Source organism: Lissotriton vulgaris, chromosome 4_1, assembly GCF_964263255.1.
Source record: "Lissotriton vulgaris chromosome 4_1, aLisVul1.2, whole genome shotgun sequence".
In the NCBI taxonomy this organism is placed as follows: Eukaryota; Metazoa; Chordata; class Amphibia; order Caudata; family Salamandridae; genus Lissotriton; species Lissotriton vulgaris.
In genome coordinates this window covers 287,723,270-287,795,358 of record NC_141691.1, presented here as the reverse complement: position 1 = coordinate 287,795,358, position 72,089 = coordinate 287,723,270, and positions in this window count along the sequence as shown.

Sequence of the window (72,089 nt, the reverse complement as noted above, 5' to 3'; positions counted from 1 at the left end):
TGGTTACATTTACCTTTCCATTACATGGATGTGTTTTGGGACACCATATACTACGGCGTTAGAGGAAAGTTATATAGGCAGATTCGGAGTAAGCCAATTTTGACATATTTTAGGGACAAGAGCACGTGTACTGAGGTCTGGTTAGAAATGTTTCGGTTCACAGAGTCAGAAAATAGCAGCACCAGTGCACAAAAAATGAGGGTGACCACATAAATTAAGGCAGTGCCTCACGCAGATGTTATGCCAACATCTTGTTCAAGAAAATAGAAGTTTGGTTGAAATCAAGTAATGCAATTCCACTATCACAAACAGTCTTAATAGGCAGCAGAAACACATCTGATAATATTCTTGTTCTCTCAATGCTCATCCACAAGACATTGAAAGTCAAAAAATGCAGCTTGTTTGTTTGCTTTGTTGATTATTGTGTGTCTTTTCATAGATTAGAAAGTTCCTTGTTGTGGTCAAAACTATCTATATGAAGTTTTCCTCCAGTATTATTGGAGCCCATCAAGTGAGTGTACTCGAATACTTGGTTTCAGATAAAACCAGCAAATAATTGCCACATTTAAAGAAAGATAATGCCTAATAGGGGACTAATACTGCGCTGCATCCTGGCTTCCCTAATCATTAATCTGTAATCAGATTATTTTCCAGATGTCATCAAAGAGCAGGCTTCCATTCCACCAAAACTTCACACTCTTTCTTCAAGCACTGCTGATAAGACAATTATCTTACATCACACAGCATCTCTAGACGCTCTGAATAGTTACAATATTGAGAACAAATTAACACTCTGGTCCTGTTCATGAATTTGGTGGATAGGATACTCTGTCACAAACTTGACGGATTTCCCGTTCACAGTATTACAAGGTTCATAGGATATAAGAGAATTCTACAACTGGGGCTGGATAGTCATCGCGTTTGTGACGGAGTAACTCTGTCCATCAAACTCATAATAAGGCTCATAAAGTGGGAAAATCTGAAGTTGCTGCTTACAGTAATTAAATGTGTAAAATGAGTTCTTGGAGATGCTAAAACAGTGAAACATAAGAAATACTGTGATTTAGGTGTTTGGTTTGATGTCCAAGTATCGACCGAAAGAGCATTGGGCTTAATTAAAACTAGTTCAGTCTCTCCAACTTATCTTTCCACGACCACCTTTATAAGAAGTTGAACGTCCCTTCTTTGGACCTCCTTTCAGTAAGAAATGCAAAACTACTGCTGGCTGTTGATTATGATATAATTGCTTTCCCAGGGACATTATGTCCCTTATTGGATAAAATACAGTTCATCCTATTCAGGCAACTTTTTTCATCTACCAAATTCCACCAGTCATTTGCAAATCAAACTTGAATTTAACTTGCAACAGCTATCATTAAAACGTATTTCTCATTGCTAGATTGACTGTCATGTTGTGCCTGATGACAAGGAAAATTCATTTGGGGCAATTGTTTGGCAAGCACTCCCATCAACCCGTCCTAGGGACTCCCCCTAGACTAATTATTTAAAAAATGCATTGCATTCTCCAAAGCTGCAAGCATTATGGGACTCTTCAACAACACAGTGGTATTTTACAGAAAACTAAAAAATAGTTAAAAGCTGTGCCCCTTTATATGGGACACAAAGAATATTAACTAAAAATGAAAGACTTTCTCGAAAAAGAATTAAATAAAGGCCAACGTATCTCACTGGCCCTCTATCAACATTAAAAAGGCACCACTGTATTCGTGCTCACTTTCTGTGCACACCTATGTTGGAGCTTACACTCATGTGGTCAGCTTATTAATGCCTTTCAAAATGCTGCCATCTTCGTGGTTATCAATATGATTTATTAACTCACATTTAATGCCTTGGCATTTCCCTTTTATCAAAAAAAAATGTCGCAGACCATCCTTTATTAAAAAGTGGTGTCATCAAATGAAGGGGAATCCAGTTAAATTTGTCACTGTAGTTTTTTGTCTGAGAAACGAAAGGAGAACAAGAATTAACAACAAGAGTTTGTTTTTTTACCTGGGAGGCGTGACCAAGACGACAGCCGCATCGGACGCTTGCTGAGGAACTCTACCACGCCAACTCATCATCCTGCTTCAATTGGGGTGACACACTTCCGAAGTGGTCATTACCTGCCTGCCAAGGGTCCAGCACACCTTGAAGCACACCACCATTGGACTGAGCTGAATCTGTGATGGTAAGTGGTGAGGGGTCCTGTTGGTGGGACCAACATCACTCTTGCTCCCCAGTTCTAGTGAACGGCAGCAGAGAGAACCTGTGGGCCAGTGACAGCAGTACTGCTGGAGGCTGCACCAAGACCTGTTGGTTGGATGGGCATTGAGATCCCGGCAGCGTAAACAGCCACCTGTGGGAGAACCAACATCTGCCTGGGAACTGCAATGGAGGGCGGGCCCTACTCTCGTCACTGTGCTGGGGCTTGTCAGTGGCAGCACTGGGTGCCATCTGGCCTGGCCCGGCCTCCACTATGTGACCCACTTTTGCCGCTGAACCTCTGAGAATCTGTGGGTTGAGGTGTTCGTACGAAGCCTCAGCCACACAACTCTGCAGCCTCCCTGCTGGGAAGCACTGAGGTCTGTTGAGTGCTGGTGGAGATGCACGGCAATGCAGGCAGTCCCGTGCTGGGACTCGTGCCAAGTGCAGGCTTGCTCCCTGTAGGAAGGTGGATATCTGACTATGGTTACCCCCAAACTTTTTGCCTGGTGTAAAGCTGGTTTTTGACATAGTTGGCCTGGGATCCTGCTATTCAGGGCCCCAGGCTGATTGCTCTCTCCTTAAAATGGACTCCATGTTCCTTAGGTGCATACACAATTGGAACTGGTTCACCTTATAGGCCCCTGTAACAGTGTACCCTAGGTACCCAGGGCATAGGTGTTTCCAAGGCCTACCAGGGGCTGCAGCCTGTATTGTGCCACCCCTGGCCTGGCCTCCATATTTGACACAACTGGCTGATCACTCAGCTGGGGTAAGTTGGTGTAATCACCTCTTGCTTAGATATAGTATCCCTATATCTACCCTTAAACTGGACACATATGTTCCAATCAGCCACTCCTATGGAAGGCCTCATCAATCCTGGAGGCAGAGTGCTTGGAAATATGTGAGATGGTGCTCTAGCATGAGCTGAGCCCATCTGCAGCTGTCGGGAACCACTCCCTAAGCTGTTCCGGGATATTGCCATACCATATACTCTTAAGTGCATTATAATCCTCGCGGTTAAATGATATCTTTGGTTTGGCTTTATCAAAACATGTCGAGTAAGGTGTCAAACGAATTGGAATACTATCCCCTCGACAGTTCTGTCGACGGGGATAGCATTCCACCCTTCTAGAGGGACACGACATGTGTGTAGCCTTAACCCCGGTTCAAGTTAACCAGAGCCTCAGCATCACAAAATAGATGCTGCCACCACAGACACGAGTCTGACCTCCTGCTGCTGGGAGTCCTTCCAGCGAGGGAGGCTTGGACAAAGGGCTTCCTGCCTTGGGAGGTGCGAGCACCACCCCAGACAGGGTTTTGTGTATTGGGTAGGACAGGGCTGAATAGAATCAGACATGCCCGGGGCACACAAGGTGTCCCCGTGCATAAGCTAGTCCAAACCGGTCCTGGGACTTTCCAGACCCAGGCCTGGCGAGGAGCTGGACAAAGAAAAGGGGGTGTAACCGCCCCCCTTCCTGGTTCCTCCCAGAGGAGGGACCTAGTAGGTGATCCACCCCTCAGATTGGGAATAAGAGTGGGAGCAGTGCCATTGCACAGCAGATCATCCTGAATCAACTTTACACGAAGAAGAAGACTGGACTTCGACATTCTGCTGCACAGAAGACTGAAGAGAATCTCCCTTGTGGCCTAGGAGTGGCCACCCTGTGAACACAGGCACCAACCAGCAACTCGACGTCTGCTTTGCTGCCGCCTCCCGCCGGAGCCCGAGCCCAGAGCCTGACAAGACCCAGACTCCCAGACCTCTCACAGCCCGATCCACAGACCCTGCAAAGAAGGGACCCATGGAGGCATCGAGTGACGTGGGACCGGACCTCTTGGAAGACACTTGAAAAGCTGACTGCGCAGCATCCGAGGCATCCTCGACGTTGTGCTTTGGGGACTGAGAACCCCCACCACTGAGCAGCCTTTGCACCGAAGAAGAGCCCTTCAGCATCACCACGAACTGCGTGGGGCCGTTTTGCATTGTGCCACTCGACGCGCCATCCCGGCCACTAGCCATGTGGTCAGCGGCCATCTTGGCGACGAAACCGACAAACTACACTGCGGATCTGGTTGCTCCAGACTTGCCCAAGCTCCTGTAAAAAGGAGCACTCGCTCTGACCTTGCTGGTCCGAGTGTTAAGCCTTTTTTGATTCCTGCGTGGCTTGCATTAGTCAAGGCCTGCTTGCTCCGATCAAGTTGCCGACACCGCCAACAGCGAGAAGCCTGCGTTGAACAGCTCGTGACCGACTCCTGGACGTCCTGGACCCCCGGTGTCCACGTGGCTGCAGAGAGAAGCTGTACCTCGACGCCTGTTTGCACCCGACATCGCCTGGTTCCAATCTAGTTCCACGGTAGTCACTGGCTAGTGACTTTGAACATTGTCCCCTCTGCTTTCAGGTCTTCACAATCTCAGATCCACCCTTGGATCCACTGGAACTCTTCACATTGAGCCGCCTGCAGCATCTTCAGCTCCAAGCACCATCGACCAGCGTGACGAAACCCGACACTACTTCGACCCTGTGCACCCGCTTCCTGTGGGTGAGGTAACTCAGCTCCGCCGGTGTTCCTACACTGGTACACATCTCAAGGGCCTGTGTCTTAAGTTTCAGCGTTCTAGGTCACTCGGAAGGTTCCGAACTAACTAACTTTGTACTTTTTACGCACCATAGACTTTACATTGAGAAGTGCGTGCACTTTAGACACTGCACCCGAGTCCCGCGGGCCTTTCCCGACTTAATCATTGCTAGTCTCGAATAGCTCCAGCGATTCCCAAGGCCCTAGGCCTGTTTCCTTTCCAATTGGTATCTCTTATACCACTTACTTAGTATATGGTTTAGGTGGCCCCTAGGGCTCATCCATATTGTGCAACTTTTGTGTATTTTAAACTGTCTTGTGATTTAACGCTTGTGCTTCTGTGCTCATAAAGAGTCCAGGGGATTTTATAGTTAATAAATCAATATATATTTTCAATATATATCTGTGTGGTGTCCTTTCATTTGGTATTCAAGGGGGTTGTGTATGGTACTGGTCTACAAGGTTGAATTACAACCAATCATCATAAGGGTTGCTTGGCATGGTACAAAGTGATCACTAGAATTAGTGAGCATTATATACCAGGCCAACTTCTCACATTGGTGGCAGTGGTGGGATCTGAGCTTGCTGTTGTTTTACCATTACAATCTTTGAGATTATCATTTGAAAGATCATACTGGTACCTGCTAGGTACATATAAAACAAGACTAGTATACTTAAGTTCTACTGAACCTAGTTGTTGTAGAGCAAAGGGAGTAGCACACCCTGACTACAACTACTAGATAGGTTTAGTAGGTAAACACCAGTGTAGGTAGATTGCAACACATCCACCCACACTAGAGCAATGTCTGGAGCAGAGAGTTCCACTGGGAACATCCCTGTTGAGAGTGACCCTCCAAGGGCACCATCCAAATTTGCTATTTTTTCCTTTAAGGAATTAAGACAGCTTTGTGTCTTAAGGGGTCTGAGGACAGGGCCTTCCCCTACCACAGACCACCTTAGAGAGATCTTGGATCAGTCTGAGACTCTAAAGACTTCTAAGGCAGACCCCACAGGGGATGCTGAAGGAGGCCATCCTTCAGAGGATGACACTGTAGACACCCCTGTCCCTATCATCCTGGTAGATGAGGAAGCCCCCATCACTGGAGCTCCTCAGGTAGATGAGGAGGTGGAAGAGGAAGAAGAGGCAGAAGGGGGGAGCAGTGAGTCAGATGATGACAGAAATAGTCAGGTGCTGGTCAGTAGACTGAACCAGGCTAACTTAAGCCTATTTGGGACTGAATCTGGTAATAACCCATTCAGACCCCAGGTGGACTTAACCAGAAGCCTAGGAGGAGAAGGACTCACTCAGGTGACCCTAACAACTCCCATGCTTCTAGAGGTTCTCATGGTCACTCCAGAAGGGAGATGACTAGCCCTCAGAGAAGGGAACATGAGACCAAAATGAGAGAGGCTGAATTGAGGATCCAGAGACAAGAATTAGAAGTTGCCCTGGCCCAAGAGAAACTTGCTAGAGCAAGACAGCCTAGAGAGAGTGGATTAGGATCCACTGGTGGCAGCACTATCCAGAAGGATAAAGACACGTCCTTTGATACAAGAAACCTGAGTAAGACTGTGCCCCCCTACAAAGCTGGGGATGATATCCACAAATGGACGACTGCACTTGAGAGAGCCTGCATGGTACAGCAGATCCCTCAGGATCAGTGGGCAGCAATCTTGTGGCTCTCCTTTGAAGGTAGAGGCCGAGACAGACTCCTCACAGTTAGTGATGGGGATTCTAGAAACTACCTGGTCCTGAAGAGTGCTCTGATTGATGGGTTGGGCTTAACCACTGAACAGTACAGGTTAATGTTCAGAGACACCCAGAAGACACAGACTCAGGACTGGTCTGAATTTGTTGAATGTGCCACTAAGGCTCTGGAGGGCTGGTTGCTGGGAAGTAAGGTTACTGACTATACAGGATTGTATAATTTAATCATGAGAGAGCAAATCTTAAGTAATTGTCAAAATCAGCTTCTACATCAGCACCTGGTTGACTCTGATCTGACCTCCCCATAAGAATTGGGTAGGAGGGCAGACAAATGGGTCAGAACCAGGATCAGGCCTAAGAACCAGGGTGGTGACCAAAAGAAAGAGACTACCGAGCCTCAAGAGAAGGGTGGGGAATAAAGTAAGGAAAAGACTTCCCCAGGGCCCCAAAGCTCCAAGAATGGGGGTGGGTCCCAAGACACTTCTTCAACCCAGAAAAAGCCTTATTGTCATGCCTGTAAACAGGTTGGGCATTACAAAACAGACAGCAGTTGTCCCAAGAATGGCAAAAAAGAGAATATACCTCCAGGTAAGGCTCCAACACCTCCTGTCACTGTCAGCAGTGGTCCCCCAGGTGGTGGGAGCACCCCCAAGAATTTGGGTGGGTTTACTTTTGGAGGACAGGTGGACTCTGGCCTATCCAGGTCCCCTAACTCAGATACTCTTGTCTATGAGACTGGCATGGGGTTTGCAAATTTCACTGCTTGCCCAAACACTTTGAGCAAGTATAGACAGGAGCCCCTCATCAATGGCTTGAAAGTTGAGGCCTTCAGAGACACAGGGGCTAGCATCACCATGGTGGCTGAATGTCTAGTCCCCTCAAGGCAACTTTTACCTGATGCCAAATATCAGGTGACAAACATTGAAGGCATAGAAACCAATCATCCCATGGCAGTAGTCAATCTTAGCTGGGGAGGTGTCACTGGCCCAAAGAGAGTGTCAGTGTCAGCAAACTTGCCTGTAGATTGCCTACTATGTAATGATTTGGAAATCTCAGCCTGGGCTGAGGTTGAACAGCAAACCCATTCTAGAATGGGAAATCTCCATGGAAAGGTTAGTGGGGCTGTGATGGCTACAGCCCCAATCCAAGATGTCCTTCCTGAAAAGGTTGGGAGGGCTGAGCAAACCTAAGCCCCATCTTTAGATAACTTCCCTCCTGAAAAGAGTAGCAGAGCTGTACTAGTAACAGCCCATACCGAAACTGAGTCTCCTCCTGAAAAGGTTGGTGGGGCTGTGATGGCCACAGCCCAAACTCAAACTGATACATGGGTAGTGAAGCCTGAAATGATGGATCACTCCACCCAAACAGAGAGCATTGAGGAGGAAGAGAAATCTCCCTTCCACCAGACTTTAGGAAAGGATCAGCCTCCTCAGGGAACTGATCTTACCCCTGATGAAGGAACTGTCCCAGAGGTTGTTAGGCCTGGCCTAACAGAGCCTCTGATGGCAGTGGACCCTTCTCAGGTGGGACCCAGTCTGGAGCAGGTAACCTGCCCCTCTCTACCTTGCCTTACTCAGCCCAGGGCTGCAGAGGACAAGAAGGACAGTGAGACCCAAAGGGCCCCCTGTCAAATAAAGCACCCCCATCAACAGATTAGGGGCACCAAAACTAGTAGCCCTAGTGAGGTGCAAACTTTAAAAACTCCTGAGGGATCCCCCTTAAAAGTAGTTAGGGACCTCCCCCAGTGGATATTGTTGGGCACAGCCAAACCTGGGACCCTCAGGGCCCAAACCTGAACTGTCCCTCCAGTAAATGTCTACATCGGGGAGAGACTGCTCTGCGACTAATGACTGCCCTGCTAGCCTGCTGACAGCAGTGCCCGCCCTCACTGCTGATAAACGTGGAGGAGAGCCATTGTGTGATACTACTGCAGTACTCCTGACATCCCTGCAGTGAAAGAGGGGTCGAGACTGAGTGGGCTGGCTGGGCTGCTTGATTGTCATGGGGTCTTCTTGGCTTTACAGCGGGGGGACCCTACAGATCACAGCTGCTCAGTGCTAAGTGTGGCCTGCCACTGTGACCCTCCTACCCCCCTCTAACATCCTCCCAGGGATGGTGAATACTGGATATACCGGGGCGTGTGCCTCATCATCGGTGGATGTTGCGGCCAAATAGATTGCTTGAGGTGTTTTCTGATGCAACATGGATGGTGTTGTGTTCCCTGTTCTGGCACGCCTGTGACGCCACGGGCGTGCAACGTTGAGTCATGTGACTTCCTATAATAAAGAGGGGCCCCGCACGCACGTACGCCAGTCAGGCGCGCAGACGGAGAGCCATGAAGTAATACCCAGTGTCCGCCTCTGTTATTTCTAGGGCCACGTGTTAGGCCTAGTTATCCTAGATGCCCCTGAGTGCAGGGTCCGAGCAGTAACCCCCAGGGCTGTCACCACTCACACCCACGACACAACAACTGGCGACGAGGATGGCTGCCGAGCCCTCGCCGATTGTGTCTGCTGTCCCGTGCGGCGGCGCGAGCCTGTCTCCCTGCTCGCGGTGCTCGTGCCTCACGCCCGCACAGGCACACGCTGTGCACCCACAAGAAGATCGCTCTGGTCCCAGTGAGCGTTCAGGTGAGACGTTTGCTCCCGTCCCACGCTGGCTGCCGGAGCCGTGCCGCACAGCAATCACGAGAAGCGCGCCGCTGCGATCGCCTGCCAGCGGAGGGGGGCCGTGTGCGCTCCGACCGGTGGTTCCCCATCCAGCGCCGCACCTGGCTTCCCTGCCCATGCGTGAAGCCCGCTGTTTCCCGGGTCGCACGGCCGGAGGGGAGGCGCCCTGCCCCTTCCCACGCATCTCGCGGAAGCGGTGTCGGCCGCTCCCGTTGCAGGCCTCACTCGCACGTGGTGGGTGCGCTGGTCGCACGTGCCTTGCCACGCTTCCGGCGAGAGTGCCGTCGCCCCAGACATCTCTGAAGCACCTTCACTGAGGGAGCGGGCCCGGCGGACAAGCGGCCACGCTGGTAGCGGCGGCCTACGCCAGGCCCCAACGGACCTGTCCTCATCAGTCTCCCCACTGATCAGGGGCTCGACTCGACGCCTGCAGTACAATGGCCACGATTTCGCCCATTGAACCTTTCGTGGTGGAGGGGTCGCCATCATCATTAGCTCCCAAATAGAAAGAGTGGGTGGACAGACTCCTCATGTTCTTCGAGGCCACAAAGGTACATAAAGAACAAAAGAGAGCCATGGTGCTCCACTTTGGAGGCAAAGACATACACTCTATCGCCAGAACACTCACTGGAGCTCCTCAGGTAGATGAGGAGGTGGAAGAGGAAGAAGAGGCAGAAGGGGGGAGCAGTGAGTCAGATGATGACAGAAATAGTCAGGTGCTGGTCAGTAGACTGAACCAGGCTAACTTAAGCCTATTTGGGACTGAATCTGGTAATAACCCATTCAGACCCCAGGTGGACTTAACCAGAAGCCTAGGAGGAGAAGGACTCACTCAGGTGACCCTAACAACTCCCATGCTTCTAGAGGTTCTCATGGTCACTCCAGAAGGGAGATGACTAGCCCTCAGAGAAGGGAACATGAGACCAAAATGAGAGAGGCTGAATTGAGGATCCAGAGACAAGAATTAGAAGTTGCCCTGGCCCAAGAGAAACTTGCTAGAGCAAGACAGCCTAGAGAGAGTGGATTAGGATCCACTGGTGGCAGCACTATCCAGAAGGATAAAGACACGTCCTTTGATACAAGAAACCTGAGTAAGACTGTGCCCCCCTACAAAGCTGGGGATGATATCCACAAATGGACGACTGCACTTGAGAGAGCCTGCATGGTACAGCAGATCCCTCAGGATCAGTGGGCAGCAATCTTGTGGCTCTCCTTTGAAGGTAGAGGCCGAGACAGACTCCTCACAGTTAGTGATGGGGATTCTAGAAACTACCTGGTCCTGAAGAGTGCTCTGATTGATGGGTTGGGCTTAACCACTGAAAAGTACAGGTTAATGTTCAGAGACACCCAGAAGACACAGACTCAGGACTGGTCTGAATTTGTTGAATGTGCCACTAAGGCTCTGGAGGGCTGGTTGCTGGAAAGTAAGGTTACTGACTATACAGGATTGTATAATTTAATCATGAGAGAGCAAATCTTAAGTAATTGTCAAAATCAGCTTCTACATCAGCACCTGGTTGACTCTGATCTGACCTCCCCATAAGAATTGGGTAGGAGGGCAGACAAATGGGTCAGAACCAGGATCAGGCCTAAGAACCAGGGTGGTGACCAAAAGAAAGAGACTACCGAGCCTCAAGAGAAGGGTGGGGAATAAAGTAAGGAAAAGACTTCCCCAGGGCCCCAAAACTCCAAGAATGGGGGTGGGTCCCAAGACACTTCTTCAACCCAGAAAAAGCCTTATTGTCATGCCTGTAAACAGGTTGGGCATTACAAAACAGACAGCAGTTGTCCCAAGAATGGCAATAAAGAGAATATACCTCCAGGTAAGGCTCCAACACCTCCTGTCACTGTCAGCAGTGGTCCCCCAGGTGGTGGGAGCACCCCCAAGAATTTGGGTGGGTTTACTTTTGGAGGACAGGTGGACTCTGGCCTATCCAGGTCCCCTAACTCAGATACTCTTGTCTATGAGACTGGCATGGGGTTTGCAAATTTCACTGCTTGCCCAAACACTTTGAGCAAGTATAGACAGGAGCCCCTCATCAATGGCTTGAAAGTTGAGGCCTTCAGAGACACAGGGGCTAGCATCACCATGGTGGCTGAATGTCTAGTCCCCTCAAGGCAACTTTTACCTGATGCCAAATATCAGGTGACAAACATTGAAGGCATAGAAACCAATCATCCCATGGCAGTAGTCAATCTTAGCTGGGGAGGTGTCACTGGCCCAAAGAGAGTGTCAGTGTCAGCAAACTTGCCTGTAGATTGCCTACTATGTAATGATTTGGAAATCTCAGCCTGGGCTGAGGTTGAACAGCAAACCCATTCTAGAATGGGAAATCTCCATGGAAAGGTTAGTGGGGCTGTGATGGCTACAGCCCCAATCCAAGATGTCCTTCCTGAAAAGGTTGGGAGGGCTGAGCAAACCTAAGCCCCATCTTTAGATAACTTCCCTCCTGAAAAGAGTAGCAGAGCTGTACTAGTAACAGCCCATACCGAAACTGAGTCTCCTCCTGAAAAGGTTGGTGGGGCTGTGATGGCCACAGCCCAAACTCAAACTGATACATGGGTAGTGAAGCCTGAAATGATGGATCACTCCACCCAAACAGAGAGCATTGAGGAGGAAGAGAAATCTCCCTTCCACCAGACTTTAGGAAAGGATCAGCCTCCTCAGGGAACTGATCTTACCCCTGATGAAGGAACTGTCCCAGAGGTTGTTAGGCCTGGCCTAACAGAGCCTCTGATGGCAGTGGACCCTTCTCAGGTGGGACCCAGTCTGGAGCAGGTAACCTGCCCCTCTCTACCTTGCCTTACTCAGCCCAGGGCTGCAGAGGACAAGAAGGACAGTGAGACCCAAAGGGCCCCCTGTCAAATAAAGCACCCCCATCAACAGATTAGGGGCATCAAAACTAGTAGCCCTAGTGAGGTGCAAACTTTAAAAACTCCTGAGGGATCCCCCTTAAAAGTAGTTAGGGACCTCCCCCAGTGGATATTGTTGGGCACAGCCAAACCTGGGACCCTCAGGGCCCAAACCTGAACTGTCCCTCCAGTAAATGTCTACATCGGGGAGAGACTGCTCTGCGACTAATGACTGCCCTGCTAGCCTGCTGACAGCAGTGCCCGCCCTCACTGCTGATAAACGTGGAGGAGAGCCATTGTGTGATACTACTGCAGTACTCCTGACATCCCTGCAGTGAAAGAGGGGTCGAGACTGAGTGGGCTGGCTGGGCTGCTTGATTGTCATGGGGTCTTCTTGGCTTTACAGCGGGGGGACCCTACAGATCACAGCTGCTCAGTGCTAAGTGTGGCCTGCCACTGTGACCCTCCTACCCCCCTCTAACATCCTCCCAGGGATGGTGAATACTGGATATACCGGGGCGTGTGCCTCATCATCGGTGGATGTTGCGGCCAAATAGATTGCTTGAGGTGTTTTCTGATGCAACATGGATGGTGTTGTGTTCCCTGTTCTGGCACGCCTGTGACGCCACGGGCGTGCAACGTTGAGTCATGTGACTTCCTATAATAAAGAGGGGCCCCGCACGCACGTACACCAGTCAGGCGCGCAGACGGAGAGCCATGAAGTAATACCCAGTGTCCGCCTCTGTTATTTCTAGGGCCACGTGTTAGGCCTAGTTATCCTAGATGCCCCTGAGTGTAGGGTCCGAGCAGTAACCCCCAGGGCTGTCACCACTCACACCCACGACACAACAACTGGCGACGAGGATGGCTGCCGAGCCCTCGCCGATTGTGTCTGCTGTCCCGTGCGGCGGCGCGAGCCTGTCTCCCTGCTCACGGTGCTCGTGCCTCACGCCCGCACACGCACACGCTGTGCACCCACAAGAAGATCGCTCTGGTCCCAGTGAGCGTTCAGGTGAGACGTTTGCTCCCGTCCCACGCTGGCTGCCGGAGCCGTGCCGCACAGCAATCACGAGAAGCGCGCCGCTGCGATCGCCTGCCAGCGGAGGGGGGCCGTGTGCGCTCCGACCGGTGGTTCCCCATCCAGCGCCGCACCTGGCTTCCCTGCCCATGCGTGAAGCCCGCTGTTTCCCGGGTCGCACGGCCGGAGGGGAGGCGCCCTGCCCCTTCCCACGCATCTCGCGGAAGCGGTGTCGGCCGCTCCCGTTGCAGGCCTCACTCGCACGTGGTGGGTGCGCTGGTCGCACGTGCCTTGCCACGCTTCCGGCGAGAGTGCCGTCGCCCCAGACATCTCTGAAGCACCTTCACTGAGGGAGCGGGCCCGGCGGACAAGCGGCCACGCTGGTAGCGGCGGCCTACGCCAGGCCCCAACGGACCTGTCCTCATCAGTCTCCCCACTGATCAGGGGCTCGACTCGACGCCTGCAGTACAATGGCCACGATTTCGCCCATTGAACCTTTCGTGGTGGAGGGGTCGCCATCATCATTAGCTCCCAAATAGAAAGAGTGGGTGGACAGACTCCTCATGTTCTTCGAGGCCACAAAGGTACATAAAGAACAAAAGAGAGCCATGGTGCTCCACTTTGGAGGCAAAGACATACACTCTATCGCCAGAACACTCACTGGAGCTCCTCAGGTAGATGAGGAGGTGGAAGAGGAAGAAGAGGCAGAAGGGGGGAGCAGTGAGTCAGATGATGACAGAAATAGTCAGGTGCTGGTCAGTAGACTGAACCAGGCTAACTTAAGCCTATTTGGGACTGAATCTGGTAATAACCCATTCAGACCCCAGGTGGACTTAACCAGAAGCCTAGGAGGAGAAGGACTCACTCAGGTGACCCTAACAACTCCCATGCTTCTAGAGGTTCTCATGGTCACTCCAGAAGGGAGATGACTAGCCCTCAGAGAAGGGAACATGAGACCAAAATGAGAGAGGCTGAATTGAGGATCCAGAGACAAGAATTAGAAGTTGCGCTGGCCCAAGAGAAACTTGCTAGAGCAAGACAGCCTAGAGAGAGTGGATTAGGATCCACTGGTGGCAGCACTATCCAGAAGGATAAAGACACGTCCTTTGATACAAGAAACCTGAGTAAGACTGTGCCCCCCTACAAAGCTGGGGATGATATCCACAAATGGACGACTGCACTTGAGAGAGCCTGCATGGTACAGCAGATCCCTCAGGATCAGTGGGCAGCAATCTTGTGGCTCTCCTTTGAAGGTAGAGGCCGAGACAGACTCCTCACAGTTAGTGATGGGGATTCTAGAAACTACCTGGTCCTGAAGAGTGCTCTGATTGATGGGTTGGGCTTAACCACTGAACAGTACAGGTTAATGTTCAGAGACACCCAGAAGACACAGACTCAGGACTGGTCTGAATTTGTTGAATGTGCCACTAAGGCTCTGGAGGGCTGGTTGCTGGGAAGTAAGGTTACTGACTATACAGGATTGTATAATTTAATCATGAGAGAGCAAATCTTAAGTAATTGTCAAAATCAGCTTCTACATCAGCACCTGGTTGACTCTGATCTGACCTCCCCATAAGAATTGGGTAGGAGGGCAGACAAATGGGTCAGAACCAGGATCAGGCCTAAGAACCAGGGTGGTGACCAAAAGAAAGAGACTACCGAGCCTCAAGAGAAGGGTGGGGAATAAAGTAAGGAAAAGACTTCCCCAGGGCCCCAAAACTCCAAGAATGGGGGTGGGTCCCAAGACACTTCTTCAACCCAGAAAAAGCCTTATTGTCATGCCTGTAAACAGGTTGGGCATTACAAAACAGACAGCAGTTGTCCCAAGAATGGCAATAAAGAGAATATACCTCCAGGTAAGGCTCCAACACCTCCTGTCACTGTCAGCAGTGGTCCCCCAGGTGGTGGGAGCACCCCCAAGAATTTGGGTGGGTTTACTTTTGGAGGACAGGTGGACTCTGGCCTATCCAGGTCCCCTAACTCAGATACTCTTGTCTATGAGACTGGCATGGGGTTTGCAAATTTCACTGCTTGCCCAAACACTTTGAGCAAGTATAGACAGGAGCCCCTCATCAATGGCTTGAAAGTTGAGGCCTTCAGAGACACAGGGGCTAGCATCACCATGGTGGCTGAATGTCTAGTCCCCTCAAGGCAACTTTTACCTGATGCCAAATATCAGGTGACAAACATTGAAGGCATAGAAACCAATCATCCCATGGCAGTAGTCAATCTTAGCTGGGGAGGTGTCACTGGCCCAAAGAGAGTGTCAGTGTCAGCAAACTTGCCTGTAGATTGCCTACTATGTAATGATTTGGAAATCTCAGCCTGGGCTGAGGTTGAACAGCAAACCCATTCTAGAATGGGAAATCTCCATGGAAAGGTTAGTGGGGCTGTGATGGCTACAGCCCCAATCCAAGATGTCCTTCCTGAAAAGGTTGGGAGGGCTGAGCAAACCTAAGCCCCATCTTTAGATAACTTCCCTCCTGAAAAGAGTAGCAGAGCTGTACTAGTAACAGCCCATACCGAAACTGAGTCTCCTCCTGAAAAGGTTGGTGGGGCTGTGATGGCCACAGCCCAAACTCAAACTGATACATGGGTAGTGAAGCCTGAAATGATGGATCACTCCACCCAAACAGAGAGCATTGAGGAGGAAGAGAAATCTCCCTTCCACCAGACTTTAGGAAAGGATCAGCCTCCTCAGGGAACTGATCTTACCCCTGATGAAGGAACTGTCCCAGAGGTTGTTAGGCCTGGCCTAACAGAGCCTCTGATGGCAGTGGACCCTTCTCAGGTGGGACCCAGTCTGGAGCAGGTAACCTGCCCCTCTCTACCTTGCCTTACTCAGCCCAGGGCTGCAGAGGACAAGAAGGACAGTGAGACCCAAAGGGCCCCCTGTCAAATAAAGCACCCCCATCAACAGATTAGGGGCACCAAAACTAGTAGCCCTAGTGAGGTGCAAACTTTAAAAACTCCTGAGGGATCCCCCTTAAAAGTAGTTAGGGACCTCCCCCAGTGGATATTGTTGGGCACAGCCAAACCTGGGACCCTCAGGGCCCAAACCTGAACTGTCCCTCCAGTAAATGTCTACATCGGGGAGAGACTGCTCTGCGACTAATGACTGCCCTGCTAGCCTGCTGACAGCAGTGCCCGCCCTCACTGCTGATAAACGTGGAGGAGAGCCATTGTGTGATACTACTGCAGTACTCCTGACATCCCTGCAGTGAAAGAGGGGTCGAGACTGAGTGGGCTGGCTGGGCTGCTTGATTGTCATGGGGTCTTCTTGGCTTTACAGCGGGGGGACCCTACAGATCACAGCTGCTCAGTGCTAAGTGTGGCCTGCCACTGTGACCCTCCTACCCCCCTCTAACATCCTCCCAGGGATGGTGAATACTGGATATACCGGGGCGTGTGCCTCATCATCGGTGGATGTTGCGGCCAAATAGATTGCTTGAGGTGTTTTCTGATGCAACATGGATGGTGTTGTGTTCCCTGTTCTGGCACGCCTGTGATGCCACGGGCGTGCAACGTTGAGTCATGTGACTTCCTATAATAAAGAGGGGCCCCGCACGCACGTACGCCAGTCAGGCGCGCAGACGGAGAGCCATGAAGTAATACCCAGTGTCCGCCTCTGTTATTTCTAGGGCCACGTGTTAGGCCTAGTTATCCTAGATGCCCCTGAGTGCAGGGTCCGAGCAGTAACCCCCAGGGCTGTCACCACTCACACCCACGACACAACAACTGGCGACGAGGATGGCTGCCGAGCCCTCGCCGATTGTGTCTGCTGTCCCGTGCGGCGGCGCGAGCCTGTCTCCCTGCTCGCGGTGCTTGTGCCTCACGCCCGCACACGCACACGCTGTACACCCACAAGAGGATCGCTCTGGTCCCAGTGAGCGTTCAGGTGAGACGTTTGCTCCCGTCCCACGCTGGCTGCCGGAGCCGTGCCGCACAGCAATCACGAGAAGCGCGCCGCTGCGATTGCCTGCCAGCGGAGGGGGGCCGTGTGCGCTCCGACCGGTGGTTCCCCATCCAGCGCCGCACCTGGCTTCCCTGCCCATGCGTGAAGCCCGCTGTTTCCCGGGTCGCACGGCCGGAGGGGAGGCGCCCTGCCCCTTCCCACGCATCTCGCGGAAGCGGTGTCGGCCGCTCCCGTTGCAGGCCTCACTCGCACGTGGTGGGTGCGCTGGTCGCACGTGCCTTGCCACGCTTCCGGCGAGAGTGCCGTCGCCCCAGACATCTCTGAAGCACCTTCACTGAGGGAGCGGGCCCGGCGGACAAGCGGCCACGCTGGTAGCGGCGGCCTACGCCAGGCCCCAACGGACCTGTCCTCATCAGTCTCCCCACTGATCAGGGGCTCGACTCGACGCCTGCAGTACAATGGCCACGATTTCGCCCATTGAACCTTTCGTGGTGGAGGGGTCGCCATCATCATTAGCTCCCAAATAGAAAGAGTGGGTGGACAGACTCCTCATGTTCTTCGAGGCCACAAAGGTACATAAAGAACAAAAGAGAGCCATGGTGCTCCACTTTGGAGGCAAAGACATACACTCTATCACCAGAACACTCACTGAAGCGACTCCCAAAACACATCACACGCTGATCAACGCCCTAAATGCCCATTTCGAACCCATGGCCAACCAAGACTATGAAAGGTTCATATTCAGGCAAGCGCGACAATTGCCGGAGGAATCTCTGGACACGTACCACACAAGGCTCAAGAAGCTAGCGCTATCCTGCATATTCGCGGATGTCACGGAGGAAATCCGGGGACAAATAATCCAGGGCTGCACATCTGCAAAGCTGAGGGAACGCATATTGGAGGAATCAGGAAAACCATTAGCGGACATTCTGACCCTCGCTCGCACAAAAGAACTGTCCAAAGCTAGGGCGGCACACATGGAAGCGGCATTACAGGCAACAGTCAAAGTGGAACCGGTCAACAAACTCCAGGTCCACTCACCGTCCAAATGGCACAAGAAGACGGCCCGGCCACCGGCTGTGGCATCCGGACACCCGTGTGGATACTGTGGAGGCCCGAATCACCCAGCACCAGAGTGTCCGGCTAGAGGAAAGCGTTGCTCAGGATGCGGCAAGCTCAACCACTTTGAGAAGGTGTGCCACTCGAAGAAATTCCGCAGGCCCCGCCAAGTGGTAAACGCAGTGCCGGAAGGTGAACTGAGCCACAGTGACATGGACGATGACGAAGAAGAAGAACGGACGGTGCACAAGGTACATATGATTGGCACCGCCACTCGACGCACCAGAAAAATCCCACAATGTCCGATCAGAGTGGCTGAACAAGACATTATGGCGGTAGTAGACACGGGAGCCTCCATCAACCTCATGAGTGCAGCACTCTACAGGACAATGGCGCGACCCCCTGCCCTGGGTTCCACGCCCATCACAGTGTTCGCGTATGGGCAGGATACCCCTCTCAAGATCCGAGGTAAATTCAGAGCTGCCATTTACCATGGGGACAAAGTGATCAACGCCAACATATTCGTATCTGAAGATGGACAGGGCATGCTGCTAAGCTGCAGGGCAGCTGAGGACCTAGGGGTCGTGACCTTTGCTTTTGGCGTTCACGAAGAATCTGTGCAGCAGCTCATAATGGAGTTCTCCGACATATTCGAAGGAATTGGACCATTCAAAGGCCGAGAAATACACCTGCACATCGACCCAACGGTACAACCGGAAGCCCTGAGATACTGACGCATCGCGTTCCACCTTAGACCCCTGGTAGAGGAGGAACTTCGGAAGCTGGTGGCGGCTGGCATCATTGAAAAAGTCTCGGGCCCCACCCCCTGGGTGTCGCCCATTGTGGTCACCAGAAAGCCGAAACAGCCAGGGGCGGTCAGAATATGCGTGGACATGCGCCTCCCCAATGCAGCCATAAAACGAGAACGTCACATCACCCCCACCATCGACGATTTAATTGGAGAAATGGCCGGAGCCTGTTGGTTCTTGAAGCTGGATCTACGGTCGGGATACCACCAGCTGGTACTGGACAAGGAGTCGTGAAACATAACGACCTTCTCGACTCACATAGGCCTCAGGAGGTACACCCGACTCAGCTTCGGTGTCTCCAGTGCAGCGGAGGTGTTCCAGGACGTAATCCAAGAGCTGATAACGGACATACCGGGCGTAATAAACGTCAGTGATGACATCATGATACACACCCGTACCATCACAGAGCACAACCAATGGCTAGCACAGGTATTCCGAAGACTGAGAGAAGCTGGACTCACTCTCCACAGAGAGAAATGCGAGTTCCTACAAGGGAAGATAGGATTCTTTGGATACATCTTCTCTGCAGAAGGGGTCAACCCAGACCCGGAAAAAGACGTCAAAGACGCAAAACCCCCTACCGCAATCACAGAAGTCCAGAGCTTCCTCGGTATGGTCAATTACTGAGGGAGGTTCATAAGAGACCTTGCCAAACCTCACACTTCCCCTGAGAGAACTCATGAAGGACTCCACGCCATGGACCTGGGGACCGGAACAAGGGAAGGCATTCGAGGACATCAAGGCATCACTCTCGGACAACACGACCTTGGCATTTTTTGACCCCAGAAACCTCACCCTGATAGCAGTAGATGCTGGTCCAGCCGGGCTAGGGGCAGTCCTGATGCAGAAACAAAGGGATGAACTGGATTGGGTGCCTGTCGCCTTCGCAAGCCGCTCGCTCACGGACACCGAACAACGATACTCTCAAATCGAGAAGGAAGTCATCGCCATCCACTGTGGATGCCGACACTTTCACCTATATGTGTATGGCAAACCTTTCACGGTTGTGACTGATCATAAACCCTTGGTAGCCTTATTCTCGGGGACCTTGACAAAGCCACCACCCCGCATTGAAAAATGGATGCTACAACTACAGGAGTACAACTGTAACATTGAATACCAGCCAGGGGCAAAGAATCCAGCAGACTACCTTTCACGTCATCCCCGGCCCGCCACTCCAGAAGAAATGGAAGAAGCTGAAGAAACAGAAGCCTATGTCAAGTGTGTGACGGCGCGGTCGTGTCCGCGACCCCTCTCAGTAAGTGACATAGCGAAGGCCACGGCGCACGATGTCTGCATACAGAGGGCTCGAGAAGCTCTTCGGAAAGGAAATTGGCACCGTGCCAAAGAAAGTTGGAAATCACTCACACCAGAAGCCCAAAAGATAATGGAAAGTCCGCACCACATAAAAGAGGAGCTGAATGAGGATAGCACCGGATGCCTGCTGCGAGGGCACCGACTGGTCATACCCTCTGCACTAGCTAAACAAGTGGTACAACTTGTACATGTCGGTCACCAAGGAATGGTTAAGACCAAGGCCCGATTGAGAACAAAAGTGTGGTTCCCTCTTATGGATGAAATGGTGGAGAGAATGGTGAGATCGTGCACGGCCTGCCAAGTCACAGGTGACGTTCCGCGTGAGGCTCCAGTCATAGTAGAACCGCAGGAAAGAGTCAGCATGGACTTTGGCAGCCTACCAGATGGGAGACACACCTTAGTGGTAATTGATGACCATTCCAAATACCCCGAGGTGGAAATAATAACCAGCACGAGTGCTGGAGATGTCATACCGAAGCTGGAAAAGATTGTCGCTGCTCACGGGGTAATGCGCGAGCTACGGACTGACAATGGACCCCCATTTCAAGGACAAGAACTAGCCACTTATCTGGCTTCCCTCGGCACTCAACATCGCCGCATCACCCCTCGCTGGCCTCAGGCTAATGGAGAAGCAGAGCGATTCATGAGAACCCTGAACAAGGTGAGTCGCATTGCCCATGACAAGAGCCAGTCAATAGAGATGGCTATCTTCACATTCCTTCGGAGCTACAGGCAGACACCTCACTCAACCACGGGGTGGCTCCGGCACATGTCCTCATGGGGCGGGTAGTGACTGACTCCATCCCCCACCACCCCCAGCGGACGCCCGAGGGGGCGGATGAAGACAGGATTGCAAGGAAAAGACAGGCCACGTACGCTCAGATCAGCAAGAGAAGAAGAGCCGTGGCAATCAAGTTCAGTAGGGGGGACTTAGTACTTCTCAGAAACAGAGTAACCAGCGGGAAATTCAGACTGAACTATGAACAAGGGCCTTGGCTTGTGATCAGTGTGAAAGGCACCCGCATCATAGCGGCCCGGGGGCGAGAAACTGTAACGAGGAATGTGTCACATTTCAAACGATTTCATCCGGAATTAAGATCACCCTGTCCCCAAACCTCACCCCAGAGAACGAGGCTGCCCTCAATCCTACTAACCCTGAAACAGTGACAAGACAAGAAGTCACTCGGAGAAGTAACGGTCAGGTGGATTCGAGCAGCGGGCTGAATGAAGATACAGATGCCGTTGAGAATATGGATAATCTCGATGTTGCAATCAACAGCTCGCAGTCACCAGTCACAGTCACTGAAGAGGACACACTGAAGCGGGGAGAATCGCAGTATGGATTGAGAAGAAACCCGACACCCTCCTGTCGCCTGCGGAACTACCTCACGTAAGACTGTTCTGATGTGAAATTCAAACGTGGAAGCAATAGAGTGTTTGTTATGTTAACTATCATGCCCAGTAATCTGAATAACATTTAAGCAGAGTTTGCCAACGACAGCATATCAAGGTGGACTGTTAAAATTTCGTATGTTTTATTTCTTCATGTTTTAGGAGGAATGTTGTGTTCCCTGTTCTGGCACGCCTGTGATGCCACGGGCGTGCAACGTTGAGTCATGTGACTTCCTATAATAAATAGGGGCCCCGCACGCACGTACGCCAGTCAGGCGCGCAGACGGAGAGCCATGAAGTTATACCCAGTGTCCGCCTCTGTTATTTCTAGGGCCACGTGTTAGGCCTAGTTATCCCTAGATGCCCCTGAGTGCAGGGTCCGAGCAGTAACCCCCAGGGCTGTCACCACTCACACCCACGACACAACAGATGGGTTGAATCCGGAGCCTAGGTGTTCTGTCTGCTGGCATTTTGCTCATGCGTAATTGCCTCCCTGCAGCCCTGACCACCTGACATGGACGACCTCCCCCTCTCTCACCTGCTACTTCCTATCAAGTGAAGCTTGAGCTGCTCCTTTCACCGGCCATGTCAGGGTCTCTGGTGTTGCCAGGGTACAGGTCACTGGCGGTGCCTCCCTTCTCTTCCACGTCCTGATGGGGTAAAACAGATCCAGCACGGCATTACCCAATGAGCGAGTCACAGAGGTCCATCTTTGTCTATGCCGGCTCATGCCATGGATGCTCTGCACCACCTCGAATCCACGCTCAATCAACATTTGGAGCAATTTGAGAGGTCCTGCATGGTACCCTGGATACTAAGAGCATGCTCAAGCAAAAATGGACACAGTTTCCTTTGACGTGGGCTTACTGAGCGCGGAACACCACAAATTAGCTGAGTCGACGAATCAGAATCTCTGCTAAATAAACTGTCCCCATCGGCGTGCGAACTACATGTCAGGCTCAATGTAATGCAGGAAGAAGTGGCATCCCTACACTGTAGGGGAGAGGACACAGAGGGGCGCTCCCGGAACACAAATGTATGCAATATTGAGTTCACAGAACAATCAAAACTGCTCAGAACCAGCTCATTCTTAAGGAGTTAATATGGAATCTATGTTGGATAGGGTCCCTGCACTGTGCACTGTTCTCGGTCAACTGGGTACACCTACCTCGGACTGGAGTACCGCCTCACCCCCTCATTGCACTTCTTCCTAACTTCTGCAACCGGGACCCCATTTTGGAGCTTTTCCGCATGAAGGGTCCTCGGCACCTCAAGAACACACCCATCACATCCTATCCTGATTTCACTCTGGAGGTCCAGCAAAAGCGCAACTCCTACATGAAAATTAAACAATTATTACAGGAAATGCAACTCCTGTATGTGCTCCTGTTCCTAGCTAAGTTCAAGGTTATTGATGGAGACTCCTCTCATCCTCTCATGTCTTCCCTATGCCTGAAAATGTCTGAACCTGCCTCCATGCAAAGGGTCTTGCCCACACCACTGATGCAAAGTGAAAAAAGGAGACCTGGATGACATCTAAATCTAGGCGCCGGCGGTGAAAGACCAGATCGAGAACAAGTGGCTGAGCAGGCATGTGTGGGGGAAGTCGCCATGATTCATCATGTCAACTCCTTTGTTGCCCTGCAGAATGCCTGCCAGAGAAATCTTGCTCCGAAACTTGTTTCTAATGCCGCTTCCATCTCCAGCGCAATAACTCCTATGGTCACCCCAAGATGCACAGATGACCTCGTCTGATCTGACCTGCTTAGTTGCCTTCCTGACTCTTTTTTCCCCTTCCTGGTGGACCCGGGTGCTACCCTACCTAATATGCCTACTTCAATTTTTCAAGGGCCTGTGTTCCCTTGCCATTATGCCAAGTACTGCCACGGTTCCCATGTGGACTGTTTTCATCATTTTCTTACTCTTATTTTGTTTCAGTTTCAGAGATGGAGCTTTTATTTATTTATTTATTTTGTTTTGAGATTTGTAAAGCGCCTGGTGACCCGAAGGCATCCCCGCGCTATGATACTGTAAACTCCGGGACGGGCAAGAGCCAGGAATTATTTTGGGAAGAGGAGGGTTTTAAGTCTTTTGCGGAACAGCGTGTGGCTAGGTTCCACGCGCAGCAGCCGAGGGAGTGCGTTCCATGTGGAGGAGGCCTTGACCGAGAAGCATCGTCCGCCGGTGCGCGCCTTCTTGAATCTTGGGACTGTGGCCAGGTGTTCGTTGTCCGAGCGGAGACTTCTATGGGCTTTGTAAGGTGTGATCATATCCTTGAGGGTGGCAGGTCCAACCCCATTAATGAGTTTGTGCGTGATGCACAAGGCCTTAAACTCCACTCGCTGGCGGACCGGTAGCCAGTGCAGAGATTTGAGGGCCGGTGTGGTATGGGCTCTGAGGGGAAGTTTGAGAATGAGTCTCGCCGCGGCATTTTGTACGCGCTGAAGTTTGGTCAGGGTGGTTTCCGGAGCACCGAGATATGCTGATGATCGGTGAGGTGCTGAGAGACACAGTTTTTAGGAATCTGACGGGTCCTGGGTCCAGGGGGGATCCACTTCTCATTCTGGCCAGCGTGTTAGTGACCTCATCGAGGGAGACTTCTGTAAAGGAAGACAGCCGCGGGCTGGAAGAGTGGGCGTCTAACTCCCCCGGGATGGGTGGGCTGATTGGGGGGAGGGATTCCAAGATCCGCGTGATTTTGGAGTCAAAAAAAGAGGCTAAGTCCTTACATCTGTCCAGAGGAGGGGGAGATGCTGCGGAGCAGAGGGAATGTTAAGTAGTTCCTTGACTATAAGGAAAGATTCCTTAGTGGAGTTGGACGCGTTTTTAATTCTATTATCGTAGAAGGAGGACTTGGCTAGTTTGATGGCCGATTTATAGCGTCTAACTGCTGTGTTGTAGATGTCTTTTTTGCTATGCAGCCAGTCTTTCCTCCACGTTCTTTCCGCTTTTTTACATTCCTTGCGGAGGTCACGGAGTTCCGGGGTGTACCACGGAGCATGGCCTATTGGCCTGTCTTTGATCTCCCGATTTTTTAGGGGAATGAGGCTATCAAGGGAGGCGTGGAGCCAGCCTCTTACTTGGGTGTCGGCCTCGGACGGGTCTGTCGAAAGGCTCGGGTAGAAGATACCAGCACTGTAGCCAAGTCCTCTGATGAGAGTTTAGCCCACGATCTGTTCATGGAGAAGGTGGGGGCTTTCTGGGGTTTCCTGATAGCTCCAGGAATGTTGAAAGTAACCAAAAAATGGTCCGTCCAAGGGAGAGGGTGGGAGTTGGTAAATTGGAGGGAAGGGATGTTTGAGAACACAGGGTCGAGAAGATGTCCTTTGACATGAGTAGGACCTGAGTTGGCAAGAAGGATGTCGTGGGACGCTAGGTCGCTGATGAGGTCAACGGCGCCTGTGTCCAACGGGTCGTCAAAGTGAATGTTGAGGTCCCCAGTTAGGAGAAAGTTTGATGAGAGGTGGGCTGAGGAGGAGACAATTTCCAGAAGGGAGGCTGCGAAGGGGGCGAAGTGTCCAGGAGGCCGGTACACCAGAAGGCCTGAGAGGGAACTGGTCGGAGTGAGCTGAAAGGTAAAAAGACAGCTCTCTGCGTCCGGGGTTGTCATAGTGTTAATACGGCCAGATAGGTGTTCCCTGAAAATGATGGCAATTCCACCTCCTCTACCTAAAGGGCGAGGTTGGGAAAGGATGGTAAAGCCGGGGGGGAGAGCCGCTACCATATCTGCATTGGAATGGCCCGTGATCCAGGTTTCTGTCATGAAGAGTATGTCCAGGTTTAGGTCTTCAATTAGGTGATTAATCTGCAGGGCATGCTTCGGGAGCGATCTGCAATTGATTGTCGCCATTTTGATGACTGGCGGTGGGAACGGGGGTTTAGGGAGGTGTAGCTTCGTCGGTTTGCAAATGGTGCAGCTGACGTAGGGGGTGTTAGGGTCATGCTGTAGGTGGCATGCGCTGGTTTTCTTGGGTCTGAGGCTGAGTAGCTCCTTCCGGGAGTAGCTCAACTTTGTGGATGACGGGACTGGCATAGAGTCTGGCCCTAGGCCCGGTCGTGCGCGGACGGGCGCAGACGGGCTTGCCTTAGGCGCGCCTTCAGCGCGCAGACGGCGCTCCTGCTGCGCTCGTCCGCTGCGCGTCCTTAGGTTGCACATTATGTGGGTGGGGAAAGGGGCGTGGCCTCAATGTGGGCGTGGCCTCACTTCCTCGCCGGGAATGGCGGTGCAATTATCTTTTTCGAGCGTTTAGGTCGGTGCAGCGAAGGAGTCCTTCGCTGCAGGCCCTTTTGCTGTTACTGCCTAGTTATTATTTCTGTTCACCAGTTCTGCTTATAACAAAATTTGTTATTTGTGTATCACCCCACAGACATGTCCAAATCCACCTGCAAAGTATATTTTGGGGAGGATCAGCCAGGAATGGGGGCTTTATTCCACACCATGCACGTCTCTGTATCACTATCACTCACGCCTTGATTCATTGACTCATTTTCAGGGCTCGGTGCCAGGGAAGAAGAGCTCATCCTCATACTCTGCGAATTCAGGCGGGAGTAGGTCACCTAACAGAGAAGAACTTGCCTCATCTATGTTGGGGTTCAAGGGGGCCTGGTGCCTTCTGTCTAGTTCCCCGTTCAGCGGTTTTTCTTAAAGTGCCAAGTGCATATGCAAATTTATGGACGCTCACTAGGGCTCGCTTTAAAAGGGGGCCGCCAACAGGAAACAGGTGCTTGGTTTCTTTATTGGTCCCTTGCCGTGTGATTCCTGTTCCTGTGGTTCTACCTTGTTCCCCTTCCTTCGAGCTCTGTTCCAGCGGTCTTTTCCAGTGCTGGGTTTTGATCCCCTTTTTTCCCTGTTACCTTGTTTTCCTATTCCTCTGGGCATTATTGAACCCTTTGTGGGGACCTGTTTTTGTTCTTCAGTGACGTTCTGGGATTCGCGGCTGCGTCCCGTTATTATCCCTTTTTTTGTATCCAAACCATCTTGTTGTACGTTATGTTTGGGTGGTTTCACTACGGAGCTGAATAACGGCCGTTTTTTGCACTACCTTCGTGTTTTTTATTAGATTCCAGGGGTTTTTGGGTGTCTTTCGTATTCCCTTGATGCCTTTTTTACCCTGTCCCTTTTTGCCTTATGAATTGTGAATGCCACCCCCTTTGACATTCTCGGTGTTTCCCGAGGGGGCGTGGTTGGTCTGGGGTTACGCAAGAAACAAACAATACGATTGCAGTGGAAGAATTCCTGTTTCGTATCAAGCCACTCCCGCTAGTTAACTGGGGTAATCAGGGAGGTCGGTAGTTTGTGTGTGTACTTGGCAATGGTAATAGTAGTAGGGGTGTGTTTAATCTTGTCCCCTTTTTTCATTTTACCGGTCTCGTCTGTGTCAAGCTGTCAGCTGCCAAGAAGCCAGAGGAGACGAGCTCTGTTCCCCAAGACATTGGGTTCCCTTGTTTTGTTACCCACCTTCTCCCGGTGTCGTGTTCTCCACCATCCGTTTTGATTGCGGGTGTTGGGGGTAAGCATGGGCGGAAAATCCGTTACGCTCGTGGATTTTGCGGATTTTTGGGAAATTCGCAATCCATCCAAAGAGGGCATGGATGGATTGGGATTGTGCTGATTTTTCAGTGATTTTCGTTTTTTGGGGCTGTACTTGTGGCCTTTTCACCAGGGGTATTTGAGTCTAGCATGGGCCTAGTCTTTCTGTGGGCTGTCTTGAACTTCAACATCATGGAGGGCATGGATGGAATGGGATTGTGCTGATTTTGCAGTGTTTTTCGATTTTTGGGGGTGTTCATGGGGAGGGACAGGCCATGTGGCTGGTGGCCATTTTAAGTGCTGCTACAGGCACTGGCCATGTGCTGGGAGGCAAGTGGCCATTTTGAATGCAGGCTTTGTTGTTAGGCCTGCAACCATTTTGCCTACTTTTCAACCTTTATGCCCAGGGGTAGTGAGTCTTGCATGGGCCTAGTCTTTCTGTGGGTTGTCTTGAATTCAAACATCATGGAGGGCATGGATGGATTGGGATTGTGCTGATTTTTCAGTGATTTTCGTTTTTTGGGGCTGTACTTGTGGCCTTTTCACCAGGGGTATTTGAGTCTAGCATGGGCCTAGTCTTTCTGTGGGTTGTCTTGAATTTAAACATCATGGAGGGCATGGATGGATTGGGATTGTGCTGATTTTTCAGTGATTTTCGTTTTTTGGGGCTGTACTTGTGGCCTTTTCACCAGGGGTATTTGAGTCTAGCATGGGCCTAGTCTTTCTGTGGGCTGTCTTGAACTTAAACATCATGGAGGGCATGGATGGAATGGGATTGTGCTGATTTTGCAGTGTTTTTCGATTTTTGGGTGTGTTCATGGGGAGGGACAGGCCATGTGGCTGGTGTCCATTTTGAGTGCTGCTATAGGCACTGGCCATGTGCTGGGAGGCAAGTGGCCATTTTGAATGCAGGCTTTGTTGTTAGGCCTGCAACCATTTTGCCTACTTTTCAACCTTTATGCCCAGGGGTAGTGAGTCTTGCATGGGCCTAGTCTTTCTGTGGGTTGTCTTGAATTTAAACATCATGGAGGGCATGGATGGATTGGGATTGTGCTGATTTTTCAGTGATTTTCGTTTTATGGGGCTGTACCTGTGGCCTTTTCACCAGGGGTATTTGAGTCTAGCATGGGCCTAGTCTTTCTGTGGCTTGTCTTGAATTTAAACATCATGGAGGGCATGGATGGATTGGGATTGTGCTGATTTTTTCAGTGATTTTCGTTTTTTGGGGCTGTACTTGTGGCCTTTTCACCAGGGGTATTTGAGTCTAGCATGGGCCTAGTCTTTCTGTGGGCTGTCTTGAACTTAAACATCATGGAGGGCATGGATGGAATGGGATTGTGCTGATTTTTCTGTTTTTTTCTGATTTTTTTTGTGGTGTATAACTGAACTGATGTTCCTCTGTCTTCCATTGTTTTTAGGTGCACAAGACTCAAGAGAACCACCAGTGCCAGGAAGAAGTCCTGCAGCGGTGTGTGTGTGCAGCATAACGTCACGCGACGTCACGTCTGGCCTCAGACAACTCTACAATTCGTGCAACTGCGGCCTGCTGTCTGACCTGCTCTGAAGAAGATGGCCCCAAAAAAAGTTCTCCGTAGCTCCTCTAGCAAGAAAGTTGCTAGTAAGGAGCAGAAGAAGCAAGTTACCAAGGAGGCTGGTGTGCCAACCGCCACGTTTTATGGGAGCAAAAAAAAAAGTACGCCTGCAGCAGCAGCAGGATCTGCTGGGGACCAAGCTGGGAGCAGCACCACTGCTCCATTGGGTTCAGTGCCTCCACCACCACGCCAACTTAAGTCAAAGCCCTTGAGTGCTTCAGAGGCAGTCAGTGCACTTCTCCAATCACCATCGACCAGTGATGTTAGCTCATCGCAAGAAAGTAGCAGCAATGTCCCTGAATCAACACAGGTTGTTGTAACTCATCTGACAAGTGTTGAACAACCACAGCCGCAACAACAACACCATGTGCAAGTACACGCCCAAGTACATGTGGAAGGAGAGGCAGCAAAAGGAGATGCGCAAGCAGAGGTGCGTGGAGGGTCACAAGTGCCCACAATAGTTGTTCCTCCCGAAGCAGGGGCACATCAGGAAATCGACAATGAAGCCGAGGTATCATTGGAAGACACTCCTCCTGATGATCATTCATTGTCTTCCACATCCCTAGCAAGGAAAAGATCAAGGGGGGTGTCTACATCTTCTTCAAGCCCACCTCCTTCTGATGATACGGATCCAGCTTGGAAACCACCACTGCGGTCTGAGAGTGAGGCACACCATGATCTGACAAAGGTACCTAAGCATAAAAGGAAGGTCGTCGAAAAACTCATACCTATGGAGTGTGATGAGGCTCAACAAGAAGTGACAGATACTGCTGGTGATGAAGCCTCTCACGATGACGACGAGCCAGTCATCACAAAGGTCACTGCAGCCCCACCGGGCATGCAGCAAAGAGACATTTTGACCCTATCCCGAAAAGCTGCTGAGCGTGATGATGATGTTGACGAGGAGGCAATGGAAATGGAAACACAACAATCATTAGATTTGGAGTTAAGTAGTACACCAACACCTACCGCTTCCATATTTCTTCCTCACAAGAAGGTACCCACCTCGACCTCAATTCGTGGTGGTGAAAGTGCAAAACGTACTGAAGTTCGGCAATCCACATCCTCCACTTCATCTGGCATTAGCAGCAGGACCACCACCACCAGTATCGCCGCCTCCTCCGGCCCCCAAAGACATTTAAAGTCTCCAGTTTGGGACTTCTTTAGTGTTTGCCCAAAAATAGAAAACGTAGCCATTTGTAGCATTTGTAAGCTTCGAGTTAGTCGTGGTAAGCTTGTTTCTAACTATGGTACCGGAGGCCAGAAAGGTCATCTTAGGAGAGTGCACCCTGTCCAATGGTTTCCGCACCTAGAGGCGGTCAAGGAAGCCGGAATTGCACGTAATGAAAACGTTGATTTTTCATCTGATGATGACGAGGAGGAAGAAGACGATTCAAACACTTCACTTACACCCAGTACCCCTGTCAGCAGCACACCCCATGTGAGGCACACTAAGAGTGTGGGAGAGAGTGAGACATCAATGCGGAAAAGTTCATCAGCGAGCGTAACTGGGTCGAAGATATCATCATCATCCCGTAAATCCTTGGTCCAGGGCAACATTAAAAAGATGTTGTTTACAGAAGCGCAGTATGAACGCAACCACCCACTGACGCGTCTGTATAACACTAAGCTGGCTAAAATGCTAGCTCTGGACCTTCTCCCTTTTTCTTTTGTAGAAGGGGTTGGTTTTCTAGAATTAGTGGCAGCGCTCTGCCCTAAATGGAAGGTTCCTAGCCGGTTCTATTTTGCCCGAGTTGCGGTTCCAGCACTACATGAAGAGGTTCTGAAGGTGATTGGGGCAGCTTCGCAGAAGAGTGCTGTTCACACTATACATATGACAACAGACATGTGGACCAGTGGCGCAGGTGCTGATTACATGTGCATCACTGCACACTGGGTCTCTTTTTCAGGGGCTAAAGCAAATCTAAACACAGGTGTTGACACGGACATTGTTTTTAAAGCTGCTCGGAAACATGCAACACTAGCCATGTTTGGTTTGGAGAAACGTCACACAGCAGAAACATTTTGGATGTCTTTAACACAAAGGTCCTTAACTGGCTGTCCCCACTAAAACGCCAGGTTGGTTATGTTTCCACGGACAATGGCGCCAATATAGTTAAGGCCATGAGGGACGGTAACTATTTCAGAGTGCCGTGTTTGGCGCACTGTATAAACCTGGTTGTCCAAAAATTCTTGGGTAATAAAGGCAGTGCAGCGTACAGCGTATTGGACACCTGCCGAAAAATGTGCAAGCATTTCAGCCATTCTTTTAAGGCCCGGAAGCAGCTGAGGAGCCTGCTATATCAACGTAAAATGCCAGTGAAAGCACTCATCCAGGAGGTGGTAACACGTTGGAACTCAACCTTCTACATGCTTGAGCGTCTGTATGAGCAGTATACGGAACTCGATCAATATTTCCTTACAGAGGGTACAGAGGAGCTGAGGATGGGTGCGGCGCAATGGAACATAGTTCAAAGCCTGACACGCATGCTTCGTCCTTTTGAGTTCTTCACGCGTGCAGTCAGCAAGGAGGACTGTAATTTGGGAAAAGCTATCCCATTGTTGTACATGCTGGAGGACCAACTGAAGGAGGTTTGAAAAAGATGTAAAAAAACAAGACTATTTTCTTCTGGCTGAGAAATTATTAGAGCTCCTACAAGGTGATGAACGTCTTAAAAAGATCCACTCAGAAGAGCATTACATTTGTGCTACTATTCTGGATCCACGCTACAAAAAGGCGCTGGCAGGCCAAGCATTCTTTCCTTTTGATGATGAACATGTTCCAAAGTACAAACATTGGCTAGCCTTGTCAGCCAAGAGGTTTGAAAGAGAACGGCTGGAAATTGAAGGAAATGGCAGTACATCAGCAGGCCATCCCCAGTCAAAACAATCCACTTCTGCACCTGTGGCTGTGGCACAAGTGACCTCTCAGCCGTTAAAGACACCGGCAACCGGATCATCTGCACGAGACACAACAGAAACATTGGAGGCTGAAGAGGATTGGCTAGCTCTGCGTGGGTTTGGTTCTCAGAAGGTCAGAGGCACAGCAAGAGCTAAGCAAAGTGGAGGAACCTTGGATGAGGACCTTGAGTCGATGGTGAAGGACTATCTGCATGACCGTGATACCGAGCCCTGAAAATGAGACAACGAATCAATAACTTTCTTTTTCGTCCTTATTCACTTTTATTCCTGTGTGTCTGTCTTTCTTTGTTGTGCACAGTTAATATATTTCAAACTTTAATCAGATAATCCCAAAAACAAGCCCATCAGCAGAACTGTCTTCACTGGTTTGCTAATTGATTTGAAGTTGGCGCAGTCTGCATTCCTCAGGTTCACAAGTTCAGAAGAACATGCTCCTCTATCCTCCTCCTCCAGACTCCTATTTCCATCAAACCAGAGAACTGGTTTACGCCCAATGAAGAAAGACTCAGCACTTGTGGGGGTGTTGTTGTACCTCTTTGCAGGTGAGTTGACGGCTCTGGGACCATTGTTGGGAAGCTCTAATACCGGATAAAAGTGGTTTGGACCAAATCCCAGGCGGAAATGTTTTTGTGTTTTTGATGACTTGCTTGCCTTTGAGGTGCTCTTAGGGGGGGTTCCGTCTGTTTGTGGGTGAGTTTCGTGGCCTGGGAGCACTGCTGGGACACTCTAATCTTGATTGCATTTGCTTTTCAGGAAATCCGTGGTGGCAACCCCGACTTATGGCCTAGCCATGCACTGCGTTTGGACCGAAGGCCGAGAAATATTGCAAGTATGAGATTTTGCTTTTGGCCTGTTTGGGGGTGTTATGCTTCTTGGCGGGTGGGTTGGCGGGTCTTGGGGCATTCCTGGGAAGGTCTAATACCGGGTAGAAGTGGTTGGGACAAAATCCAGGCCGATTTTTTTGGGGCTATTTCTGACATTTTGCTCAATGTAGCGTTTTCGGGGGCCTGTTTGGGGGGCTACCGGGTGTTTGTAGGTGGGTTTCGGGGTCTGGGCGCACTGCTGGCTATATATACTTTACTTTGCAAGAGGTGTGAAGCAAATCCATGGTGGCAGAGGGGAGTTAGGGCCTAGCTGCAGAGCACGCGCGGAGTGATTTGGGAAATTTGGGAAAAACTGACAAAGTCCCCATTTTTGTACTTTTGCTCTTTGGCTGTTTGGGGGTCTTCTACTCGTTTTCTCCTGGGTTGACGGCTCTGGGGCCATTGCTGGGAAGCTGTAATACCAGATAAAAGTGGTTTGGACCAAATCCCAGGCGGAACATTTTTTGTGTTTTTGATGACTTGCTTGCCTTTGAGGTGCTTTCAGGGGGGTTCCGTCTGTTTTTGGGTGAGTTTCGTGGTCTGGGAGCACTGCTGGGGACACTCTAATCTTTATTGCATTTGCTTTTCAGGAAATCCGTGGTGGCAACCCCGACTTATGGCCTAGCTACGCAGCGCGTTTGGACCGAAGGCCGAGAAATATTGCAAGTATGAGATTTTGCTTTTGGCCTGTTTGGGGGTGTTATGCTACTTGGCGGGTGGGTTGGCGGCGGGTCTTGGGGCATTCCTGGGAAGGTCTAATACCGGGTAGAAGTGGTTGGGACAAAATCCTCGCGGAAAAGCTTTTTGGCACTTTTTGTAACTTAGGGTTTGTTAGGGTAAGCCCTAGCAGCAGGATTGCATGTGTTTCGGGGTGTTCTAGATTTTTGCAACTGAGTTCTGGGGTCTTAGAGCACTCGTGAGAATGTGTAATTTTGGTTGCAAGTCATTTGAAGAAAATCCATGGTGGGAAAGGGGGGATTTGGCATAGTTAAAGAAAGCCTTTGCCACTATTCTTAACTTAGGGTTTGTTAGGGTTAGCAGTATTTCTATTGCATGTGTTTGGGTGGGGGGGTTTTCGAGTCTTGGAGCGATGCTGGCTATGGATACTTTTGCTTGGTTGCTTGCAAGTGGTTGGAATGCAATCCACGGTGGGTAAGGGGGTACTTGGTCCTACTTTTACTTTCAAAGTACGTTTTGTCACCAGTTTTCTGCTAGGCATCGTTTTTTGAGATTTGATTGGGGGTCTTCTACATTTTTGCGACTGGCTTTAGTAAGGGTCTGGGACCGTGGGAGCACTGCTGGAAAGATCTAATTTTGTTCTAAAACACAGTTTACAGTACACCTAGCTTGAGGGGAAAGATCTGCTACATTAATTTGCCCCTACTTATTTATCCTTCAAAAGGTGACTCAGACAGAGTACGCACTTTCCAAAATATTGTACTGTCTACTAGGAAAATCAAAGTGTGCCTTTTTGCACTCCACAACCTACATACCTTATATTTATTTATCAGTGGTGTTGTAATATTATATCACTTCCTGTTTTTCGTTTTTGGGTTTCAGTCTTTGCAATGGGGAAAAAAGGATGGAGTCAGGCTTCACATTGCCGACCCACAATTCAGCATCAGGCAGGCAGTGGACAGGGTGTCTTCTGGTCACCAACATTGATGGACGAAGCGTCAGCTGCAATGGAGGAGTGCCGCTAATGAGAGGAATTTTTTTCTGAATGCAACTTACTTACCAAATTCAACAGGACAACTACAACAACATACAGATACAGTATCCTTAGTGTTTTTCTCTGACTGTGACTGCATTTCTTGGATCTCTCTCTGCTTCTAAATTGATCCCTTAACACATCACTTAGTCCACTCCACTATCACATCTGCACCACACATAGTCATTTGTAAGTGCTCCTACGTAATTCGCAAGTCGCAGCACGCCCCAGCCCGTAGAGGACTGGGATGGCCCCAATGATGAAGCATGTCACCAAGGGGCAACCCTGGTGAGTGAGGGGACACCTAGAAAAAGAGCAATTTCTCCATTTCTATCGACTATACCTTCCCGACCAACCCCATTGAGTGTTGTGAATGGATTTATAGTGACCAGCAAGGCTCTCAGGTATCTGGCAACAGAGACCTTATGTTGAATATAGTTATCAATGATTCCACACACACCCTGTACTGTCGCATTCTTTCTTCCACAGTTGTCGAAAGTACTACTTACTTTTCACTGACATGCATGCAGTAGTGCATGCACTTTCAAAGATTGATGGATAGGTTTGTGCCCAAAGATTTGTTTATGTTCACAATTGTTTGTCCATGCTGTGCTATTTTTTCTTGTCTCCCAAAACCTTTCCCAAAAACCCCCGTACCCATCCATTTTTCAAACCCTAACCCTCTTCCCCCGGGCTGTGTGGTTTTGATTGATGTGTGACTAAATTACAGCAATAAATCCACACACTTGCTGGGGAGGATAAGGTGATAGCAACAGGCTGGTGAAGAAATCCGAGGATATATTCTTACTCTGCTTGACAAAGACCCATGGCTAATGTCAAAGAACTTCAACCAAATTAGTTATACTTTAACATTTGTTAGGCTACAATGTGGCACTGTTTTAGTGTACTTCTGTCACCTGCTATATTCTCTATTGTACAGTTGTATTGCTCAGGAGGACAAACCAGATTTCATTTTCTTTTTTTTCATAGGCATGCAACTGCCACTGTGTCACACCACTAGTACCACCGCTATGAGGAAATTTTATCCGCCCAGGATTGCCAACCTTATTTGCTGTTTCCCGTGGAGCCAGCCCTGGGCCTAGCCCTACTTGCAAACAGAAATTACTGGTAAGATAGGCGTTTGGTTGGAGGTAGTATAATGGAGTATTAGGAGAGACAAGAGATTGGATAGACGGTAGTACTACTAAAGTCCTAAGACTATTCAGGAAAACAAACTTACTGTTAAACCCCCACCCACCAGACTCAAAAGCAGTAAAAAACAGGTATGGTCAGATAAAGTTTCAAAAAGTATATTTTTATAGCCCTAACAAAAGAATCTCCCGCAAGACCCTCCCTAACCCCAACGATTGTCCTTCAAAAGTCCCCAAAAATCCCAACTCCCAATTCCCACCCCCCAAAAGTCTCTAAAAAAGGGGCAAGGGACACTATGGCAGGGTGCTGTTGGAATTAGCAGCCAGGGCATCATGCTCCTTGTGGAGGGTGGCAAGTTTGAAGCGGAGGCCCTCCACCACGTTCTTATAGTTATGGACCTCCTGCTCCAGGTAGGACAGTCTGAGGGATAAGCGGCGCCGGTGTGCCTTGCAAATCCCGTGAGGGGCAGCTGCTTTCTTTGCTGCTGGGCGGTGGCGTTTGGCTTTGGTAGCCTGGCTCCGTACCACTGGAGCACTGCGCTGGCTGGCAGCCCGCACGGAGGAGGATGCAGCTGTCCCAGTGGACGTTGTTGTTGTACCAGACTGCGTCTCCTCCTCCTCCAGGGCCACCAGCCGCCGATATTCAGCGACAGTGGCATCCAGCCTCCGTTGCTGGGCCATTCGAGCCAGCTCCTTCCTCCTTGATGGTGTCTTGGATTTGGAAGGAGCAACTACATGAAAAAAGAAAGACATAGTCTGTAACCAATGCTCCTTAAGATTAACACAAAATGATTGAGCAGAAAGTTGTCACAGTACAAGTAGCAAATTGAAAGCAAAGTACATAACTATTGAGGACAGTATCTATGTAACCTCCGACTTCTTCATCCTTGCTCTAACATTAGTGGGAGTTTCAGGAACAAATTCTACGAGCACTATGGACTTCCATTACAGTCGACTATGACAGTACACCACTCTTATTCTTCTTCTTCTCTCTTGTTTAAGAAAATTGGTACGTTATCTTATGCAAGCCGGCATAATGCCAGCGCAGTGAACTTGCACCCGAGAAAAACAGACGCACACAGTGGTGAGTGAGACAGACTTGCGTTACTGTACCGGTCCAGTACATGCAGGTGGTGAAGCTCTTACTTTTCTATTACGGGTGGCACTGAGAATACTCTGTTAAAAGGGCTACTGCTTAATTAATTTAGCTTTCACCCTACAGTGCAAATGAGTATTAGAAAAGGAAAATGAAGAAGCTAAATTATCTGATTATCTATCACTTCACATGGGATGTATTTGATGACATATGGGATGACTTTAGGTGCTTTGCTTATTATTGAGTGAACAGTGATACCCCCACACATGAATGACGTACTACTACTAAACTAAAGTTATTAAGGGAGGTAGGGAGTGTCCACCGTAATAACCGGATATATGCTGTGCTTGCAGTTGCAATACAAACTACTGCTACTATTCATGGTAGTATTTGGACAACGTTACAACTTCTTTTCCTTGCCTTTCCTACACTGGAACGGACATGCGGGTGCGGTGTTACATGCTCTTCAAAGTAACACTTAGTTCATCCAGTGACCGTCTACTCTCTCTAGATACACATATGCTATCTAAGAGTCAGATAGTACCATGAATGATCCAGGCATCCATCCATTCAAAGTATATTGCACACATACAGTTTCTGTCTCACCCACCCAGGTTGTTCTCCTTCCACCCATCCTTGCTTCATCATTCACCCAGCCATGCACCATACCATTTTCTTACCTTCCCAGCCACCTCGGGGACCAAGCAAACACATATCATTCTTCTTTGCTAGTCATCATTACATTTCTCGTGCTTCCACACTTACTTACACCCATCTTTCGCTTTTCGTTCATCCCATCCATCAAGTTCACCTCAGATCTGATTGGGATTCTTCTCGCCAAAAACTTCACAGCTAAGTCGAAGTACATTTAGAGGAGGCTACTACCTGCTTTTTTTATAATACACCTGTGCAGAAAGCACACTCTGCAGTCTTCAATCTCAATGACTAAGGAATGTATAGCTTACCTCTGCCCGCCTCCACCGTGTGAACCCTCACAGGCATGTCCTTGTCCGGCACTTGCACCGCCTCCTCCCCAGAGTTGTCCTCCTCGTCCAATGCCACCACCTCCGCGCTGGCCCCGTCTCCAGATGTTCCACCTACAAAGTACATTTAATAATGTTAGAATACACCACTCACTACTATATAATATTTGTTCTAGGAGGAAGAAAGAAATGTGAAAAACACAGTGTACAATTTAATAATTTATGACTGTGTACTCTAGAGTAAAAATGTCCCTTTTTCCAGGGAAGGCTGTTGTCTTGCTGCACTTTTTGGCACAACTGATGAATGTTTGCTTTTTACTGTTTAACACGCACCACTTTTTCTCCTAACAGACAGAACCTTGACTTCTAAGAACACGAGCAGGATCGAGTTCAAACCAGGTGAGAGCTCGGCTCGACCACAAGAAATGTGTCCAATTAATCGTCAGCACTAAGCACTTTTCCATTTTCAGTTACACGTTCACTTTTATGACAAACTTGAATTTAATAAATGTGTTTACTTTTAATAAAGCTTTTAAACTTAAATAGACTCTGTGGTTTTTGGTCCTCCAGACTAGAGTGGATGAGCTAAAGGTTTTCGAATTTTTGCAAGCATGAGTCCGTGCCTCTGCCATCGGTGACTTTGGGAGCTAAATGACTCTGCCACACTATCTAGTCAGTAAGGAGATTGGGGGTTCAACTACAAAGTCTGTTATCACTGAGGTATGTGGAAAGTCTAACAGTTACAGCACCTATTATAATTGATAAGCTAAGCGATGCATTATTTAGTGTCCATAGTTCTGTTTGTGCAGATTTGTCCCTGCAACAGTAGTAGAATGGATTGTCCTCCTATCCAAACCAAAAGTAAAGTAGTATCTTATTCTTTCTTGGTGGTGGTCATTCACCTTTTTATTGTTGGCAATGGTCAAAGCATAAACATTTAGAATACTTGAAAAGACATTATGGACAATCCCAGAGGACTGCACTCAGTGCATAGAGCTATTGCTGACTAGAATGGGAGTCCAATGGAAATGCCAAATGTGCAATCTTAGTTAGCTACACAGACAGACTAATAAGAATAATCTAGTAATACCACACGGAGTCATAGTCGAGGCAGGATAAGAATTTAGATCCTGTCTACAAGAAGATCAAACACGATTTAGAAAAAATCGAATGAGGAACGCTAGGAAAAAATAAGTACTCTATATTAAAATTAAAACTTACTGGGGCCAGCAAAGGAGCCCTCGACTGCCCGGTCCTGGCCTGCATCGTCAACAGCACCCTCCTCCTCCTCTTCCTGTGTCCTCCTCTTGCCCCTGGGGGAAGCTGATGTACAACATGAAAGAAAGAAAAACAGAAAACATGGATGATATTTCTCAACTAAATCAAACATTTCAAAAGAACTAACAAAGTAACAAAATATTTTTGCGAAATAGCAAATAGGGAACGACTCCACGGGATATATTATTGACCAATCTCATGTGGTCGACTACGTCATTACTTTAGTATTGCTTGATTTGCGGACCGTCGAATTGGAAACTACCCTATGTAACTCGCTAAACAAAGTACTAAAAAGGTTTGCCTAGGATTGGCAGGCAGCAGTCCGCAGCACGCAAAGTGACAGCCAAAGTCCATCGTGATTGAAGATCAGCGACAACACTAAAGTTTCCTACTACATTAACCAGTCATTAAAATACTCAAACTATTAATCCACCACCACTATTTCTTCTTATCGCCATGTGTACAAAGGAAGGACTGGACTTGAGTCTGTAGGGGCTGATTTAGAAGGCCCTTGCGGCTCTTTTGCTCCATTGTTGCGTGACTTTTGTGACGCAGCGACAGCACAAAAGAGGCGCAATGGTGCGGCGTATATTAACAACGTGACACATATGGGAGATGCATCACGTTGTAAAGCCCTGCGCCAATAGGGGGCGTTCCGGCGCAAGGGAGGGCGTTCCTGCACAGGAACGCATCCTAAAAGTGGCTGAGGGAAATCTACAAGATTTCAATCAGTCACTTTGAGGACAATGATGCGTGACTCAAACCCTGCGCCTGCTTGAAGCAGACGTACGGCTTGACGCAGTATTGGGGAGATAGGGCACCCCAGAGCATTGATGGAGCTGCACCATCGTTGCGACGCAACTTCAGCAATGCGCCGCCTTTACGGCACAGATGCGTAACGCTTTGGTGACGTTTTGGGCCCATGGCGCGCTGCATTGTAAATACAGCGCACCATGGGTGATGGTGGCGTGACGCACAATTACTGGCGCATCCCTGCAACTTTGCAGGGATGCGCCGGTAATTAAAAATCTGAACCTTAGTGTGTAGCATTACGCAGTTCTTTCAACTACACTCATACATAATTTCACAGGCCAATGAAATGAACACAAAATCTAAAACAAATAAGCATAGTAGCAACACTACTGAGAAGAAGGAGAGCAGTGTACCTGAAATGCACAGAAGATTTTGAAATAAAATTTACCTACAATGTAATGAGCAGCATTATTGCTCTTGGTAAAAAACAAAAATTTGCAATATAATAACACAGCAGGAGAAAACATAGTAGTAACGACATAGCTACTACTACTCACCAAGCCCGGGGATCTCAAGGCCAAGGAGGTCGAGCAGTTCTCACTCACGGGTCAGGACATCCGTCCAGCGGTGGGTGGCCTGGTTGTAGGTGCGCCAGACCCGAGAGTGGTGGTAAATGGCCTGGCACACCTTCTCCCACCGCTTCCGGCGCTCCCGGGCCCCGTACCCAGCACTGATCTTGCCGCCTCCCATGATGGTCCTGGGGAGGCGGCGCTGAACATAAAAAACAAGTTGGGCCACCTCCTCCGGGGTAAAGATCTCCCGTGGCATCACTAGCTCCCCCCTCAAACGCCCGCATGGGAGCCGGACACGGGGTGCAGGACCCTTCCCCTTCTCGGGATGCTTCCCGGCTCCCTTCACCATGGTCTGGGCAGAAAGGAATAAAGAAAATAGAATAGGGAAGAGAAGAAAAGAAAAGAGTTTACAAAAGTAGTTTAAAATTAACCAAAAGTAGCAGTAAACACAAAAATATAGGGCTAGAAAAATAGAGGGATAGATAATAAGTAAAATAGATAAAAAAAACTTCAAACAAGCAAAGGATGGCAGAGATTGACAGAGGATACAAAGACCATGCCCAGAACCATAGCAATGAATGAGAAACAAGATGGCCGCGCCCGTTCACGACCGCGTGGGTAAGTTTGCGCGAGATTTTCCTTGCGAACACGCGCGAAACTGTACTGGCAAGCCGCGGACTTTGCGAGATTACACTTCGCGCCCGGAAACGGAAATACGTCAGGCAAACAAGATGGCTGCGCCCTTGAACGACCGCGAGGGTAACTTCGCCCCTTGCGCTACGAGCGGCTCGCAAAAACGCACAAAACCTTGCCAACTAACATGCCGCAAAAAAAACAAATTGCATATTCGCACGAATTTGCGGCTTCCGAATCCAATCTCGCGCGTGTTCGCGCCCCGCGAACCCCGCGAAATTGCAGAAAAACGAGTTTTTCAAAACTGAAAGCACTCGGCAGGGGCAAGAGTTCAAACTCATCATTAGTAACAATTCCCGGTAGTGCTTCCTGACTGGGGCCCCTCCAGAATTCAGTTGCTAGTTGCAACAATTGTATGATCCTGCTCTGACCCTCACAGCAGGCTCATAGAATAGCTACAAGTAGGCCACAAAGGTCATGGGGAAAAAAATGCACTGCAACAGAAAGCAAAATTACAGATAAGGAAGCAGGTGCCAGACTGGAATTTTAAAACAGTGACACATTAATAAACTAACCCCAAATTAATTCATCTCAGTTGAAGCAGGGCTGGTGTGCTTGCTTTTCCCCCCATAATCTACAGTAATGATGAACCAGAGGGTGGCATTGATGTAATAGAGGGTTGCAGTGGTGAAACAGAGGGTGCTGGGAACCTGTGATGATGAACCAGACGTAGAAACAACATAATTCGCGACCGTTGCGCGCCGAAATGTAAGTTCGCAATTGCGAACTGGTACGAAACCCTCGCGAACTGGCAGAAATCCTTGCGAACACAAAAAAAAATCCGCAAATTCGCAAGAATTCGCGGATTTCGCGGATTGCGAGTTTGCAAATCCGCAAAATTCGCGAACGCGAGATTCGCAAAATTCGCCCATACTTAGGTGGGGGTCACGGTGAGGGTAGGTGATTGGGACGTTCTTCACTCCTGCGGTGTTGGGCCGGTCAGCATCGGAACAATCTAAGTTTGTGACCTCCTCGTCTTCTTCCTGCATGTATTCCCTGTATTTTGTATTCTGGTGGTATGAGGTGCTGATTCATCTTGATCATTGTTAACCTCTCCACATTTTTGGGTAAGAGGCGGGTCCTTTTGCAAGTTACAATGTCACCAGCAGCACTGAAAACACGTTCAGAAGATACACTTGCGATTGGGCAAGACAAGTAATTTATATCCAGGTTGGTGATCTCTGGCCACAATTGTCTTTTCACATGACAATACGCCAATGGGTCATCATGAACATAGACCTCTGATGAATCATTCAGATAGTCCTGCACCATTGACTCAAGGTTCTCCAGGGTTCCTCCACTTTGCTTACTTTTTGCTGGGACCTTTTGAGAAGCAACCCCAAGCTGAGTTAGCCAATCCTTTTCTTCACACAATGTTACTGGTGTGTCTGGTGCAGATGGTACGGTTGCTGGTGTCTTTAACGTCTGAGAGGGAAAATCACTCACTTCTGCCACAGCCACAGATGCAGAAGTGGATTCTTTTGAATCCGGATGGCCCGCTGATGCTGATGTACTGCCTTTTCCTTCAATTTCCTGCCGTTCTCTTTCAAACCTCCTGGCTGCCACAGCTAGCCAATGTTTGTACTTTGTAACTTCTGTGTCTTCAAAAGGAAAGAATACTCTGCCTGCCAGTGCCTTTTGGTACCGCAGATCCAGAATAGTAGCACAAATGTAATGCTGTTCTGTGTGGATCTTTTGAAGACGTTCATCGCAAAGTAGGTGCTGTAATAACTTCTCCGCCAACTCAAATGCTTGTTCCTTTTCTTCATCATTTTGAAACGTAGAAGACACTGCCTTCAGTTGGTGCTCTAGCATGCGCAACAATGGGATAGCTTTCCCCAAATTACAGTCCTCCCTGCTGGCTACACGCGTGAAGACCTCAAAAGGATGAAGCATGTCTGTCAGGCTTTTAACTAGCTTCCATTGCTCCTCATGTCCTTCATAGCTGCACCCTGTGTAAAGAAATACTGATCGACTACCGCACACTGCTCAAACAGACGCTCAAGCATGTAGGAGGTTGAGTTCCAACGTTTTACCACCTCCTGGATCAATGCTTTCACTGGCAGTTTACGTTCCTGTTGCAGGCACCTCAGCTGTTTCCGGGCCTTAAAAGAATGGTTGAAATGTGTGCACATTCTTCGGCAGGTGGTCAGGATCTCGCACATTGGACTTTCTTCCCTCAATAATTTTTTAACAACCAGGTTTATACCGTGCACCAAACACGGCACTCTGAAATAGTTACCCATATCCATGGCCTTAACTACATTGGCACCATTATCCGTGGAATCACAACCAATCATGCATTTTCTTGGGGACAGCCATTGTAACACCGTTGTGTTCAACGCATGCAAAATGTTTTCTCCTGTATGACTTTTCTCCATGCCAAACATGGCTAGTGTTGCATGTTTCCGTGCAGCTTTAAATATGTTGTCCGGGTCAACACCTGAGGTTAGCTTTGCGTTAACCCCTGAAAAAGAGACCCAGTGTGCAGTGATGCACATGTTAAGCATGGGCGAAATCAGCGAAATCGCGGTCCGCGAAATAGTGGGAAAGCGAATTTGCGATCTGCATAATTTGCGAATTCGTGCGAAATTGTGAATTTTTGTTTATTTGCGTGTTCGCAGGCATTTTTGCGTGTTTCCGGGGTTTTTTGCGTGTTCCCGGGCCGCTTGCTTGGCAAAGTTACCTATGCGGTTATGTATGTGGGCACAGCACCCTCTAGTTTACACTGCCACCCTCTGGTTCACCACTGACACCCTCTGGTTTATCACTGCCACCCTCTGGTTCATCACTGCCACCCTCTGGTTCACCCCTGCCACCCTCAGGTTCAATGCATTCAAGACTATATGAGACCATGAATATAGACAGAATCAGTTCTATATTTTGAGTGACATGTCCAGCCGGACAGAGGTCTTTAAGTTTACTCAATAAACAAATGATCCGTACAATTGGAATACCTTCAACTAATCACCAGTGTGGTACACAAGCCTGTGCCTAACCACTAACGGATCAAATACAGAAGGTAGGTTACGAACATAGAAGGGCTTTTAAGGCAAACAAACGTTCTCTGTATAAAATACAGTTGTACAGAGAAATCAACACATCACCATTACATTACATAGCAATCACGTTTTGTATAGGGTGCTAGACAGGTCGACAGCGTTTCGGTCCCCCTATTAATCATAGGGACCATCATCAGGACATTAAATTAATGCCTTAACGTTATTAGCCTCTAATTGCCTAAGGAAGAAAAAATGGAGAAAAAGATATATACATTTAATTACGAGGAACTAAAATATTTAAATCAAGTGACTTATGGTGAAGGTGAACCCATTCTCTTAATGTACCCATGAGTTGGGACAATTTTTTTGCAAAAACTGTGAGAGTTTTAAGTGGTCGTGTCGCTTGGGTGGTGATTTAAAAAGTTCCGGAGTTGTTGGCCGAAGTGGTTCGGATGTGATTGTCGACTAGGGGTCAGATTCAAAGTACGGGCAATGCGACTAGCTGTTCAGGTGGTGATGAAAACGAACAGTTAATGTGGCAGTGAATTAACAATGCTACGAAGAGTGGAATTCCGCTATATCGTGCCTATATAGTGGGAGGCGCAGCGAGATAGGCTAGCCGAGTGTTGCCGAGAGGGCTGAAACAATTGCCAGAGTGGCAAGTGCGGGTGGTTAAGGAGAGGTGATTAGCATTGTCGGGAAGAGAGCTTAGTGAGAATAGAAGCAAAGCTTACCCGGACACTCGCGTGTGACCGGCAAGGGAGTGTAACCTGTGTTTTGTTCAGCAGCCCTGTAATAAGGGAAGTTGTTAGAGAGGGAAGGGAAACCAGTGGTAAACAATTACGCGCTGGTGACCGTGAGAAACATCTTACCAGGATCAGGCACGTTTTGTACTGCTTTACAATATCGTAATCCGACGGTGCCAGGATACTACCTGTCGGAGAACAAGAGCCATCAGTAAATTGAGGCTAAGAACGTGAACAAGGTGAGAGAGGTGTGGGCTGCTGAGAACTTCCCGGGTTAGTCGGTAATTCAGTATGTTGCCTGGCGTGTTCGGTGGGAGTTCAATCCCAGTAATAAAAAATGTGTTATGTAACATTTTCTTCCATTACGAGACAAAATAGGGGGTTTTCTATGGCATCTGAAAATATGACATGTTTTTCCTAGATGTCACAACATCTGATGCGGCACAGATGACCACCAGTGCCGGGGCCAGCAGTGCGGAGGGGTCCACTCTGGATGCGGTGGCGCCAACAGGAGGAGCTGGGGGGGAAGACGCAGCGGCGGCGGATGGTGGTAAGTTATTATACTCCTTAATTATTTAATTTTTGTGAGTAGGCTCACAAAGGAGTGTATGATGTATTGTACAGTAGTACACAGCGCACTAGTATAAGTACACTGTACTGTCAAGAACATTTACTGATTTAGAACTACTTTTTGGGCTATCACGAAGAAGACAGTCACCTTGACTTGTAATAGCATAAGCGGCGGTACTTCTCTGGTAACCAATGGCCCCCTCTATTTCACTTGAACTCTGCTGGCAAATTTTTATTGTGAAGAGAAAGTCATATCAGATCAGATGTAGTTTAGGGATGCGAAGAACGAAAAGTTAAAGAAGGGTGAAACCAAGGACGAGCGAGTCTTAATATTTATTTATGACTGTAAAGAAAGGTTTTGTTGAATGCAATTCAACATAAGAAAGAAGACGGCGGTTTCCAAAATATAATGAAAAGGGTGTTAGTTGGTTGTTGACAAAAAGAAATGTTGGTACATTTGAGACATTAAGAAGAATCATAGACGTACTTTGGAAGCCTGGATGTTATCTTCTTTATCCTCCTCGTCGATAGCAGAGGTGTATGATGTAGTAGAGCAGACGTTGAGTGGATGAAGTATGGCCAGTGGCAGTGCCACCCCTATAGAAAAGTAAGACATTCCTATCCCCACCTGCATGTACTGCTTAAAGTACTGTGAGTCTGCATCATCATGGCCTGTGTCTGTATTTCTTGGGTTAAAGCTGAGTGAGCTGCCATTATGGCGGCTACCACAAGTTCACGTACCAGTAATTTCTTTTGAAAAACAAGAGAAAAAAAGGTAGTGGAATTCTTGAAACTCACAGTGTCACAGGCTTACAAAGACGGCGGAAAGATACAGGCCAAAATGTTATACTGTGTTTGCTACTTGCTGGTGTTACTGAGTGTCAACCTTCCGTTGAAATATTTTGACTTTATGTTAAGGACTATTGGCTACAGTATTCTTCTTTCTTTCTTCATAGATGCTACTCCCAAAAAGCTCCCCCGTAAGGAGATGGCTGTCCGGGCCAGGGCCCGTAAGCTGGAGGCTATTTGTGTCGAGTATCGGTGGTTGTGGGCTCGGGAGCATAAGGAGACAGCATCAACATCTACATCCTCCTCCACTGCCCCCGGGCCCACCAGCTCGAAGCCTTTAGCCAAACGGAGCCGTGGCCCGACAGCCTCCCGCCGCCGCCTCACAGCAGCAACAACATCAGCGGCCCCCCCAGATCCTGGATCGTTCGTGTGCCCCGACTACACAAAAGAGTGGACTACCTGGAACGGTTGGCCGAGAAACATCAGCGCCAGCTCCGGGACCTCCGCAAAGAGCAGCAGGACATGAAGCAACAGCTTGCAAAACTAAGCCACCGGAGGAAGTGACTGTCCCTTGCCCCTATTTTAAAGACTGTTGGGGGGTGGGAATTGGGTGTTTGGGAAAGGGGACTTTTGGACTTTTGGACATTGGTTGGGGTTAGGTAGGGGGGTGAGTTGGGTTAATTTATTTCATTTTTTGACTACCTCAATATATTTCTTAATAATTATTTTTCATATCAAAACATAGTATACACGTTCATATTATTTTGTGTGGGGGTGGGAGGTGGTTACTGGACGTTTGGTTTCTTCCAACTTACCAGCATGAATGAAACATCTAGTCCTGAAATGTACCAAAGTGCCAGTAACCGAGTTAGTGAATTCAGTAGCCCTACTAGTATTTTACTAGTAGTACTGGCAATCTCTGCTCTCCTCCCAGTCCTAGCCCATTATTCTACCTCTCCAAAATACTTATCTTACCTGTGATTCGTGTTTGAGAATAGGCGTAGCCCCAGGGCTGGCTGCATTGCAAATGGTGATCAAGGTTGGTTGTTGACTTGAATCCTCGACGGATGCAATATCATTGTTGTGCTGGTAGCAGTAGTGGTACACACTGGCAGTATCACCATATGAAAAAAAGAGGAAATTAAACATTGAGTGGCCTGAGCATAGCATTAGAAACAGTACAATAGATAGTACGGTACAGAACAGTGCCCTAAATTGTAGCCTAAGCAGTGCCAACGTAAGGTAAGCATAATCATTTCATTGTTAACGTCGTGTAGGAGGAGGATGTTCTTATCAATCCACAATGGCGCACATGAACTTCTGGTTGCTTTGACCTTATCCTCCCCAGCAAGTGTGTGGAATTTATTGTTGTTCTCAGTCACACCTCAATGAAATACCACACAGCCCGGGGGAAGAGGGTTAGGGTTTGAAAATTGGATGGGAATGGGGTTTTTTGGGAAAGTTTGGTAGAGAGGAAAAAAACACAGCATGGACAGTCAAACAACAAATGAAGAGAAACAAATCTTTGGATTAGAAGATATTGATACATCCTGAAAGGGACATAAAGGAAGTGCACTACTGCATGCCAGAAGTACTAAATGGATAGTTAGGTTACTGAAAAGTAGTACTACTACTTACTGCAACTTACTAGTAACTACGAAGAAACAAGTTGACAGTACAGGGCTGCAGGCATTACGCAATTTCACTTGCCTCTCTGTCCTCAGAGAGAATAAACACTTAGAACATTAAATTAGTGTTAAACATCACAAAGATGTATCTAATTGCTGGAGGGAGACATGAATTTGAAGCAGAGATCAAACAAACGCACAGAGTCACACTCGTAAGTTCACAACGATATCATTGAAAAGATAAGGAGAATTTTGGATACTGTTACTGTTTTTTGTAGTTGTCCCGTTGAATTTGTGAAGTTGATGCATCCAGCCATTCCTCTTATTCGCGGTACTCCTTCATTCCATCGGATGCTCCGTCAATCAATCTTGGTGACCAGACACACTGTCCACTGCCTGCCTGATGCAGATTTGCGGATCGCTAATTGTAAGCCTGAGTAGTACATCGATGTCACAGGGTAAAAGCCTGCCTGTAATTGATGATGGAAAAATACAACAGTAAGTGTGAAAGACACCTCGGAGAAAAAAATACGTAAGGCACGCTGTGTAGTGCAAAAATTATACATTCACTTTCAGAGATGACAATCCCCTAAATCTAGAACACCCCACATTACCCTCTCAAAAACGTGCAGAATACTGTTGCTACCTCACAGAGGCCTAATTTCAAATCGTGTCAAAACGCACTAAGAAAGTATGCCCAAAACCCCCCTTTCCCACCATGGATTATGTTCAAACGACTTAAAATCAAAATTAGACATTACAACACGTTTTCCAAGACCCCACCCAGTCCTAAAAATCTATAACCCCCGCCCAAACACATGCAATACAATACTGCTAACCCTAACGAGTCCTAAGTTAAGAATAGTGGCAAAAGCTTTCTTTAACTAGGCCAAATCCCCCCTTTCCCACCATGGATTTTCTTCAAACCACTTTCAACCAAGATTACACATTCCCACGAGTGCTGTAAGACCCCATAACCCAGTTGCAAAAATCTGGAACACCGCCCAAACACATGGAATACTGCTGCTAGTGCTAACCCTAACAAACACTAAGGTACAAAAAGTGCCAAAAGGCTTTCAGCATGGATTTTGTCCAAACCACTTTTATCCGGTATTAGACCTTCCCAGCAATGCCCCAAGACCCGTCAACCCAGGCGAAAACAAGCACAACACCCCAAACAGGCAAAAAGCAAAAATGGAAAATCACATACTTACAATAATTTTCGGCCTTCTTTAAATTCTGTCCAAACGCGCTGTGCAGCTAGGTCATAACTCTCGTTTTCCACCATGGATTTCCTGAAAAACAAATGAAATCAAAATTAGACTGTGCAAGCAGTGCTCCTAGACCCCAAAACCTACCCACAACCACCCGGAACCCCCCCAAACAGCACCTCAAAGACAAGCAAGTCAGCAAAAAAGCAAAACAAATTTGCCTCTGATTTTGTCCAAACCACTTTTATCCGGTATTAGACCTTCCCAGCAATGGCCCCAGAGCCGTCAACCCAGGCGGAAACAAGTAGAAGACCCCCAAACAGTCAAAAAGCAAAACTACAAAAATAGGGACCTAGTAATTTTCAGGCAAATTTGCAAAATCACTCCGCGCGCGCGCTCTGCAGCTAGGCCCTAACTCCCCTTTGCCACCATGAATTTTCTTCATACCACTTGCAATCAAAAGAATCCATACCCAGCAGTGCTCTCAGACCCCAAAACCCACCTACAAACACCAGGAAGCCCCCCAAACAGGCCCCCGAAAACGCTAAATTGAGCGAAATGTCAGAAAATGCAAAAATCTTTTTGCTCATGGATTTTGTCCAAACCACTTTTATCCGGTATTAGACCTTCCCAGCAATGGCCCCAGAGCTGTCAACCCAGGCAGAAACAAGTAGAAGACCCCCAAATAGGCAAAAAGCAAAAATGGAAAATCTCATACTTACAATATTTTTTCGGCCTTCTTTCAATTCTGTCCAAACGCGCTGTGTAGCTAGGCCATAACTCCCGTTTTCCACCATGGATTTCCTGAAAAACAAATGCAATCAACATTAGACTGTGCCAGCAGTGCTCCCAGACCCCAAAACCCACCCACAAACACCCGGAACCCCCCCAAACAGCACCTAAAAGACAAGCAAGTCAGCAAAAAAACGCAAACAAAATTTTGCCTCCGATTTTGTCCAACCCACTTTCATCTGGTATTACACCTTCCCAGCAATGGCCCCAGAGCCGTCAACCCAGGCGAAAACAAGTAGAAGACCCCCAAACAGCCAAAAAGCAGAACTACAAAAATGAGGACAGTATTTTTCAGGCAAATTTCCAAAATCACTCCTCGTGCGCTCTGCAGCTAGGCCCTAACTCCCCTTTGCCACCATGTATTTTCTTCAAACCACTTGCAATCAAAAGTATTCATACCCAGCAGTGCTTCCAGACCCCGAAACCCACCCGAACTTTCAATTCTGTCCAAACGCGCTGTGTAGCTAGGCCATAACTCCCGTTTTCCACCATGGATTTCCTGAAAAACAAATGCAATCAACATTAGACTGTGCCAGCAGTGCTCCCAGACCCCAAAACCCACCCACAAACACCCGGAACCCCCCCAAACAGCACCTAAAAGACAAGCAAGTCAGCAAAAAAACGCAAACAAAATTTTGCCTCCGATTTTGTCCAACCCACTTTCATCTGGTATTACACCTTCCCAGCAATGGCCCCAGAGCCGTCAACCCAGGCGAAAACAAGTAGAAGACCCCCAAACAGCCAAAAAGCAGAACTACAAAAATGAGGACAGTATTTTTCAGGCGAATTTTCAAAATCACTCCTCGCGCGCTCTGCAGCTAGGCCCTAACTCCCCTTTGCCACCATGGATTTTCTTCAAACCACTTGCAATCAAAAGTATTCATACCCAGCAGTGCTTCCAGACCCCGAAACCCACCCACAAACACCAGGAAGCCCCCCCAAACAGGCCCCCGAAAATGCTAAATTGATCAAAATGTCAGAAAATGCAAAAACTTTTTGCTCATGTATTTTGTCCAAACCACTTTTATCCGGTATTAGACCTTCCCAGCAATGCCCCAAGACCTGTCAACCCAGGCGAAAACAAGGAAAACACCCCCAAATAGGCAAAAAGCAAAAATGGAAAATCTCATACAATATTTTTCGGCCTTCTTTCAATTCTGTCCAAACGTGCTGTGCAGCTAGGCCATAACTCCCGTTTTCCACCATGGATTTCCTGAAAAACAAATGCAATCAACATTAGACTGTGCCAGCAGTGCTCCCAGACCCCCCGACCCAGCACCGCAAATGTAGAACACACCCAAATAAACCCAAAAACCTGCAATACTGGTATATTGAAAACATGGCAAATTGCGCTGTTCACAAAAAACAAACAGCAATTGGTTTCAACAGAGACAGACAGCCATTGCTGTCCACTGCAACATGCCATCTCATTACCTGTTCTACTTTTTGTCCACATCTTATTTGGAAAGTGAGGGCCCACAGGGCAGCCTCTCCTTTAAATTTCAGAAGTAGGTCTGTCAACAATCAGCATGCATGTAGTCAGTCAGTTATTTCAGTCCCACTTGAGGGGACTCGTCTACGAAGACAAGGTTTGTTTTTCCTCTATAATCCATCCATCTGCCTTGAGGGAAATGGATAGGGGGAGTCTGGAGGAGGAAGATAGAGGAGCATGATTGAGTTGTGAACTTGTGAACATCTGAATGCAGACTGCGGCACCTTCAAATCAATACGGAAAATAAGATGATGACAGTGCTGATGATGGACTTATTGTGCTTAGTTGATTAGAGTTTTGTTGTGGTAAAAGTAGCAAAACAAAGAAAGACACACAGGAATAAAAGTGAATAAGTACGGAAAAAAAGGAAGTCATTTTCAGTCCTCGTCAGGGAAGCAGAGCTCGTCCTCCAAGTCTATGAATTGAGACGGGAGTAGGTCTGGTGACCGAGAAGAACTTCCGTCGTCGTCTTCACCTAAGTCGGTGTCCTCTTCTTCCTGCGCACATTCACGTATTTTGTAATTGGGTGGTATGAAGTGCTGATTCATCTTGATTATTGTTAACCTCTCCACATTTTTGGGCAAAAGGCGGGTCCTTTTTGAAGTAACAATGGCACCAGCAGCACTGAAAACACGTTCCGAAGACACACTTGAGAGTGGGCAAGACAAATAATTTAGAGCAGGGTTGGTGATCAGTTGCCATTTTGAGCTTTTCGTATACCAATATAAAAAAATAAATGGTAATGTAGTTTCTTATATAGCGCACGTATCACCACAAAGGGTATCTCGGCGCTTGCTTTGGGAACCTGTCCTGGTTTTTCCCTGTGGGATAGCCCAGCTGGGCACCCCCAAGGTGAAAGCTAGGCATTCCGCCTCAGGGGCCGTAGTGGAGATTGAGCAAGCTATTGCCCAGAGTTGCAGAGCGTGAACCCCTGATTCAAGTAGGCACCGAAGCGAGAATTATCAGTTCCATGGACATTTGGGCTCAAAACCCTACCGCGTCGGGAATTGAACCCTGGTCCCGGGCCGACCTCTGCTTCTGGGTCTGCCTCCTCTAACCGGTGAGCCACACTTCTCCAAGAATATCCCAATGGGTTCTCATTATGACAGACCTCTGTTGGGTCATCCAGATAGGCCTGCACCACCGACTCAAGGTTCTCCAGGTTTGATCCACTTTGCGCACCATCTGCGACCTTTTCATCAGTGGACCGAGCTAACCCTTGCTGAGTTAGCCAATCCCCTTCCGACAATATTGGTTTGCGGCCTGGTGCAGGTGAGGATGAGGATATGGTTGCTGGTGTCATTAATGGCTGTGAGGGAAAGTGACTCCCTTCGGCCATGGATTGAGAAGTGGAACTTGACGCCGGATGGCCTGCTGATTCAGTTGTACTTGTGCTGCCTCCTTGAATTTTCTGCCGATCTTTTTCCAAACGCCTGGCTGACACATCTAGCCAACGTTTGTACTTTGAAACATCTGCTTCATCAGAAGGAATGAATGATTTGCTGGCCATTCCTTTTTTGTACCGTGGATGAAGAATAGTAGCACAAATGTAATGTTGTTCTGTATGTATCTTTTTAAGCCTTTCATTGTCAAGGAGGCGGCATAATAACTTCTGCGCCAAACCATATGCTTCTCACTTTTCACCATCATCTCGAAACGTTGAAGACACCTCCTTCAGTTGGTGCTCTAGCCTGCTCAACAATGGGATAGCTTTGCTCAAAGAACAGTCCTCCCTGCTGACTTCACGAGTGAAGAGCTCAAAAGGACGAAGCATGTCTGACAGGCTTGCAATTAGCTTCCATTCCTCCAATTCTAGCATCAAGTCTTTGTGAGCAGCACCCAGTTGAAAGACAAACTCATGTATTACCTTCCACTGCTCAGACAGACGCTCAAGCATGTAAAAGGTTGAGTTCCAAAGTGTTGCCACCTCCTGGATTAGTCCTTTGACTGGCAGTTTACATTCATATTGAAGGCCCCTCAGCTGCTTCCGGGCCTTAAAAGAATGGTTGAAATGGGTGCAGATTTTTCGGCAGGTGGTCAGTACTTTGACGACTGGCTCTTCTGCTTTCAAGAAGGCTTGCACCATGATGTTAATACTGTGCGCCAAACACGACACTCTGAAATAGCCACCGCCGTCCATGGCCTTAACTATATTACTGCCATTATCCATGGAAACATAACCAACTGTGCAGTTTCTTGGATGCAGCCATTCTTTGACCTTCCTGTTAAGCTCATCCAAAAGGTTAGGTGCAGTGTGAGATTTCTCCATGGCAAACATGCCTACTGTTGCATGTTTAAGAGTAGCTTTAAAAACTTCCTCTCTGTCATCATCTTTGTGTTTTAACTGTTTTTCGACCCCTGCAAAAGAGACCCAGTGTGCAGTGATGCACATGTAATCGAGGGCTTGGCAACTGGTCCACATGTCTGTTGTCATGTGGATAATGTAAACAGCACTCTTCAGAATAGCTGCACCAATCACCTCCAGCACATCTTGATGTAGTGCTGGAACAGCAACCCTTGTAAAATAGAACCTGCTAGGAACCTTCCATTTAGGGCAGAGTGTTGCCACCAATTCACGAAAACCCACCCCTTCCAGGAAAGAGAAAGGGAGAAGGTCCAGCGCTAGCATTTTAGCCAGCTTGGCGTTATACAGACGCACTGGTCTGTGGTTGCGTTCAAATGGCGGTTCCGACCAAAACATGCTGGTAATGGTGGGCTGGACCGTTTTACGTGATGATGATGATGATGCAGACTTCAAACCAGTTAGGCTCAGTGATTTAGTTTTTTGCATTGGTGTATGTCCCAGACTCTTAGTGGGCCTCATACATGTTGCAGGGGTAGAGGGTATGGCGCTACCACTGCAGTGCTGCTGCCAGGGGTACTGGGTGTACCAGAAAAAATGGCTGTCGCTTCTTCACTTCCCCCTGCGCGATCAGCCTCTCATCATCACCAGATGCAATATGAAGGGATACATTTGGATTTGTTTTAGCTACCTCAATGTCACTTAGGTGCTTATACCACTGGATAGGGTGGTGTAGTTTGAGATGACCTCTCTGGGCTCCGGTACCATAGTTGGAACCAAGCTTACCCCGACTAACTAATACTTTACAAATCGAACAAACGACCATGTTTTCCGCCTTTTTGCTAACAGTAAAGAAGTCCCAAACTGGGGACTGGAGATGTCTGCTGGTGGTGGAGGAGCTACTTTGACTTTCAATGCCAGATGAAGTGGAGGATGGGCGTGGCTGAATTTGTTTCTGAAGTTGACTTACAGCACCACTACTTGAGGTAATGGAGGTCGAGCTGGATGGAGGTCCATGCTGGCCCTTCTGACGAGAAAATATGGAAGCTGTAGGTCGTTTTGGTGTTGTAGTTAATTGCGTTGGTGGTGGTACCAGTGCCATGCCGCCCACATTATCATCCTGCTCAGCAGCCATTCGGGATAGGGTTAAAATGTCTGTCTGCTCCATGCCCGCTGGGGCTGGAGTGAAGTCTGTGATGACTGGCTCGTCGTCAGACTGTTCATCAGTAGCATTGTCGTAATTTGACAATGGCCGGGTTAGCGCTTAGCTTTGCTACACGTTATTCCCTTAACTTGGCCTTATTCGGAAATGCCATTTTGTATGTTACGGCGGCCATTTTAGAGAATGAGCTGCCTCGTGGTCAGCACGCCCTTTAGTCCTTTGTCCGTGCCACTGACCACTCGAGTTTACCCAGCAACAGGCTATTTTTAGTAACGGTCAAGCCTGTACATGCGCAGTTCCGACTGACCAGTCACCCCTTAGGAATGTTTCGCCAAACTGACCAGTGGAGTTGTAACCCCTCCCATGAGTTGGCTGTGCTCCAAAAATGACCATATATGTACCTAAACTCTGTAAACCATGTACCGCCTACCTTTTATTACTGTAAATCTGTATAAAAGAAGGACTCACACCGATGTTCGGTGTGATACTTCTTGCATTGCCGAAGGGTGCTGTAGGAATGTACCACCACCCCATGGGGTCTTAATAAACTTGTCTTTTGTACTTTTCAGTTTCCGTGCCAACAGTTCTTTCGGTGTAATTGGTATTCTGCGGAGTATGTAGGCCTTGGGAACCCAATACCACAAATTGGCGACCACGAAGGGACTCATCGGCAACTTGGATGCCTGAAGGAGAGGTCGTGACGAAGGTTTGGAAACTCGCCATGGACGCGTACGCTGCCACTGAGTGACCTGAGTCTTGGCACCCACGGTGTTTTCTTCCCTTCCTTCTGATCTGACCTTCTAGGTGGCGCCGGTCCCCGACTGAGATTCTGCTCGTCTGTGTTGCTGTACAGTGCCCGTTTGGCTGATTCGATCAAAAGACCTTGGCAGTTGGAATCTGGATATTTGAGATTTGGGTAAGATTTGTGATCGGTAAGGTAGTCTGCGGACGCTTACTGAAGTTCTATGACTGTGATTATGATTTGAGTTAGCTAACATTTTGACTTTGTGAATCTTGAATACATATGTGTAGTGCACTTCACATAGGCAGGCATGTAGAGATGTTTCTCTAACTTCGTTTGTACTTTGAGCGGCACATTTGTGTGAAGTATTGTAAGTGCCATTTTTATGGTGTCGCGTCTTCGTGGTACTTTTTGAACATGCCTGTTTTAAGCACACTCCGAGGGATGTGCTGTCTTGGAAATGGTACCACATATAGGTTAACTGAATCTCAGCCGGCTCCCCCAGAGGGAACACCTAATCGTGAGATGTATGTAAAATTTGGCCTTCCCCCTATACTGTACAGTAAATTATGGCATAAATATACTAGAACCGATCCCGAATTGCAATGGCCACTACAGGGGCCGTTTGATTTACGAAAGGTTCAGTTTGTGGAGCAATGTTTGTTTCAGCGCAGGTCTAGACAGGATATGTTTGATTGTGTGCGAATGTGGGAGAAAGCAGTGCGTGAACGTATGAAGCGTGAGGTTGCCTTGGCGGGCAAGGAGCAGCGCAAGGCTGCTCGAGATAAAGCTTTACAGCTGGATGAAAAGGAGGCGCAGGAGAAGAAAGAGAGGGAGGCACGGGAACGTAATTTGCAAAAGCCCGGTCAATTTCCTATTCGACGTCTGCTTTATCCTGTCCTTAATAATGAAGTCGATGATTTTTTACGTTATTAGATCGATCTCCGCCTCCGTATGTTCAGCCTACGGCCCGACTGAGGATTCTGGTGATGAAGGTCGAGATAAGTCGAGTACCAGGTTAACGGCTGAGAGAGCCGCAGAATTGCGTAGTTTTGCTAGGAAACTGAATTTGAATAACATAACTATGTCAGAACTTAATGCTGAACGGAATAAGTTGTCAGAACGAGAACAGATGTGCTTTTTAAGTACTTTTGCAGATGAAGTTGTTACCCGATTTTGTAAAAATGCAGAGGAATTAGAATCTAAGGACACATCAGTTCATCATGAGCATATTCGTAAAGGTCTATTTGATATTTCAGATGCAGATACCTTTTTCCTACAATTGGTCCAGCTACGAGATGAGGCGTCCAGATTGCGGGAAGCACGAAAAGCAGAAAAATAGTCCGTGCCGGGGTCGACGGAACAGTCCAAACAGTGTTCTATCCTGGGTTCAGATAAGAATTCTAAAGTGCATGTTATGCCTATGCGTGAAGCTGCACCTTTGTATGTTCCCCCTAAAGGGGACGGTACAGATGAAGATAAAATGTCGGCAAATTCAAAGGGGTATTTTATATATAATTGGGTGTATACGCCTTGGAATAGAGCAGATGTTATGGCATTGAAAAACGCTTTACCTGATCTCCGTAAGAATCCGGCAGCATTCTATGAAGGGGTGGAGGGGGCCATTTCCTCTTGTGTTATGACTCTTGTTGATATAGATCTTTTCTTTGGATTAATACTCCCCCCCGATATGTGGAGATCGATTCGTAAGACTAATGATCAAACGATGTTTGGGGCAACTTGGAAGGATATAGGCCAGGCTGACTTAGACAGGGAACCTGCATGCAAACCATGTGATTTAATTTTAGACCTTCCAACGGCTATTTTGAACAAACTAAAAACGCTTGTTCCTCCTAAAAAGATCGATTGGACTATGTTAGCTTCGTGTAAACAGAAGCCAGACGAATCGGTATCTGATTTCTTTACGCGTTTCGAAGAAGCGTTTCATGATTACAGTGGTCAATCATTAACAGATGGTACGGGTAGGCATCTGTTTGTTGATAAGTATGTGGCTAATCTCCTACCGGAGATTGCAAAGCGGATGAAAACAAGTGAAAGTTCCTGGACCACGGCGACCCCTGCGTCTTTGTTAACTATGGCTCAGTATTATGAGCGGCAGGAATTAGAGGCTAAAGAAAGTGTTGATAAGAAAGCGAAGGAATTGAAAACGAAGGTGATGTTGGCACAAGTTCGTGGTGCGCAATCTAGAGGGAATGATAGAGGCAGGCAAGGAGGGGGTAATGCGTCGTACGGTCGTACCGATATTGCTGAGGACCAATGTGCATATTGTAAAGAGTTTGGGCATTGGGCTGAAGATTGTCCGGTGCTTCGTGAGCAACGTAGCCAGCGTGGTCGGGGAGGTGGAAGGTCGAGGAATAGTTATTCAGGAGCGAGAGGTAGCGGAAGTGATCGTGGTAGGTTTGAAGCGAGGGGTCGTGGTCAGGATGAACGAAATACCTTTGATAGACGGAATCAGTAGCAGATATCGGAGGGTGAGAATGTGGAGCATCAGGATTATGTGCATGCATAGGATTGCGTAGGATGGGGTGTGGAATCGGTTGAAGTGCCAGTAGATCAAAGAGGTCCATATGTATCAGCGGGCATTTTGGGTTCTACTGATCAGTTTTTAGTTGACACAGGAGCTACTCATAGTGCTTTGTCTAAAAACTTGGTTCCAAGGGCTCCCCTGTCTGGCGAAACGATAACATGTATAGGGTTTGATGGCACACCCTCTCCTAGCCCATTATCACAGCCTCTTGCACTTTGTATTGACACATTTTTTAGTTTCTGCCCATTTTTGTTGTCACCACACACTCCAGATAACATTATGGGCATTGATTTGCTTAAATATTTTCGAGCAACGATACGCTGTGCTCCTGAAGGAGTGCGGGTTATTTTGAATGACAATTACCCAGATTCAGACAGATTTTGTACAATGAAGGAAATTGAAGCATTAGCCTCTCTCCCGCACACGTTATGGGCGACCTCAGATACGGATGTGGGACAGATGCTCATTCCGCCTATTCGAATTACTGTCAAGGAGGGAGTACCTTTGCCACGAGTACCACAGTATAAGATTTCTAGGGAAGGTGAACTTGCCCTGACGCACATCGTTCAGGATTTGATCATTGCAGGAGTAGTGGAGGAAGTTCCTTACAATGTCTGTAACAGCCCTATTCTTCAGATTCTTAAAAAATACACTGACGACAAAGTCTATCAATTTATTATTGATTTGAGAGAAATTAACAAAATTGTTATTCCCCAATACCCGGTGGTGTCTGACATCACAACCTTGCTTACATTGGTACCCCCAACTGCAACGACCTTTACTGTTATTGACCTTAAGAACGCATTCTTTTCTATTCCCATTCATCCTGACAGCAGATACTTATTTGGCTTTACGTTAAATAATAAATCGTACAGATTTTGTCGTGTTCCCCAAGGTTACACAGAGAGTCATAGCTTCTATAGCCAGGCTTTAAAAAGACAGCTTGACTCTTTTGAATTACAATCCGGAGTAGCCCTTATACAGTATGTTGATGATCTCCTATTGGCCGCAGACACCTATGCACAATGTGAGGAGAGTACACTTGCTTTGCTTTCCATTTTGGCTCAGAATAATCATAAAGTCTCTAAGAAAAAGTTACAATACTGTAGACCCAAGGTGACCTACCTCGGTCATCTTTTGTCTAAGGAGGGGCGTGCATTAACATCAGATCGAATTCAAGCGATTTTAGACACGCCAGTTCCCCGCACTCAGAGAGATGTACGCACCTTCATAGGATTGACGTCCTTTTGCAGACAGTGGATCATGGGGTTTTCACACATTATCAAACCTTTGTTAGCGTTATTGTCCAAAACTACACCAATGCCCCTTGAATGGACAGATGAATGTCAGAACGCTTTTGATCAACTGAGACAAGCTCTTTGTTCTGCACCCGTGTTAGGTACACCAGATTACACAAAGATTTTCACGTTGTACGTGCACGAGAAAGATGGGTGCGCGTTATCAGTGTTAGTGCAGACACACGGGGATAAGCAGAGGCCATGTGCGTATTTCTCAGCCTTTCTTGATCCTGTAGCACGAGGGTTCCCTGGGTGTTTCCGAGCAGTTGCAGCAACAGCAGTAGCTATACGGCAGAGTGAGGGAATAGTTTTGTCACACACACTGTTGGTGTTAGTTCCCCACGCAGTAGATGCCCTGTTAAATCAAACGAAGACACAGTACCTCACGAGCGCACGTTTAACAAGATATGAGCTCACACTTCTGGTGCCACATATCACACTGAAAAGATGCACTACCCTGAACCCTGCCACTTTATTGCCATATCCGGTTGAAGAGGGCCAGGAGGAAAAATACCATGATTGTGTTTTCCTGACCGAAGAACAAACAAAGGGTCGTGTCGACTTACAGGATATGCCACTTCCAGATGTGGATGGGGAACTGTGGGTTGATGGATCGTGTTTAAGGCTGCCAGATGGCACAACTTCTGCAGCATATGCGATCACGACACTTAAGACGGTGGTAGAAACAGCACGAATACCCCAGAAATCAGCCCAAGCAGCGGAGCTGATAGCTTTGACAAGAGCCTGTGAATTGAGTGCTGGCTTATGTGTGAACATCTACACAGACAGCCGGTACGCCTTCGGAGTAGCGCATGTCTTTGGCCTACTCTGGAGAGAGCGTGGGTTCTTACCTTCGCATGGAGTACACATCATGCACGGAGAACTAGTGCGTGATCTCCTAAACGCGTTACTTTGTCCAAAGAAAGTGGCGATAATCGAATGCAGTGCACATAAAAAAGTCACTGACAAGGTGGGACAAGGTAATGCTTTTGCAGACAGTATAGCAAGACAAACGGCTATGTCACGAAATGACTCCCCCATGTATGTAGTGTAGTCGCAGGCTGAGCGATGGCACAATGCTAGAACAGAGATATTAGACATTCAGAAATCAGCGACTGAAGCAGAACTCGTAACATGGGCAGCAGAGGGGGTGCTGGATGATGAGGGTTGTTGGAGGAGCAAGGATATGGAACGATGGAAATTGCCTGCAGCTTACTTGCAAGCGATGGTCCAGATGACACATGGGTTGGCACATGTTGGAGCTCTTGCGACTACTCGATTGTTAACACGAGTTTGGGAGCATCCTGAGATTGCCAACACTGCTAAGAGAGTAGTGCAGACCTGTTTGATATGTTTACAGCATAATCCTGCAAAAGGGACGCATACTCCGAAAGGAGGGTACGTTCCACCTTCTGCACCATTCGAGGTACTACAAATGGATTATATCCAGCTTGAGCGTTGCAATAACCTTAAGTTTGTCTTAGTGGTGGTGTGTGCCTTTAGCAAATGGGTTGAGGCCTTCCCTACGAAAGATAATATGGCTTTGACAACGGCTAAGGTTTTGCTCAAAGAGTACTTCCCTCGATTTGGCGTTTGCAAATTTTTGTGGAGCTTTAATGGTCCTCATTTTGTTGGGAAAATTGTGGAATATGTGCTGAAGGGATTGGGGATTCAGCAAAAGTTCCATGCTGTGTTCCATCCTCAGTCAGCAGGTCTTGTCGAACGGTACAATGCCATTTTGAAACTAAAGCTGGCTAGATTGTGGCGTCCACGTCTTTGAAGTGGCCGGATGCCTTGCCGTTAGCATTACTCTCTATTAGATCAGTGCCTCACTCTCGAACTGGCCTCACACCTTATGAAGTGGTGTTTGGAAGGCCAATGAATATATGGGGAGTTCCTAAGCCGCGATTGTTACATGATGTGCCTTGTATAATGATGAACGATTATTTGGCACGATTAACAAATGATTTACTTTCTATTCACCAACAGGTTCGAGAAGCGCTCCCTGACAACTCCATTGGAGAGGCTCACAATCTTCGTCCTGGCGATTTTGTTATGGTGAAGTCATTTGAGAGAGCGAACAGCTTGGAGCCAAGGTGGCGTGGCCCTGAGCAAGTCCTGCTTGCAACTCGAACAGCTGTTCGACTGACCAACAGGAAGCGGTGGGTACATTCAACTCACTGCCGTCGCGTCTCTCCGGACCTGGTGAATCCTACTGTGCTGTCTGACTACAGAGACATCTTGGACGAGGAAAAGAGCCCAGCTGTGACGTCGGCCGAATCTGAGGGAGCCTTCCCGGACCACACCGTTTCTGGACAACAGCGCTACAATCTGCGGCCACGATAGAAAGAAGATTTTTTTTTGGTGCGAGACTGGTTGGTTACCGCTCTGTGAAACGGAAGCTGGGAATCTCAAGGGGGGGGGTCAGTTCTGCCAAGAGTAGCGACACCCGTCTTGACCCCGGAGAAGAAAACAACGGCTACCTCGGAGCTCAGCACTCACATTTTTATTTTTTACCTGTATATTTGAGACATTGTGCACTCTTTGAACTATGGCGTCTTCTGCATCACGAGACAAAAGAATTCTTGGTGCTATATTGTTTGTACTGACAATTGTGGTGATAGCAGTGATAGCCTGGGTAGTAGAACTTGTGGTGCTTGTACGAGAACATTTGCTGCCGACTACCCCGGCTCAATCTGAACATTTTCATTTCACCTTACCCTATCACGAAGAACGGCACCGACCGACTTATTTGAACAATAGCTTCATTCAAATCTTGCATCATACTCACAATATGACGAACACTTCTAACTGTTGGGTATGTGGGATGTTGCCTGGACACCAGAAGAAAGGAGGCACACCACTTATCCCACTCCCGTTTTCCCACAATGGTTCTTGCAATGCTTGGTATACCCTTCTATTCACTTTGCGTTGGCCAACAAAAGGGGGGGTGCTTTTCCGTTTAAACAAGATATGCTATCATGATCGGGACGGCTACCCACAAGCTGAGGGTACTCGGTTCGAATGGGAGTAGTACCGCCCCAACAACATATCTGCACCCCGGAGCTACAGTAACCAACGGAACATTAATATGTCTAGCTCTCATGTTATTAATGTTATCGATACTAAGGCTGATCTCTGTATACGAAATGAAGGTACAATCCTGGTTGGAAAAAGTGAATGTAACACCACACTTACATTTGACAGTCCGAATGGCATATCATTTTTGGCATCCCGAAATACATACTTCATCTGTGGTAATAAAGGTTATCATCGTCTCCCGTTAGGGTGGTTGGGTACATGTTATATCTCTTTTGTATTGCCCCCTGTATTCATTGCCCCACCAATGTACCATAATGACTATGTATTATATCATGACTTTGTGTTAAATAGAGTCAAACGTGCTGTAGTCCTGGAAGACATTGATCAAACTGATACTGCACTACAACAATATGTAGATTTTAATTTGGGTTTGTTTTCCTTTGTGGGAGCTGCTTTGAACAGTAGAAAGATACGACGACTGACCCGAGTTGTTGAGGCTGTAGCTAATGATACCGCTTTTGCATTGGGGAATATAACTGAAGAGCTTCAAATATCTAGAATTGTTACGCTCCAGGACCGGATGGTTCTAGATGTAGTTCTAGTTGATCGAGGGGGGGCATTGATATAGAAGATGAGTTTCCTGATTATGTTCACTATGAGGTAGCTTCAGCTAAACGCTAAAAGGGTCGTCTGTCGTAATTTGACAATGGCCGGGTTAGCGCTTAGCTTTGCTACACTTTATTCCCTTAACTTGGCCTTATTCGGAAACGCCATTTTGTATGTTACGGCGGCCATTTTAGAGAATGAGCTGCCTCGTGGTCAGCACGCCCTTTAGTCCATTGTCCGTGCCACTGACCACTCGAGTTTGCCCAAAAACAGGCTATTTTTTGTAAAGGTCAAGCCTGTGCATGCGCAGTTCCGACTGACCAGCCACCCCTTAGGAATGTTTCGCCAAACTGACCAGTGGAGTTGTAACCCCTCCCATGAGTTGGCTGTGCTCCAAAAATGACCATATATGTATCTAAACTCTGTAAACCATGTACCGCCTACCTTTTATTACTGTAAATCTGTATAAAAGAAGGACTCACACCGATGTTCGGTGTGATACTTCTTGCATTGCCGAAGGGTGCTGTAGGAATGTACCACCACCCCATGGGGTCTTAATAAACTTGTCTTTTGTACTTTTAAGTTTCCGTGCCAACAGTTCTTTCGGTGTAATGGGTATTCTGCGGAGTATGTAGGCCTTGGGAACCCAATCCCACAGCATAAGCAACACTTCTTGTTCGTCGTCATCACCCATAACTCGAAGCCTTGCGGGAACCTTCCTTTTAGGCTTAGCTACCTTTGTCGGCTCATGGTGTGCCTCACTGTCAGACTGCATTGCTGGGTTCCAATCAAGATCAAGGTCATCAGAATGAAGGGGGCTTGAAGAAGAACTTGTAGTAGTAACAGCCCTCTTTAACCTTTTTCTTGCTGGGGATCTGGAAAGCAATGGATCATCCTCAAGAGGAGTGGATTCCTGGGATGATTCTTCCACTTGAATATCAATTTCCTCATGTGCCCCTACTTATGGAGGAACAAGCGTTGTAGGCAGTTGTGCCGCTCCATGAACCTCTAGTGGCACCTCTTCATGCACCTCTACTTGCGCCTTTCCTTGTGCATGTACTTGTGCCTCTCCTTGCCAATGTATTTGCGCCTCTCCTTGCCCATGTACTTGCGCCTCTCCTTGCCCATGTACTTGAGCTTGTACTAGTTGTACTTGTGGTTGTCGTTGCAGCTGTGATTGTTGAACACTCGCCTGCTGAGTTACACCCGGCGTTGATTGGATGGCACTTTCTTGTGATGAGCCAACATCACTGGTTGATGGTGATTGAACAACCAAAGTGGCTGCCTTTGCGGCACTCATGGGTTTGGGCCTACCTTCGCGTGGTGGCACTGACCCCAATGAGGCGGTGGTGCTGCTTCCAGCTTGGTCCCCGGCAGACACCGCTTCTGCTGCAGGCATAGTTTTTTTTCCCAAAAAAGGTGTTGGTGGGCACACCCGTCTGCTTGGTAGGTGGTGCCACTGGCTTCTTCTGCTCCTTCTTACTGGCAGTGGCACTGGCAACTTTCTTCGCTGAGGTGCTAAGGCCACCTTTCGTTGGGCCCATCTTCTTCAGATGTCAGAACAGGAGGCCGTAGTTGCACATGTTGCAGAGTTGTCTTGTCTGTGGCCACACGTGACGTTGTGTGACGTTATGCTGCACACACCGCTGCAGGACTTCTTCCTGGCACTAGTAGTTCTCTTGTGCACCTAAAAGCAATGGAAGACAGAGGAACATTAGTTATACACCCCAAAAAGTCGAAAAACACACAAAAATCCGCATAATCCCATGCCATCCATGCCCTCAATGATGTTTAAATTCAAGACACCCCACAGAAAGACTAGGCCCATGCACCACTCACTACCCCTGGGCATAATGGATGAAAGCTAGACAAAATTGGTGCATGCCTAAGAACACTGCCTGCCTTCAAAATGGCCCCTTGCCCCCCAGCACATGGCCAGGGCCTACCTGTGCCAGCACTCAAAATGGCCCCCACCCACACGGCCAGTCCCCATCAACACCCCAAAAAATCAAAAAACACACAAAAATCACCACAATCCAATGCCATCCGTGCCCTCCATGATGTTTACATTAAAGAGACCCCACAGAAAGACTCAGTCCATGCATCACCCACTGCCCCTGGGCAAAAGGCCCCAACAGCAGCCCAAAAAATCAAAAAACACACAAAAATCAGCACAATGCCATGCCATCTATGCCCTCAATGATGTTTAAATTCAAGACACCCCACAGAAAGACTAGGCCCTTGCACCACTCACTACCCCTGGGACAACTGGATACTGTGGCCAGCTACCCACCACAATATATATTTTGTTAAAGTCGTGAAAAAAGTTTTAGAACTGGAATTGCCTCAACTGCAATGCCCTAAACAAACAACACCAACTTACTTGTAAAATCTCAAGTCCAAAAGTGATCCAAACTCCAAAGTCCAAAAAGTTCTCAAATACAAATATCCACCAGCAGCAAGAAAAAGTAATCCTTCCAGCTCCAGATCCAAATGAAAAGTGACCAGGATATGGACAAAGCACTGGGAGGAGCCTGCTGGAGAGGAACAGGAAGTTGGAGACTCTGGGGCACTTCCCCCCCCCCCCAAAATGGACTCCTTGCCCCAAAAAGTACAGCCAAATGTAAATCTGAGGAGTTATTCTGATCAAAATCATCATTTTCACAAGGTTTATGCTTCCTGTGGTGGATTTCTTGTGCAGAATTGCAATTTTTGCAATTTCGGGAACTCGAGCTGTTCAAACCTCCCGCCGGAAGTCATCTGCGCACCATCGCGGGCATTTATGATGTACTTGCGTTGTCTCGTCGTGCAAGATGGCTAGCCGCGATGACGTAATTGCGTTCGAAAAACTCTTGCGAGATCACGCAGCTAGATCAAAAATTGAGTAGCACACGCAAAACCGGGAGAAAAACAACTCGGCAGTCTCAGAGTCAACGCCGCACGCGCGATATTGTATTTCTCAAGCGCAACCAAGCAAAATAATTCGTAGCTTGCGAATTTGCGGATTTTTGGGAACATTCGCGAGTTTCGCGCATCGCGAAATCGTCAAAAATCCACAAATTCACCCGCAAAACTGATTTTACGCCCACGCTTAGCTCATGTAATCAACGGCTTGGCAACTGGTCCATATGTCTGTTGTCAGATGTATAGTGTAAACAGCACTCTTCTGCAAAGCTGCCCCAATCACTTCCAGCACATCTTCATGTAGTGCTGGAACCGCAACTCTGGCAAAATAGAACCGGCTAGGAACTTCCATTTAGGGCAGAGCGTTGCCACTAATTCAAGAAAAGCAACCCCTTCCACAAAAGAAAAAAGGAGAAGGTCCAGCGCTAGCATTTTAGCTAGCTTAGTGTTATATAGATGCGTCATTGGGTGGTTGCGTTCAAATGGTGCTTCTGAAAACAACATGCTTCTAATGGTGGGCTGGACCATTTTACGGGATGATGATGACTTCTTCGACCCAGTTACGCTCAGTGATAATGAACTTTTTGTTTTTTGCATTGGTGTCTCACTCGCTCCCACACTCTTAGTGTGGCTCATATATCTTGCAGTGGGTGTGCTGCTGACAGGGGTACTGGGTGTAAGTGAAGAAATGTTTGACACTTCTTCCTCCTCGTCATCATCAGATGAAACATCAACGGATACAGTTTGTTGACTTGCAATTCGGGCTCCCTTGATTTCCTTTAGGTGCGCATGCCATTTGACAGTGTGCTGTCTCTCAAGATTACTTCTCTGGCCTCCGGTACCATAGTTGGTACCAAGCTTACCACGACTAACTCGAAGCTTACAAATGGTACAAATGGCTATGTTTTCCCTTATTGGGCTAACACTAAAGAAGTCATAAACTGCGGACTTCAAATGTCTGTGGGGGGCTGAGGAGGCGATACTTGGAATGCTAATGCCAGATGAAGTGGAGGATGTGTGTTGCCGAACTTTACTACGTTGTGTACTTGCAGCACCACTAATTGAGGAAATGGAGGTGGAGGCGGATGGAGGTCCCTTCTGGCGAGAAAATATGGAAGCGGTAGGTGGTGGTGTACTAGTTAACTGCATTGGTGGTGGTCCTTTGGTAAATAAAATTACCGGACTATTTTTCTATACATTAAATGACAATAAGGATAGCTCAATCAAATGAGAGGCAGAGTCCGTGGTATCTGAGTCATACGGGCTTTAATGAAATGCCTCGAGGCATGGGACATCGGGTTCCATCACCACTAAGGTTCAGGAAGGGACATTCAACATTTTATTAACATCACACATTATATATAGTAAAAGCATATACTTGAATCGAGTACAGTAGGCGTAACAGGTGAAAAGAGAGAGATAAGAACACATGTGCGTAACAGGAGGCGTGTAAGAAGGCGTACACGTGGGCGTGCACTTGACATGTCAGAGAAACGTCACAAGAAACGTCACAAGTGGGTGGATGCTTAGAGAAAGTTTGCAGGATCAGCAGAAACCTTTGGCCTAGATGCGCGCGCAACTGAGCATGACGTGTAACTGTGGAGAGCTGGGGGCTTTGACTTTTGCACTAGTAGAGGAGACTAATGTCTGGGATGTCAGAACGACCTGCACCTATAGCATATCTGGTATCTTATGTTTAGAGGATGTAGTGTCTGAAGTAAAAGGTCTCTCGGGCAGAGGCCGTTCATCACTGAATGCTAGTGCGTGCATACGGATCTTCATGTAAAGTGCGGGGGCCATGGGCCTACCATGGTAACGGGTGCAGTAAATTACTTGCATGGAGACAGGAAGGCAGGGCCCTTTGCTCTGCAGCCGGGAATATGTTTACCTATTTCACTAGACTGGAATGTGTTTTCGCGGAGGCTGAGCAGATAACTGTAGGCAAAATATCGTCTTGGCAGGCAGGCCAGGCCGAGCCGGGCACCGCTCGTCTGGGCAGGATGTAAGGTAGAGGTCAGGGATGCATACCTAAACTGCAACTTTCAGAGACAGAAAAGAACTCGGAGCCTCGATTAAGGGCCTGGCTCGACTGGGCCAGAAAACATGGAGAAAACGTGTGCTTTATTCAAAAGTGCACCATGTAAAGACGTTGGCACCATAGGCCTAGAAGCCTAATTAACGTGATTTTCTTGGAGGACTGTATAACTGACATGTTAACGTTGGACGCAAATGCATATGCGTCTTTCTAGCAGGCACGGAAAAGGAATTACATGGCATACATGGGGCACGTGTGTATGGATGGGGTGCGAGTGGGGGACACATTAGCTACCTGAAAATTTCTATTACCTCATTCCCTCCTTGGCCCCTACTTCACCCTTTAGGATATGTCTATTCTCATGAGACCATCTATCTGTTCATATAACATCATTTGCTCTTCTTTCTTCATTCGGGAACGGGAACGTGAATTTGGACGGGGAATACAAGCTGTGGCACACAAGCCGCAAATCGCTGGCCCACATTGCAGACAGAGACAACAACTGAATAGAATAAGCAGTATTATTCCTAGGAATGATAACAATTTCCATCCCCAGGCGGACATCACACTCCAGAGCCAACCGGACCAAGTCCAGGTGCCTGGATTCTGGTGTATCAGGTGAGCAATTTCGTGAAGCCTTGTTATGGCCTTATACACGGATGGCGCGTTATTAGGAATAAACATGCAACAACTGGATCCGATCACTCTACAAGCCCCGCCCCTATCGGCCAGGATGACGTCAAGGACAAGGCGATTTTGAAGAACAACAATTCTCATAGCAGATTGCTCTTCGGTCAGGTTACCTAAAGCAAAAGTAGTTTCGTTCACTACCACTTCAAGGGTTCTTGTTAATCTGCTTATTATTTTACTGTTCTGGACAGGACCTATGAACCAGAAGTATCCTTTAACATAATCCTTATACTGATCCCATGCTGATTCGGAATAATCAATAACAGGAGGAAGGTCTCTTCTGTGTCTGACATGCATAAGTCGTGAATTTCGATGATAATCAGGCGGGGCTAGGAAAACAGGTGATAATAGTACGCGATATAACACGTCCCATCCCAATCAAGGGGCAGATGTACATAAGCTGTCTGACCACAAATAAAATAGGAATGGCGAGAGGCTTTGAATGTAGACTTTCCTTTATCGCTGAATTCGACCACAGTATTACAATCACTGTGTCCTAGATGTACTGAACCATTCTTCCTAACGCATAATTCACCTTTTACTGGCAAAACTGTTATAAACGGCAAGTTCGAATTAGTCTCGGACTGGACGTTCAGGATCATGAGATTGAGGGAAAAGTTACCTAATTCATACACTTCATTTTCTAGATCGGTTCCTCTCCTTTGGGGAAGACCGTCTGCGTCTGGGAAACATGCTTTATTCATGACTGTATTCAGGTTCCCCCATATCCAATTGCCTTGGGAAACTGTGGACTTACTGTCTAAAGAAGACATTAAAGCAAACCATGCTCCACATGAACCATTATGTGTAAACGGGTAGGGAAAAAGGGGCTGAGCTCCCTTGTATTTCTGATAAGGTGGGAGTCGGCCACATACCCAGCAATTGGTGGCATTGCTGGTCTGGTGAGTATGGTGTAACATACGAATGAATGTATTGTTGCGCATTGCTAATCGATAGGACAGCTCATGAGGGGGCAGGTCGCTGAAAGTGTGCTCTACAGAATCATTAGAGAAAGTATGTACATGTGAATTGAAAAGGAGGAAAGAAATCATGTAACATGAAGCTTACACATATAATCGAAATACTCAGAATAAACATGAAAATTAACGTTATGATGCATCTGCTATGCAAGTTTTTGCAGTATTTTTCTCTCTTTTCGATTCGCCTATCTCTCTGACTACTTGGGTCTATCTTATTCATGTCAGAAACCTGTCTAACCGCTTCACCCGAGGGGGACTTAAACAATTAAACGCTGTCTGACTTACTAGACCTCAGCTTAGCTCTCAACTCCTTTTGCGGAGTTTTTTCTAGCAGGGGGAGTTTAGAGTCAGTGTCTGAAAAGGGGCAGTCTTTTATTACAGTCTCTGAACACAGTCCATGAAATCGTTTTATGTGGCTGGAGTGGAGCCACCCTTTACGACCTTCCAGTTTCACTGCGGTCCTCGTGGTCATCAACACCAGCTTTGGCTGCTTCCATCTGGGTTCCAGAGGACTTGAGCGGTCGAAGTTGCGGACGTAGACATACTCCCCCGGAATGATTTCATGCGGTTTCACTTGGGTGTTGTCCGGGAAGGCAGCCGCAACCTGTGAACGACAAGATAGTAGTGCAGACATCAAGGAAGCTAGGTAATCTGTCAGCATATTACTGTCGACATCCGTTATTTTACGAGGCATAGGCGTACCCCACATATTGGGAGGTCTGCCGAAGACTACCTCATAGGGAGATAGTCCGGTTCTGGAATGAGCTACCATGCACATATGAAAGAGGGCAACTGGCAAGGCTACTATCCAATCTACACCTTTTTCTGCACAGACCTTCGCTAATCGTGTTTTCAGAGTCTGGTTGTGTCGCTCGACTAAACCAGCTGCTTCGGGGTGTCGTACACAGTGAAATTTCCATTGGTAACCTAACAGGAGTGATACCTGTTTCATAAGTTCGGACGAGAATGGCTGTCCATTATCTGAGTACACGACACGGGGCAAGCCGTATCGCGGGAAAAATTCACAAACCAACTGCTTGGCAGTGGTCGCGGCAGTGTAATCTGGGACTGGATATGCTTCTGTCCATCTGGAAAGGGCACATACAACTACAAGGACATATTTGAATCCTCTACATCTGTCCATCTGGATATAATCCATCTGGAGGACTTCAAAATGATGGTCAGGAGGATGGAATCCACCTTGTTCCACGGGAATGCCTTTGCCTGGATTGAACTGACAACAGATCATGCAGGTACGCACTTTCTGTTTTGCTGCTGCACGTAAATGCTTGTTGAACCATAGATTCTGAATGCTGTCTAACATGGCTTTTTCTCCTAAGTGTGCTGGACTATGTGCTGTATTAATGATAACTTGAACCATAGAGTCGGGGAGGAACCATGTGGCTCTTCCCTTCGTCATCCATCCTTGATCTGTCTGGATCCCTCCTTGTTCAGTCCATTTCTTGATTTCGTCTGGAGTGGCATGTGTCTGTATGTCGAGTACATCTAGAGTGGGATCCTTCACTGTCATACAATGTGTCTGTGTTGGTACTTCAGTCTTTGTCGGATCTGTCGGTATGTCTGTTTGAGTCTGAGCTGTGAGTTTAGCTGTTCGATCTGCCAGGTCGTTACCCTGGGAAATAGTATCAGTGACTTTCGTATGTGCCTTGCACTTCATGATAGCAATGGATGCAGGTAAGTGTATTGCTTCTAACAGAGCTTGAATGAGAGGACCATGCTGTATCTTGGCGCCATGAGGAGTTAAAAAACCTCTTTCTTGCCAGAGGATACCGAAGTCGTGAACAACTCCGGATGCGTACTGTGAATCTGTGTATATGTTTACTTTCAGGTTCTTGGCTCGGATGCAGGCTTGGGTCAGAGCAATGAGCTCTGCTGCTTGAGCAGACAATGTGTCAATACGATGTGTTTCTATGACTTCAGTTTCAGTGGTCACTGCATAGGCGGCCACTAACTCTCCTGTGCTTGTTCTCATACATGAACCATCCACGTAAAGTGTCAGGTCTCGATCGGGTAATGCAATGTCTGTCAAGTCTTGTCTGGGTTTTGTTACAGTATTTATGACTTCTACACAGTCATGTGGTGTCGGGTCAATTGTACTCGAGGGTAACGATGTGGCGGGGTTTAAGGTATTGCAACGTCTGATTTCTATGTGTGGCTGAAACAATGTCAGTTCATATCCTGTCAGTCTTGCTATGGTCAAGTGTTGTGTCTGGGTTTGGTTCAGAAGAACTTCCACGGAGTGTGGAACTTGTACTGTCAGGGGATGTCCTAACACTATTGAATCACTTTGTCTGATTGCAAGAGCTGTTGCTGCAACTGATTTGAGGCACGCAGGCAGAGCCTGGGCCACTGGATCTAATGTACTAGAAAAGTAAGCACAAGGCTTGTGTTTTCCTGCCTGATCTTGTGTGAGCACAGATAATGCTGTGCCATCACGTTCAGTAACAAAAAGTGTAAAAGGTTTGCTGTAACATGGTGTCGCTAAAACTGGTGCTTGACATAAGGCTTTCTTCAATTCGTCAAAAGCTTGTGTGTGTTCCTGAGTCCAAGGGAGGACAGTCGAAGTCGCTGCCTCCTGTGTTGTCAACTGTATGAGTGGTTTGGCTAGATATGCATACTGAGGGATCCATTGTCTGCAGTAAGAAGTGAGGCCAATAAAGGCCCGTACCTCCTTTTGTGTCTTGGGTTGTGGCAGATGTGCAATTAACTGAATGCGGTCTGGTGTCAACTGTCTCCCCCACTTGGACAGCAAGTGCCCAAGGTATACCACTTGATGGGCACAGAATTGTAGCTTCGAAGGGGACACTTTATGCCCCTTTTCGGCCAAGAAATACAAGACAGTCAGTGACGCGGGCTCGCAGT